The sequence below is a fragment of the Nylanderia fulva genome, unplaced genomic scaffold (genome assembly GCF_048542155.1).
Source record: "Nylanderia fulva isolate GAGA-0341 unplaced genomic scaffold, ASM4854215v1 Scaffold310, whole genome shotgun sequence".
Lineage (NCBI taxonomy): Eukaryota > Metazoa > Arthropoda > Insecta > Hymenoptera > Formicidae > Nylanderia > Nylanderia fulva.
The window spans coordinates 19,437-91,525 of NW_028190380.1; the positions used below are offsets into that span (position 1 = coordinate 19,437).

Sequence of the window (72,089 nt, forward strand, 5' to 3'; positions counted from 1 at the left end):
TTTTTGTTATTGTTTTTTTAAAACGTTTTAAAAAAAGCAATATTAACATTGTATCATTAAAAATTTTTACTAAATATTATATTATGTTGTCACTTACTTATTGCAACTTTTTTTGATTGACTACTTTTGATCTATATTTTTACCTTTTTTTTCTCGTATTATCAATATAATTTTTGCGCATTTTTTGTTTTTCACTACTTTTTGACTAAAATTTTTAAATTTTTTTTTCTAGTATTAACAAAAAAATAAATAAAATTTATAAATTAATTTTTGAAAAAATATTTTTGATAATGATTAATTTTTGAAAAAATTTATTTTGGCTATAAACATAATTTTTGAGATTAAATTTTTATATTATAAAAACTATTTTGGGTGACGAAGATATAAATTAGATTATTCGGCATGTCGTCCAAAAAGTTAAAAGTACATTGTGAAGTGACCAGGGTCTTATCGATTGAATAACATATATACGATTAATTTACTATTGAAATCCAATTAAATGAGAAAAAATATAAAAACTTATGTAAATTACGTAGCCTAGACTTTAATAATTTTTGGCCTTGTATAATTATATTCAGAAAAGACTTATGCATAGAATGTTTTTCTGCATTATCCTTGTATTCAATATCAAAAAAAAAAAGAGCGATACTGCAATGATTTAACTTTAATCCAATATCTTCAGATTTTCTATGATCTCTTCACGAGGTTGGATGTGGTATAATGAAGTGACCCCACATACTTGCTTTGTCTCTATATAAAAATAATTGACAATATATACAGTTAAAAAAATTAAATGTGCCATATATATATTATATATTACATATAAATTTTGTGTATAACAAAAAAGTTTATCCAAAATTAATTCAGCAATCAAATTTAATTATCTTGACGTAATTTGAGATTAAAATGACAAATTTTGCTACCTAATATAAATGTCGAATAATCAAGTACACATAAAACAACATTGAATCTCATATCTTCTGTTAGCCAAATCTAATATAAGCATACCTGTCGGAGGATTTAAAAAAATTTCCACAGTTACCCAGAAATTATTCTACATATAATCTTAGATTATTTTCATTGGCAATACTATTCACACCATTACTAATTGCATATCGCTCATCTTGCGCCATAATTTCGAACTTCAAAAAACATGACGACTATATATATATCAGCATATTTTGTCAGGTCGAAGCATACAAACAATATTTTCACACGTCTGGCTTTGAATAACGACGATAAATGTAAGATTTGTACTGTTTTAAAAATATATAAATTATTAGAAAATTAATTTGTTTTCGAAACACATAATTATGCAAAAGTATATTTATAAAATCGTGTAGTACAAAAATTCTTTCTTACAAAATACTATTATAATTTAACTATTAATAAATGTTCCTTAACCGAATTCATGGCACCAATGCAAAGTGTGAAATGAGAATACCCTATGATCAAATTCGAATATATTTCTCCCGTCAAGTTTTTCGTTTGAATAACCAACCTTCGAATTTGAGTCGTTCCTTTTTCCACCGTACATTTTTATTTGCGTATTCTATCGTAGTACTTGCCATAATATCGTGCCTTTTATAATATACATATATATTTTTAACATTAAATGAATTTATTTGTCAATTGCATTATGTGGTTGTTTTTGTGACGCGCGTGAGCTGGGTCAACTTTTTTACGATTCATTGATTTTTTTTTTTCTTACCGATCATTGTGGCTTTTTGGGGATTAAGAGCCGTAAGAAGAATATCTTTTGTGTATTCCATGTCCACAACCAACATCCATCTACATTTTTCCAGTAAATATGTGTAGTTCCTCGGCAAACGCGTCGAGAACATAAGTGATATAATATGTGTTTGTTCTTCTTTAGTACATAAATCTTAACTGCGCTGCTTGCATCATGGATTTTTATGATAATGTTCAAGTATATAACTAAAATTTATAAACTTGAAGAAAATGACGTATAATTTAAGATTGGTGTGGCGAAATTTCAAGAAATGCAAATATCCTCTTGCGTGTTAATCTTCTTTAACTTAGTCAGAACGATTTTGGTTTTTTTTTTTTGACTTTTTTTTTTTTTAGCTTATCCATATAATAAAAATATAATTTAAAATTTCGGAATAATGGGCAAAACAACACTCATACAATAGCTGAGGTGGTTAAAGAAAGGCATAAACGTTTGAAATCAATACAAATGAGTCGAAGTAATTCACACCGTTTTAAAATACCAAATTCCCGGAAATATGTGAATTGTTAGATGTGGCTGTGAAAATTGTTGATGAAATGAGGAATTTATCGAGCTACTTTAAGTTTCCTGCAAAATACATAGAGAGCAATATATATTAAGTGTCAAATCATGTTTGAAGAAAGAGCATTTTTATTACGATTAGTGTACTGAGTGTGTGTGTGTGTGTGTGTATTGTATGTAAAATGTATGTATCAGAATAAATAATACAAGATATTAGCATTAAAAAATGTTGCGTTAGGTAGAACAGTGTCGCGACTTTTAAGAGCCATTTCTAAAAATAAAAATTGAAAGAAAAAATTATATTATAAAAAGATAGATAATGTCATTCGAGGTTTTGTGTGCCTCGGGGTCGCGCACAAGGGTTCGCTCCAAATTAAGGATCTGGATTCGGGCTTCGAAAGTCGGATCGGGTTTGTCGTAAGATGTCCGAATCTTATGCACCTGGTTTTTTTTTTACATTGACACTTTGGTTTGGCTATTTTAACAATATTACACCTATAGTGTAAGTTTTACTTAAACTAGTCTCGCGATAGCAACAAATATCTGTAATATATATATATTGATTTGCTGTGAATCTAGTTAGGTTACGGAGAAGCAACTGCCTCGAACGTGTTTTTTGCTCTGACTTATATAATGTCGATATTGAGAAGTTTTTTAATCGAAAGGTGACCTTTCACAGGTCTGTCCGATCAAGAGCCTAGTCAAGTTTGGAATTATGCAGTTAGTTGCTTTTTCAACTGCTTCAGTAGATAACTTAGTGAATAGTTATCAATGCTTCAATAATGCAGCGAGAATGATTGGTCGAATCGTTATCAATTTGACATGGATTCGCCTTTGACACTCGCTCGACAACGAATCGATGTCGAATAGACATCATTTCTCACTGGGAAGGTACTCATTTGTTACTATATAAATCGAAATATAATATAATAATATGGTACAAGTAACGTAAATGTATATTGTAATTTCCTTCCTACGCATAGATTTTTACAGTTTTATAATGTAATATAAGATCACTCTTAAATGTTATATAAAGCGATACCAGCAATATAACTTGTTGCTTTGTAATATAACTATAGTGGTGGACTGTTATCGTACATGTTATTGTATCTTTAACCGAGGGGGGTACCCACTAGCTAAAATGTTTTGTCCCACAGATTACATAAATTTCATTTGATTCATGATTTCATCTAATTACAAACGATTTCATCTGATATAAATGTTTCATCTGATTACAATGATTTCATATCTGATTGCAAATGGATTTTTTTTTTTAATCCGGAAAGGGTTGCCTGGTAACAGCCTCCCGTTTTTTTTTCGATCAAGAACCTAGGTACAAACGAAAGCAATTCAAATTCTGCTTCGCTTGCCGTGGGCAATTTCGCGTATAGTGTAGTCAAATTAAGTTTTTAAATATCTCGGAACTGATTCAATCAACTCGGATCTCTTAATATTTGTGCTTAAAATTTCACAAATTAAATATACTAAAACCTTTATAGGTTAAACATTGCCGCTTTTTACCGAGAATAGTGAAAAATCGAAAAATTGAAATGAACGTATAATGCTTTTTTGAATCCCGTGCTTCCTCGTATTCTATTGTTTGTAAACTTAAATAGTTATTTACCAGAAAGTTTATCTGTAACGAAATATAATTTTAAATTCATAATATACAAAGATTTTCAAAACCTCTACTCTCCAAATTATCTCTTCAAAAGTAGTCAGAAGTTTTTTTTTTATCACAATCAAATATATAATTATAATAGAAAGATTTTAACATTTACTTGTAGCTTATTCTTATCCTCAAATTATATTAGAAAAGATTTATCTTTATGAAATATTAAGATATATTTATATATCTAAAATTTTTAATTTGACATAATAATTATCCCAACTTTTCGACTCACTTGCTCCTCTCAGTTCCAAAAATAGTGAAAAAATACCCTAAAAAATAAATACATAATTCTAATAAAAATCCCAATCATAGTCAATATAAGTTATAAAATTTAGTCATAGTTAAAACGCAAAATATATTTACTTATTGGACCATTAAATAGTTCACAAAGGGAAGAACCCTTTAGAACCAAAAATGAATTCGTCCGGTTATTCATAAAAATATTAGAATTATTAATAAAAACTTGAGTGACACTTATAATACCAATGAACCACTATCGGTATTTGCGAAATCCCGATCTGGCATGATTAGGTTCATCTCTCCTCTCCAATATTTGATAACGTACCTATTTAAAGAATTTTTTTAAATTTAATGTAAAATAGGATTCCAAGGATTTGAAAAAAGATTAAAATTATAAATTAACTAACTACTAAAATATTGAACCTTTATGCTACAATTGTTCCGAATAACTGGGGATGACAATGCTTCATATGTTGTGGCCTTATTGTTAGTACTTGACTTTGTCTTCTTTTTTTAAAAAAAAAGTCAATAAATAGGTGTCGATCTCCACAAAATAAACTTACATAAGTCTAAAAATTCATATTTCTTTTAGAATGTCGAAATACGGCGTTGTTAAGCAATACTTAGCGCTGTTTTTGTATTATAGCCCTTTGACTACGAAACGTCCTTAAAAATGATGATTAGTAACGAAATGTGTATATACAGAATATATCACACACAGAAGTCGCATCCTATCTTTGGAGAGTGAAATGATGAAGTCAAAATAAGTCGAAATTAAAGAATCATGAAATTATATTTGAATCTTTTTTATAAAAAAATTCATAATGAAAATAATGCGCTTTAAACATCTATCTCGAAACTTTGATTGCGATCAGGAAAACATTGCAAATGCTTTAAAACATGTATCAGAATAAAGAAATTTTTATTCATTTATATTTTGATTGATCAATTAAACACTTTGAAATGCTCCATATACATTAATTAATATATGTATACATCAGGGTTGGGAAAGTTACTTTGTAAAAGTAACTAGTTACAGTTACAGTTATTTCATTGAAAAAATAACTAGTTACAGTTACAAGTTACCGATTTTAAAAAATAACTCGTTACAGTTACAGTTACTCTAAAAGTAACGAGTCGTTACTTTTCAGTTACTTTTTAAAAATAATTATACATTGTTTTAAATATAAGGAGCTTACATTTTATGCACAATTACAGTCAAGTATTTAAAAAAATTCTTGAATGTAATATTGATCGATTTGCTTGCGACTTTGCAATTAACATCAATGTATGAATGATCTTTATATACAACAGTAAAAATAGTTATAGTAAGTTACTAAATGGTAATCGCAAAGTCGCAAGCAAATCGATCAATTATTACCTTTAAGAATTTTTTTAAATATTTGACTGTGATTGGTCGATCTTAATTATGTGTTATATTATTTTATGTACACAAAATGAAAATTTTAGGTAAAAGATTAAATCATATGAAGATCCATATGCTACTGTTATCAAAATTTAATTTAATAATATAACGGCTACCATACTTAAACAATACTTTTAGCGCATGTTTCCAAAAAAAGTAACTAATAAAGTAACTATTAAAATAGTTACTAGTTACTAAAAAAATGTAACTAAGTTACAGTTACAGTTACAGATGGAAAAAAGTAACGAAGTTAAGTTATAGTTACCGAAAAAAAGTAACTGTAACTGTAACTTCGTTACAAGTAACTCGTTACTTCCCAACCCTGGTATACATATATTAATAACATATATATGTATATGTATACGTCTTTAGCATATATTAATGTATAGTAAATTCATTTTTATAATTTTCACTTAGCCCATTCACATTGCCCAATCGTTGAATCTGTTTAATATGACAATTATTGCATGTTACATTATATACATATATTTCATACATGTATATCGATATGTTCAGCTAGCCACATGTCATTCGAATATCGAGCCACGTAATATGTTTATAGATTTCTATTGAAGCGTATTGCAGTAAAAAAATTAGTCTATACTTTGATTTATATTTTATTTTATTTACTAATGTGTTAAAATAACAATACAAAAACAGCGCTAAGTATTTTTTGTACATTACATTTTTTTTACTTTTATTTTTACTTTTATTTTTTAATTTAAATTAAAAATTTTTATTTAACTTTAAATTTTTTTAATTTCCTAAATTTAATTCTTTGTGCCTTATATTACCTTTTTTGAATATACGTTTAAATATATTTGAATTAAATAATTATTTAGAGATAAATAATTTATTTTTTATATATATCTATTTATCTAAATATTTTATAAAAATATATAATAACTTTACAATGTATATACATTCCAGTTTAAATTAATTACATAATTATTCATGTTATTTAAATATAAAGATGAATAAATATATATATATATATATTTTACTGAATTTATTTTGTTATTGTATATATTATAAACGTTTTAAAATAAAGCAATAATTATACATTTGTATCATTATAAGAAATTTATCTAAATATTATATATTATGTTGTCACTTACTTAGTGCAACTTTTCGATTTGACTACTTTATGATGCTAATATTTTAACCTTTTTTCTCGTATTATCAATATAATTATTTAGCGCAATTTTTTGATTTCACTACATTTTGATGCTAATATTTTAATTTTTTTCTAGTATTATTAACAAAAATAAAATATAATTTATAAATATAATTTTTGAGAAAATATTTTTGATAATGATTAATTTTTGCAAAGAATTATTTTGGCTATAAACATAATTTTTGAGAAGATTATATTTTTTATTATTATAAAGAACTATTTTTGCTGACGAAAGATATAACTTAGCGCTTTTTTTTTACATCTGTGATGTCTTTTTTTGTGGGATATATTGTACAAATTGTACAGATCGAAATAATATCAGTTAATCTAATTAAAAAATTTTTATTTTATTTTATTGTTAAGTCAATGCATAATTATTAACGCCAATATTGTAATAATCAATATAAATATTGTAATGTATGTCGTGTCATGTTGCAAAAAAAAATATAAGTTTTTTTTGTGTTATAACATCGATAAATATGTATTATTATGATAATATGGACAAATCGATCGATTGCTTCGATCTATATTTCATCATTTGATTTGAATGCATTATGCACAAATTCCTATTCTCTGCATCTTCTACGTTATACCTATGTATAATGAATAAATTATGCAAAATATCACGCAAGTTCAATAAGCAATATTTATGATAATCCTCGACATACTACCTTAGATACAACATATATTACAGTACAATGCATTGACATAAAAATAAAATCATAATAACAAGAAAAAGCACATAACAATAATAGACAACGAAACATTAGTTTTTTTAGTGTGTGCAATATAAAAATATTTATCGCCTTAACATTCATCGACCAAATTTCTGAATGTCAAAAGATTACTAAAAGAAATATTCTATAGAATGATATACAAAATATGAACATATAGCCTTTCATTTTTATGTATATATACTCAGAAAAAAAGGAATCCTTGATTCAAGTATATTTTTATTCTTGAACGCTATTTGGTTGATTTAAGCATGCTCTTTACGTAATTTTTTATGTAATCACAAATTTTCATTTGCCTTAATAATAAATAAGTTTGTGTTAAGTATATTTTATCCTTAAGATATATTCTTATTTTAAAAATCGCATATCGTGCTTACTTGTCCTTGCAATACTTATAAGTAAATTTCAGCTTCAACCAAGAATATTTTGCACTTTGTTTTAAGAATAAATTATTCTTTATTGAAGATTATTTCTATTTAGCGCCATTATAAAGATAAGATATACTTTGAATCAAGGCATATTTGCACTCTTTCAAGGATACTGTTTTTTTCTGTGTATGTATGGCATTGTTTATACATAATGATTTATATATCAATTATTCAGTCATCATAATGATTTATAAGTTTATTTTTACCATATAACAATTTTTATAACAAGAATATATCTTAAGGATAAATTATACTTTACACAAATTTATTTATTATTAATACAAATGAAGATTTGTGATTACAAAAAGCATTCTATGCTTAAATGAATCAAATAGAGTTCAAGAATAAAAATATACTTGAATCAAGGACTCCTTTTTTTTGTGTAATTGTATAAAATTAAACGTATCTATAAAATTATCTATACATATGTTTTTTTCTCTTATATAATTTTTGTGGAAAAATAATAAAAGAAAACAAGAAAATTAATAAGTAAAAAAAATTTTTTAATAAATCGATTGCATTTTTTGTATTTTATTTTAAGTGAGATTTGTGATATTATAGAACGATGTTAAATCGCATTTTTCTTAAATAAAATTTAAAAAGAAATTATGTTCAAAATACGAGAAGATCTATAAATTTCAATAATATATCCTAGATATATTTTCAAGAAAAGTCATATTCTATATATTATATATTTATATATATATGTACTTGTATACAGATGCCCAACTAGTTCCTTCGAGGGGCCAGATTTCAAATTGTGATTATTGCCAGCGAGCCAGATTAATACAAGTTAAGGACGTACACCAGTTAATCGATTCTCTATGTATTTGCTTAAAATTTGGATATATGTATATGCTGCTAATAATGTTATATATACACCTCCTCGATTATAAGAACCGAGCCGGTATCAAAGTCGAGATATTCCATGTGAAAGTTACACGTACGGTGATTTTAATTTATTGCGGCAGAAATTGTTTATGTATTTTGCTAAAAAACTAAAACATGATGCATGATAATGTTAGGAATGACATATTACAAAATGGGGATAGCGGTACTTTTTATGAGTAATTGTAATTTAAAGTCCTTCATTGACGGTATTTCGCAAACCGTCTTGCCGCGTGAAAAAAAAAAAGCCTCCATGGAGAGAAAGAGCGAAAGAGGGAGGGGAACAGAACTTTATTTGTCAGTGTGTGCCTATACATACTGATAGTGTGTGTGTGTGTGTGTGTGTGTGTGTGCGCGCGCACAGTCTACGCTATCTCTGTCTCACTTTGAGGTGATAGAGAAATCGCAGAATTTTAACTTGCAAGACGGGTTTTGGACAAACCTATTTAATACTTATACAAAATATTTTATGCACTACCACGAGGTACTGTATACAATTAATATTTTTTTAATTTTATATATATATAATTGTGGTAGTAATTTAATCAACCACAACTCTGGCTATTTAATAATCTTTATTTAATATTCACGACGTTTGGGCCATGGGTTTCGGCCCTTATCAAGTGCTACAAATTATAATAATGACAATTATTAGAAAATTAAAAAATTAATTAAAAAGTAATTGAGTAACAATAAATATTTCCACACATTAATATGTATCCTACCTAAAACACAACTTTCTATATAAAAACTTAATTTCTGATCTTAAAATGTGACATGATATAATGTGAAACAATTAACTATATTATTGTGTTGGTTTCAAGCTCTTTATATACTCATTACTTCAATCAAACTAAACGACCTTTATTAGTTTATCGTAAACAATATTTAGATTATCCGTGTCCTTTTGTAAATTGATTGTGTTGTCAAATTTTTTGATAAAAAACATCTCCGCGATTTCTCTTATTCGTACATATTTCTCATGATGTAAAATTTGAAGAGCGGACCAATCAAAATCATGGCCATTATCGAATTTATGATTACTAATGACTGAATAATTACTATTGTGTACCTTAATGTTATTAAAATGTTCTTTTAGGCACACGCATCAATCAATTTACAGGACAACACAATCAATTTACAAAAGGACACGGATAATCTAAATATTGTTTACGATAAACTAATAAAGGTCGTTTAGTTTGATTGAAGTAATGAGTATATAAAGAGCTTGAAACCAACACAATAATATAGTTAATTGTTTCACATTATATCATGTCACATTTTAAGATCAGAAATTAAGTTTCTATATAAAAAGTTGTGTTTTAGGTAGGATACATATTAATGTGTGGAAATATTTATTGTTACTCAGTTACTTTTTGATTAATTTTTTAATTTTCTAATAATTGTCATTATTATAATTTGTAGCACTTGATAAGAGCCGAAACCCATGGCCGAAACGTCGTGAATTTTAAATAAAGATTATTAAATAGACAGAGTTGGTTGATTAAATTACTACCACAATTATAAAATTAAAAAATATTAATTGAATACAATATCTGGTGACTTCAGAGATTTTTACATCTTTTAATTTTAATATTTTAGAATATGCTCGTAGGGCGGATCGATGGGCTGTGCGGATCGGATGCGGCCCGTAGACCGGACGTTGGGCATCCGCACAGAAAAAACAGTATTCTTGAAAGAATGCAAATATTCTTTAATTCAAGTATATTTTATCTTTATAATAGCGCCAAATATAATTAATTTTAGGATAATTTATTCTTAAAACAAAGTGCAAAATATTCTTGGTTGAAGCTGAAATTTACTTGTAAGTATTGCAAGGACAAGTGAGCATCGAATATAAGCGGTACTTTCAAATATATATAATATGAAGAATATAATAAGACTTATTATTCTTAGTTCAAATGTGACTAAGTTTGTTTTTACAATATGCGATTTTTAAAATAAGAATATATCTTAAGGATAAAATATACTAAACACAAACTTATTTATTATTAAGGCAAATGAAAATTTGTGATTACAAAGAGCATCCTATGCTTAAATCAATCAAATAGCGTTTAAGAATAAAAATATACTTGAATCAATGATTCCTTTTTTCTGTGCGTGTATATTGTATACTATATATATTTTCATTATCAAGTTAAAAGTATATTATTGTGCAAAATAAAGTTATTTATATGTAAATGTATGTTATTTTAATTTGTTTCTATTTTTTTCTCGACTGTATGTAGGTATACATATATTGCTAAAATAACATATTACATTTAAAAATACTATTCCAAGAGACATTCTTCGAGATAAATGCAAGCACACTTAACCATTTATAGTAAGGTCTGAACAGATGGAGCAACGGGCAATACACACAGAGTGGACACTTATTTACATTTATCAGAGAGAGAGATCATAATTTAATTTAAAATAAAATTATTATATATATATATATATATATATATATTTATATATATTTATATTTAAGGAAAACGACTAATCTTTTGCACCAATTCAATTTTATGTGTAAGAGTTTTACACATTTGTATTTTATATAAAATACTTAAATGCAGAAAAGCATAAGCAACGAAACTTGTTTCGTATTTAGTAAAAATATTCTGCAAATTAACATTTCTCTAAATAATGCAACACTATTTTGTAGACAAATATTTATTTTATACATATAATAATTAAATTAAAATTACTTTGTCTTGTAAAATTATCAAAAATCACGTTTCTTAATGTCAATTCATGTCGCGTGAATGCTTTCTTTTTCAGTTTCAAAAAATAAAGAAGATGATCTCTTGTATTAGGACACCCGGTACATACATATATCCAACATATATAAATGGTGCATGTCTTTTACAGTTCTCACAGTTGCATCAACTTTTGTCGAAGAAGCTGAAAGATTTAAAAGTGTCATTTAACTGTTAATTTTTTAAAAAAGTCATGGATTACGATCAAAATAATAAAATTGAAATACATAATAAAACGCCAATACAGAAATTTTACGCCGGACAGACAATCCTCATTACAGGTATTTATTGTGCAAATATAATTGAATAAAAGATTAGTTTTCTAATATAATTTAAGTTATTAAAAATGTAGTAAAAAGAAAGATGATCACACAGTGATCAATATACGGTTTATTTTATATATATGAAATATATATAAAAAGCGTGATAAACATGAATTATTAATAGAAAATCAAATGCATACATCATGGATGCCCAACGTTCGGTCTACGAGCATATTCTAAAATATTAAAATTTAAAAATATTAATTAAATAAAATACCTTGTGGTAGTACATAAAATATTTTTTATAATTACTGCTAAATCAAGCCCGTCTAAAACCCGTCTCGCAATAAGCTAAAATTCTATGATTTTTCTATGGCCTTAAAATTTAATCGATTTTCTCCTTTTTTTTACCGTTAGGTTTAACTTATTAATCTGATTCGCTGGCAATAATCAAAATTTGTAATCAGGCACCTTGAAGAAACCAGTTGGGCATCCGTGACATACATGCATATGTTTATGTGTATATAATTTAAGTAATAAATGTATTAATTAAGCAACGTTATTTCTTTAGAATGTCTTTAATTAAGCTGTACAAAATCTTTCTGTTCAAAATCGATGACAAGAATTAGGTTTTCTAAATATTATTCTCAACATATTGATCGACATGTCTCGTAATTAGTCATGCAATACCCTTCAAATTTTTCCCTATATTCAAAACAGCGTTCTGTTTATCTAGAATATAAATCGACTAGAAATATTGCGCGCAGTTTACTAACCGCACACTAAAATTGAGAATGACAATCGTAAAACAATGACGCACATGAGTTTTATGCATTGTGCGAATTCTAACGCTAAAAATCTGCTTTGTTTTTTTATGTACACGTGTATACATATATACATTAAACTTCCTTGTACTATACATTTTTCAATAATCTCAACTAATTTGTTATCTCTTATATTAGTTCTAATTTTAAATTTTCAGTACAAGCGATAATAATCTTTGTTAGAGCACTAATTTTAATTCAGATAAAAAACTTTTACTTCTTAAATATTACTACATATATATATATATATATATATATATATATATATATATATGTAGTAATATTTAAGAAGGAAAAGTTTTTTATCTGAATTAAAATTAGTGCTATTATATAGCAATTTAAATATATACAATTTAAATACCTTAAATTATTACAATCTAAATACTTATGGAAATTCATTTAATTTATTTCTTTATAATTAAAACTTAATTTTACTTTTACTTTATTTTCTATCTCACTATATCTACTAAATTATTACTAATTAATTCTAAATTATATATATATATATATATATATATATATATGTAGTAATATTTAAGAAGTAAAAGTTTTTTATCTAAATTAAAATTAGTGCTATTATATAGCAATTTAAATAATGTAGTAATATTTAAGAAGTAAAAGTTTTTTATCTAAATTAAAATTAGTGCTATTATATAGCAATTTAAATATATACAATTTAAATACCTTAAATTATTACAATCTAAATACTTATGGAAATTCATTTAATTTATTTCTTTATAATTAAAACTTAATTTTACTTTTACTTTATTTTCTATCTCACTATATCTACTAAATTATTACTAATTAATTCTAAATTATTTACTTATTTACTTATTGTTCTTTTTTTGTAGTTATCTGTTTTATTTTGCTTTAAAAAATCTATTATATTTCATTAAAAGAATCACGCATCTATCTTTATTGTTGAATTTTTTATTCTTTGCTACATATATGTGTATATATATAATATTTGCATCTCTTCTATAAAAATTAGAACGCATTGCCTATAATCAGATAATAGATTATCTTAATAACATAAATCTATTCTGCGAATGTAGACTTGATTTTGCAACGAAACACGACAAGGCGTAAATGTCATTGATAATTTACATGTTATTGATCTAAATACTTTTCTATTTTTTATTCGATATTTTTCTATTCGAATTCATGAAAATATATTAAAACACTTCATTAAAACATTCATTTATAAATTAAGAGTTTAACAATCATTTATATTTAAATGCCATAATATATAATTATTACTTAATATCAAAATGTTTTTGCTCTGTTTATATTTGATTTTCCTCTCACCTACATGAAGTGTGTGTAGGCAGCTTACAATCCTAATCACGCTCACAATAATTAACGTCTTGACGACCAGCTTTAACAAATTTTTTTTAAATAGCATCCTTGAACTCTTTTCTTTTAAATATATGTTTAAATAATTCAATTATTAAGCATTGCAAATTTATTTTATACATATAATGATAATTTGTAACAATTCATCTATCTGCATTACAAATTTACAACTATAAAATTGATTAACCTTTAGAGGATCGTGATTTTTCGATTGAAATTTAAAAATTTTTAACGTATAATTTTTGTATATATTTTGTAAAATCAATCTGTATGCTTTGTAAAATTTCCAAGTTTCTTCCTGGCCACTATAGTGGCCACTCCGGCTCTTTAAAAGTTAATAAAAACAACTGTTGTTAACGCGATTGGGTTTCTAACTATTTTTTAATTAGAGCTAATGAAATAAAAACAATGTTAATCAGCTCAGATTTATTTTATAGTTAATGCAAATATAGGTTGCCTAGGTTCATTTTGAAAGAAATCAGTTTTCTTCATTTTAGAAGCAAAAATTCTAGGCGCAATCACTATTTCTTACTTATAATCAAAAATTATATCTTTAATATTAAATTAATAAATACAACTCATTACTCTATGAAATCATTGAATTATATCGCATTAATCCAAAGACTTTATAATATATTTCCTAAATGTTGAACGATAAAAGTTGGCAGCTTATACGCTTCCATCGACTGCTTCGTTGCTTTTAGCTCAACCTTATCTCATTATCATTCTAATATGTTCAATATGTTCATTTTCATACATATTACAGTTCAGATTTATTTTTCTATTTTCTTCTATAGGTGGTACCGGATTTCTCGGGAAAATGTTAGTTGAAAAATTGTTGCGAAGTTGTCCCGATATTTCTACAATGTATTTATTGATACGTTCGAAGAAAGACAAATGTCCTGAAAACCGATTGGACGATATATTTGAAAACCCAGTAAGTATCTTAACATCACTAACATGGGCGTCCGCAGAGGGGAGCAAGAAGAATCATTTGCCTTCTCTTAAAATCAGTAAAAAAATTAATTGCTCCTTTTGAATGAACAATAGAATTTATTTGTATATGGAAGAAATAAAAAAAATAAAAATAAAAAAATTAAGAAGGAACAAAGAATAAGAAAAAAATTTAATTATGTTCTCTCTAAATTAATTATATTCCCCTCCTAAAAAAACCCTTCGGATGTCTATGATCTCTGACATAATTCGTAAAACGTTATTATGAATGTATAATTTACAGTTATATGATCGACTAAAAAAGGAAGTGCCCAATTTTCGTAAAAAAGTCGTACCGATTATAGGCAATTTTAATGCTAAAGATTTAGAACTATCAGAAAATGATAAAAATATACTGATACGTGAGGTAAGCAATTCAGATTTCTCTTATTTTCTTACACTAATATAATTATATATATAATATCATATTCTGCATAATAAAATTATTGTGTGTTTAAAAAATTTATATTCTATATAATTTTTAGATTTTAATTATTAAGACAATTAAAAGTAATTTATTTTTCTTTCTTTGAAATATTTTAACAATAATATATTAAAACTATATTACTCTTGTTATATTTTCTTTATATTGCAGGTGTCCATAGTTTTCCACGTCGCAGCGACTGTACGTTTTGATGAAGAAATAAAAATTGCTACGGCAGTTAATGTTTTTGCTACTCATGTCATTTTAGATATTGCTCAACATATGCCAAATCTAAAGGTATTTCTTTTTTGTAACAAAATGTAAATGTTATTTTAGATATTGCTAAACATATGCCAAAACTAAAGGTATTCCTTTTTTGTAACCAAATGTAAATGTTACAAACGAATGTTTTATGAGTTTTGAAAAAAATAATTAAATCATTGACATTTATTTTACAGTCATTTATTCATGTGTCAACCATATATGCAAATTGTCACGTGAAACATATTGAGGAACGCTTTTACACGTATCCTATTGATCACAAAGAACTTATCACATTCACGTGTACTCACGCTTTACCTGAAAGCGTAATGGATAAAAAATTAGCTGACAAGTGCGTATTCCTTTTCGGTATACAATAAATGAATTAATAATTTTTGTATGTAAGATATAATTATTTGTAATTAAATTGAAGTTATTAATATAATAAACTATTGTTCTAATAGAATCACTTCATTATGGCCGAATACATATACATTTACGAAAGCCATTGCCGAAACACTTATTAGAGACGAAGGGAGAGATTTACCGATCGGAATATTTCGACCTGCGATAGGTGAAGAATTTAATTATTATACAGAATTAATCCATTATGCTAATTTTTTTACTTAATATTTTATAAAAATTATACATACTTATTAGTTTCCTATCTTCTTCGCATTATGTATATAACAAATATATGCAAAATAGATATTATGCAAATTAAGAAATGCTATCATAGATTTATCATAATCTTGAGATTACCTTAACATATAAAATACACATTACACATGTCCAAAAGAAATACTTTTTATGGATAATACAATAGTATGATTAATGCAATTTATAATAAATAAATTATTATTATAGTACTGTTGCAAGAAAATAATATTCTAAAATAATAACATAAAGCCACAAAAATATTGCAAATTACTATTAAGCTTAAGTTTTTTTGTAAAAAAAGTAATCAATATTTTTTTCAGTTATGCCCAGTGCTAGCGAACCGATTGTCGGATGGGGTGAAAATTTGTATGGACCAGTCGGAAGTACACTATCTGTCTTACTCGGTTTCACAAGATTTCAATTATGCGATCCCGATACTCCGGCAAACTTGGTCCCTGTTGATCTTACTGTAAATGCTTTAATTGCTAGTGCATGGGATGTCTCTAATCAATACAGGTATGATCAAGTATCATCAAAGAACAGACATACACTAAAAAAAAATCCATGTACTTTTACATGGAAATTACTAGTTCAGAACTGGAAAAGTTACTTGCTTATCACTGTAATTTTTTTTCCATATGTTTTAAAGTGAAAATACATATTAATGTAAAAATACATGTAAAATATAGGTAAAATTACTATTTTTATGCAAAAATCATATGTAATTTTAAATTTACTATTTTTACTTTATTAAAATTTTATTTTATAAGTATTTATCTATTTTATTTATAACATTATTTTATAGCATTTATACATTCCTAACATTTTCTATATGTAATTACATGTTCAGTGAAATATTTTTAATCTTGAAAATATTTAAGAATATAAATTGATACAAAGTTTCGCTCGTATATTGAAAAACAAAAAGTGCTAAATGTAAGGCCAACTTATCGAGCTGAATATTCGAGTTGTTCAATCAAATGACATTTATTTCATATATAAATTATAAAGTTACAATCATTGAATATTAAAACTAACGCAAAAATACAGTCATTTTAAAATAAACGTTTCAACCGCACGCGGTCTTCTTTAGTACATTGTTAAAATATAAAATCATAAAAAAATTCATATAATGTTAAAAATTAATTCTAGTTCTTCAGAGTCGAGAGTTTATGAGCAGTTAACGCGTGTTTTACTCCATCGTGTGTAGAAAAACACGCGTTAACTGCTCATAAACTCTCGACTATGAAGAACTAGAATTAATTTTTGACATTATATGAATTCTTTTATGATTTTATATTTTAACAATGTACTGAAGAAAACCGCGTGCGGTTGAAACGTTTATTTTAAAATGACTGTATTTTTGCGTTAGTTTTAATATTCAATGATTGTAACTTTATAATTTATATATGAAATAAATGTCATTTGATTGAACAACTCGAATATTCAGCTCGATAAGTTGACCTTACATTTAGCACTTTTTGATTTAAGAATATATTTCATATAAAATTATATATAATCTGTAATCTTCTATGTAATTATCAATATTGCATGATTATGCTGGGTCGGAAAAAAACCTAGCTTAATCATGTAATTTATGAACATGATAAATTCACACTGCTTGCGTTAAGTATGATTTTTTAATCATTTTTTCTATATACAAATGTTTAATAGATTAGTTAAACTTGTTTTTTTTTCGAAGCAGAATGTATATGTCTGTAAGAAAAATCTACATCTATCATTAAAAATGCAATTAAATTAAGAATTAAAATGTCTAATAAATAGCAACATAGAAATTTGCGTGGCTTCTGATTGGTGGTGACGGTTTTTAAGAAACATGTTTTAATTTTTATAGGAAAGGCAATGATACGTTGATTTACAATTATGTGTCGGTTAATGCACCGACTTGGAAAGAATACATCACTCAGATGCTTTACAGAAATCAAATATATCCTTTAAAAGATTCCATATGGTTACCATTTATTTTTTTAATACCACAAAAGATACCATATAAAATTTGCATTTGGCTGTGTCATTTGCTTCCGGCCTTTCTTGTGGATGGCATGAGGATATGTGTGGGCCGCCGTCCGAGGTATTGTAGAAACATGAAATCGAATATCGATTATTTGATTACACATATCTAATAGTTTATCTCAAAACTGAATGAAATGACTTTTATATAAAACGCAAGGAGAGAGTCATAATAACTTTATATATATATTTCAGGATGTGGAAATTGTATAGCAAAATTCACAAAATTTCTAAAGCAATAGCACATTTTTGCACAAATAAATGGAATTTCAGCGATAATAACGTTCAAATGTTGTGGAGCAACTTAAATAAAGAGGATCAGCAAATATATCCATTCAACATAAGGGAACTTGACTGGGCAAAATATCTCATTGATTATCATAAAGGCATACGTCTTTATCTATTAAAAGAAGATGACAGTACTTTGGAAATCAGTCGTATCAATTATAACAGGTAAATTTTTTTAATCATCTAATTTTAAATATAAAGATTAAATTTCTCTTAAAAATAAAATTATGAATTTCAGGCTTTACTGGACACACCAAATATTTAAAACTGTGCTTATTTTTGCCATTCTTTGGCTTATCTGGAACATATTCATCAAAATATTTGCATAGTTGTTAGATGTTACACTCTGCATACATGTATGTATATGCTTTAATTTATTAATGTTTACAACATTAGTAGGTATACTTTTGTTTTACACGGCAAAAATTAAATTTTTATTAATAACAACTTATTTTCTTGAAATTCTTATTTTAGACAAAAATCGTTAAACGTAGAGTTATCTTTTCAAATAAAGATATTAAGCGATAAAACTCTTTTCCGCATTAAACATATTTTTCATCGAATACTGAACTATTTTTTGTAGAAATTACAGAAAAAAACGAGATTATTACAACAATGTATATCTTATTTTACATTCATTTCATTGTTGTATTGTTATTTTATTACTAATAAATATTTAAAACATTGCAATTATCTTTTGTATAACATTTTTAAAATTGTTCTCAAATTTTTCTTAGGAAACATTCACAAAAAGGCTTGCATCTAATATAAGGAATGTCATATAAATGTAAGTAATAAACATTTGATAAATTAATGCGATTATTAAAAGCGATAATACAACGCAAGAGATATCAATTAGATAATGTTAGAAATAAATTTAAAAAAGTGCAAAAAATATTTTGAATATAGTGACGTCAGAATTTATATATACATATGTTACATATAGACTACAACTCTCGCTATAGTACACAAAAACTCATTAAGCGTTAAATACGCTTGCTCCCTTTCGGCACAAATGTAAAAAAATAAATTCGTAAATTGTATTAAAAAAAATTTTAAATATAACTTTTTTAAAAGAATAATATAAAAGTAAATTTAGGCAGAATGTTATCAATGTTCACTGTTATACTTATTTTTCTGTCTGTTAAATGATTAAAATATATTACGCGGTTCCAGATGCGGAAGGTCATCACAGTGGTCATCAAGATCTCGCGCTGTCGTTGGTTTTAAGTTGACTTGGATGCCACGTGAAACCTTGTCGGGATTTGGAAACATTCGTGACCTATCCCGAGAACGGGGATTACACTGTTTGCGATGTCAAAGAGTCAGCAGCCACTCGCCAGGAATTCTGGCGCCACGCCAATCGTGGAAAAATAGGTTATCGATCAACCCCCCTCAAGTCTTGGTAATAACTACAGGATCCCTCCCTCCCAAATCCAAAAAGAGAGACAGGGAGAGAAGGGGTTAAAGATCCGCGTCTAAGAAGTGGAAATCTCGTGCACGGGCCCGGCGGGATAAGCGTTATTAAGTATATATGTATACAGTCGTGTACGAAGAAGAGCCAAAACCGTGTCAAGTTTTATTAACTCCTTCAATTTTAGGAGACAATTCAAATATATTTATTATCATTTTTAACAATAGTGGCGATTAATGTATAACAGCAAGTAAGTTTGATCACGCAAAATTAATAAAGGGACAAACAAAGGACCGAAGGAAATGAAAAAATAAGATGTGGTACATTTTTTTAAATTGGGAAAATTTTCTTAATTATCATTTGGCATCAAATGTTATTTTAATTATATTTATCTTTACGCGACGCAAAAGTTTAGTTTTATCTTTAGAATATTTTACGTAAAGTTAGAATTACAAAAAGGCAAACGCGAGCAAAAATATGTAAAATTTATAATTCAATATGCAAGTACAGAGTTATATATTTAAACAATGTACAATTATTAAAATACGGAAATATGTATGTTGCAAGAGATGTTATATTAAAAATGTATTTTTTTTATTACATTTTTAATGTCTGGAGATTGCAATAAGTCATTAAAATTTAAACGAAAACTTTAAATTAGAGAGAATCCTTATTACTTTTGGGGGATAATTAAACAAGTTTAGCTGTTTTGCATGTAACAGAGATACGCGTTACTCGAGATAATTTACGCCACGATTAAAGTAAACGGAGTGTCTGCACGTCAGTTACTGTGTATACCTTTATATAATCTGTGTACTAGCGTTTATATTAATAATTCAGGGTCGTAGGGAAAACGTATCGCCTAGGAAAGTCACTGCTTCGTCTTATAGGAGTAAGTGAAGGGCATGTTTACTCTTACATTATCGCACAGCGAGTTTCTAAAAGGTCTATCGCAATTTTCCACCGATGATGTTCGCCTTCGTGATACGATTCGTTAACTTTTCAATTTATTTCCTGATAAAATGCATTCTAATTATGGTTGAGAGGGGCAAGGCTCGTTCAACTCGTGGTTTAACAAAAAAAAAATATCCAATTGACAATAGATATTTTGCCAGGTAAACTATGTAGAACTCGATATATGCCCGAAATATGCCCGGCATTTCGTGATATCGAGCGACTAGCTCGAACAGAAAATAATTTTGTAATAATATAACTCGACGAATAGTTTTAACTATAATATAAATTATGTAATAATTTGTATTGTGCTTGATAAATTTTTATCCTATACATCGAACTATTTCTCTCTCAAACTTGTCCTGTGATTTCACGATTGTTAAATCTTTAATTTTCATTGATTTATCAACTTAGCGTAATTTTTAAACAAAATATGATAACGTTATCTCTTCAGAAATATTCTTCGTCCTTCTTTTATTTTCATCTCCTTTAATATAATATATGAGATATTGTTAAATTATCGATCAGCCTTTCTTTATATAGATTTCCTTACCTCTCACATTAATCAACTTAATATAATATATAAATATACAGGAATTACTAATGCATCGATCATTGTTGTTGTTAAATAATCTTGTTATTTTGCGTTACATAAGAATCGATATGAATGTTTTCGCAGACAATCCCGTTATCGACAGTTTACTCATATTTTCTAATTTTAAAACCGTCAAGCATCAACGTTATTGGTATACGATACGAACACGCTTTTAAAACCGACGATAAGCGGAAATATGTTTGAAGCACGTAACGGCGATACATCTATTATGTGGTCTGATGCTGTTAAACATTCACGGCATTTTGCAAGGCTTCCACCGCGCATCTACCGGATATAACGTTGATAAACGACAGTCGCTGAAAGAAGATACGCATACAAAGTGACTCGATACTGTCGTCGGACAATGTAATGCCAAATTTTTCGACAAATTTTCGAAGCCAAATCTTCAAAAGAAATCTCTGACAAAAATTTTTGAAAAAAATGTTCCCTCTTTCAGCGTTTACATTTTTAATATTAATTATATTTTGTAAAATCAAAACATATTAAATCAAACCTCTCCGCAGTGCTTAGATTTTAGATTATACGAGAAATTAGCCGAGAAATTTGATTTCGAATCAATCTGCGTTTAATTAACCACACACTCACTCACACTCGCTCGTACACGTGCTTCGGTTCGGATCAGCTGACGAACTGTCAAATTGGATTTGCGCGTCGCCGTATTTTGTAGCATTCATCATCCACACCTTTCATTTACACTCTACACTTTTATTACACCTTACACTTTTCACTGCACTTTTACACTTTTTACATCTTTATACATTTGTAATAACTTCAATTCATTAATATACAAATGTTTTTAAGAAAAATCAATATTTCCATAACAACACATTCATTCATTTATTTGTTACATATTAATTCTTTTTGTTCTTTCGCTTTATACTTTCAATGAATAAACATTACTTTTTCAAAGATCTGGTGAATTTATTTATAAGTCGCTACATTTTTGGTGGCCCCGACGTGATATTAAAGCCGACGTGATATTAAAGCCGACGTGATATTAAAGCCGACGCATTTTAAAGGCTGATGCAGAATAAGTGCCAAGTGATCGTCGTATTTGAAGTCTGCGAAATATTATCATCGCTTGGAAGAATTGCTGGATATTCTGATTTTAAGAGATTCATTCTCCGGATCTTTGAAACATCAGAGGCGGATTAGTCCTTCACGGAAATTCTCAAATCATTTTATCGGATTCCTGGAACAAGAGGAAAATGCCAATCGATAGATCACCAGTTAGACCCTGCTCGGATACACAGATTGATATGGATTTGGCGAGCGGATCAAATCAGGTTGGATCAGAAAATATTAATATTTTACCTTCTCAAACTGGACATCAGGTGAGTGATCCTATGTTACAAATTCACTCAAATGAGTTTCGTTTATTAAAACTACCGACTTTCTGGCATAAACAACCTAAACTCTGGTTTGCTTCTATTGAAAGTGAGTTTACGGTTTATCGAATTCGATCAGATGATATTAAATATAGTTCTGTCATTCGTCATCTTGATGAACAAGCCTTAGTAAACATATCTGAAGTCATTGAAAATCCACCTAAAACAGATAAATATAATTATTTAAAGAAAATATTAATAAATCGCTTTACGGATTCAGAAGAAAAACGTTTGAGACAAATATTAGCTGGAATTGAACTTAATGATAAAAAGCCTTCGGAATTACTTCGAGAAATTCGTCATTTATCTGGAGGATCTTTAGCAGATAGTGTTTTGCAAATGATTTGGCTTCAACGCTTACCACATAGAATTCAAACGACTTTAGCCGTAGTAGAGGATGTTCCTTTTATTAAACTTGCGGAATTAGCCGATAAAATTGCTGATCGGGACGGCGGTTTGCAAGTTGCGGAAGTTTCCAATAATACAAGTAATAAATCTTCGGATTTCGCGGATTTGCTACGAAGAATCGAAGCTCTTGAAGTTTCTCGTCGTCGAGATCGATAGCTATTTCACGAAGGTGGAGAAATGAATCGTGGTCACTACACGTGTATGTTGAGAGCTGACACAAAATCGGAATGGTATTACTCTAATGATATAGAAGTGTTCAAGAAAAAATGGCCCAAAGGAGCACAAGGGGCATACATATTGTTCTTAGAACAGATTAAATAATGGCGCTGTATAAAGGCTGCCGTAAGCGCCGAAATGAAACATCGACTGCTCTGGCGCTGTATAAAGACTGTTGTAAACGCTACATTAAAACATCAACTGTTCTAGCGCTGTATAAAAGTTGCCGTAAGCGCCAAAATAAAATATCGGCTGCTCTGGCGCTTTATAAAAGCTGCTGTAAGCGCTGCGTTAAAACGAGTGCAATAAGTTTCTAATTTGACCTAGGCTTCATGACATTTCAAAAAGTATCATCCAGAAAAAAAATTATCAGACAGAAATATGTATGTCGTGTTAAAATCGGAGAGACGAAGAAAAATATATGGTTGCGTTCTCACGAGAATGGGCGATGGAGAAGCTCATTCTTTATTTTCAATATTCATACAAGAATATAAATTCATTCTGTTGCAATTGAAATAAATGTGCAATGTATCGTTAAAAGTTATTACAATTATACAAACATTTACATATATGATTAAATAAAATATATATGTATACTATAATATAATTATATATTTTATATATGTACATATATACCATATATTTCAATTATTTTGAACTGTATTGCATAAATTGTTACTTATACAAAGTTATGTGATAAGAATCAAAAATACATATATTTGTGATACTTGAATTACTAGAAAGCTGCTCTATATATCTGTACTTTAAAAAGTAAGTGATATCCTAAAAAAATCATAAAAATGAAAAGGTCAGGCCATGTTCAAAAGAAGGTACTCAAAAATTTAAACGATCTAATAATAAATTATCACGAAAAGTAACTGATATGTTATTCAAGGTGCCAGTTCAAAGTGAACATACGTAAAGTGTATAGTATCTAAATTTAGTAATAATATATTACCATGAAAAGTAACTGTGATATTTATAGAAAATCAAAAGATAGAAAGGTTAACAGAGAGGGTAAAGTGCTGATAAATTATCTGGGAAAAAAAGGATGGAGCATCTTAAACGGAAAGATGAAGGGGGATGAGCAGGGGGAGTTTACTTTTACAGAAGCCAGAGGAAACACAGTGATAGATTACATAATAACGTCGGAGGAGACAAGGGAAAAAATAGAAAAAATAACAGTAGAAGATCAGGTAGATTCAGATCATCATCCGGTGGTAGCGTGGATAAAAGGGAAGGAAGAGAGAGGGATAAGGGAAAGAGAAAAAAGAGAGTGGAGGGGAATATGGGATGAGATAGGCAGGAAGAGATTTAAAGAAATAATGAGAGAAGAAAGTCCATTTCGCAACGAATATCGTCACTTGGGGGGGAGTACTGTAGCATTCATCATCCACACCTTTCATTTACACTCTACATTTTTATTACACCTTACACTTTTCACTGCACTTTTACACTTTTTACATCTTTATACATTTGTAATAACTTCAATTCATTAATATACATAATGTTTTTAAGAAAAATCAATATTTCCATAACAACACATTCATTCATTTATTTGTTACATATTAATTCTTTTTGTTCTTTCGCTTTATACTTTCAATGAATAAACATTACTTTTTCAAAGATCTGGTGAATTTATTTATAAGTCGCTACAATTTTGTAGTAATATTTGTCCACAAACGATAACTTTTTTAAGAGCTTTTATTAATACGTGTTATCAATGAAAAATTACAATAAAAAGTGAAGGCAATAAAAGATGTATTTGTTTAATAAACAAATGGTCTGTAACATAGTAACGAAGGTGTAAAAACGTATAAGGTGTAAGTGTATATGTGGTGTAAGTGTAGATGTAAAAATGCTATAGTTAATGCTACAGTAACGCCACAGTACTCCCCCCCCCCAAGCGACGACTACGTTGCGAAATGGACTTTCTTCTTAGCTGGGTAAGTTCGTAGTGGTTTTCCGAAAGAAGCAGTAGAAGAAGTACTATGATCATCCATGACTGATGTGGTTGTAGGAACTGCAGGTACAACTGATGGTACAACAGATGTGGTTGTAGATGTAGATGTAGACGAAGTGCTCGAAGAGGATGAATGAAGAACAGAAGAATCTTCCTTGGGAAAAAAGGCTGGTTTCAGACGTTCCGTTGAGACGTTGACCAATTTTCCTGAAATGTCAATAGTAAACAAAAAATCAGAAATTCGTTTGTTAACAAGAAAAGGACCAGAATAAGGTGCTTGAAGAGATTTCTTAACAGCATCTTCACGAAGCCAAACATGAGTACAATCGTAAAGATTTTTGTGTACAAAAGGTGATTTTTTGGAGTGATGATGGGTAGGAGAAGATCTAATATTCCTCATATGTATTCTATGTTTCTCTAAAAATATTTCAGGATCTGCTGGAAAATCTTCCTCAATAAAGAATTCACCAGGAATCCGAAGAGTAGTTCCATAGAGTAATTCAGCAGGTGAAGTTTTCAAATCTTCTTTGAAACACGAACGAAGACCAAGAAGAACAGTAGGTAAAGATTCCAACCAATTCTTCGTCTGATGACACATAATTGCAGTCTTAACAGTCCTATGCCATCTCTCCAGAATTCCGTTTGAAGCTGGATGATAAGCAGAAGTTCTCTTGCGATCACATCCAATCAAATTAGTTAATGCTTTAAAAAGAGATGCTTCAAATTGTGGGCCTTGATCTGTAGTAATAGTTATAGGAGATCCATATCTAGCCACCCAATGAGAATAGAAAGCTGTCGAAACTGTTTCAGCAGTTATTTCTTTAAGTGGAATAGCTTCAGGCCACCTCGAGAATCGATCTATTATTGTTAAGCAATAACGGAAATCTTGACAAGAAGGAAGAGGGCCTATTAAATCCAAATGAACATGTTGAAAACGCTGATCAGGAACCGCAATTTTAACAGGGACATTTTTTGTATGTCTTGAAATTTTGGAACGTTGACAAGGTAGGCAAGAGCGAGACCACTCTTTAACGTCTTTATTCAATGACGGCCAAATAAATTTCTGTAGAAGTTGTTTAGCTGTAGTTCTACCGCTGGGATGTGCGAGGCCATGAACTACATCAAAAATTCTCTTACGAAGAGGTTTAGGAACGTATGGACGAATTAACTCAGAGGAACAGTCACAATATATAGGTACAGATGAACCAGTAAGCATAAGTTTCCTTAATTGAAGTGAAGAGTTCAAAGAAAGGAGATCTTGAAGTTCTTCATCATCCTTTTGAAATTCTGCTAATTCTTCCAGAGAGACAATGATTGGCATTGAAACTGATTCAATTCTTGATAAAGCATCAGCTACAGAATTTAACTTGCCTGAAATGTGGACAATATTAGTAGAGAATTGAGCAATAAGATCCAGTTGCCTAATTTGTCTAGGTGAAGCTTTGTCAGGTTTCTGAAGAAAAGCATAAATTAAAGGTTTGTGATCTGTCCTAATAATGAGTTGTCGTCCCTCAAGCAAATATCTGAAATATTTAATTGCTAAATAAATGCTTAAAAGTTCTCTATCGTAAGTACTGTAGTTCTTTTGAGTTTTATCAAGTTTTTTAGAAAAGAATGCAATTGGTTTATTGACATTTTCAATTGATTGTTCAAGTGATGCTCCTACAGCGAAATCAGAAGCATCACAAGTAAGAATCAAAGGAACTTGAGGAGCAGGATGAGAGAGAGTAGTCACACGGAGAAGTTCTTCTTTGCAATTCTGAAAAGCTGCTTCTGTCTCCATAGACCAAGGAATAGTTCTCCTATCTCTCTTGTGACTGTCCTTCAAAAAGTTTGTAAGTAATGTTTGATGTTCAGCTGCGTTTTTAAGGCAACGACGATAATAATTAATAATACCAATAAATCTTCTTAAATCATGTATTGTCTTAGGTTTGGGATAGTCGATAATTGATTTGACTTTTTGTTCTGTAGGTTTGATTCCTTGATTAGAGACAAGATATCTGAGAAAAGTAATTTCTTTTTGACCAAAAAGACATTTGGAAACATTAAGTGACAATCCAGCTTTCTGTAGACGATCAAAAACGATCCGCAAATGAGCTATGTGTTCTGACTCATTTCTAGAAGCTATGAGAATATCATCAAGATAGCAAAATGCAAAATCTAATCATTTAACAATATATTCATAAACCTCTGAAAAGTTTGAGCTGCGTTACGAAGACCAAAAGGCATAACCAAAAATTCGAAAAGTCCAAAAGGTGTAGTTACAGCGGGTCTTAGGAATATCTTCCTTTGCAACGGGTACTTGATAGTACGCTTTAACCATATCAATCTTAGAAAAGATATTCTTACCGTAGAGCTCCGCAGTGAAATCCTGTATGTGAGGCAATGGATATCGATCAGGGACAGTGACCGAATTTAACGCACGATAATCTCCACAAAGTCTCCATACATTTTCCTTTTTTGGAACCATATGTAAAGGTGCTGCCCACGTACTGCATGATGGTCTACAAATACCTTGGTCCATCATGAATTTAAATTCTTCTTTAGCATACTTCAGTTTCTCCGGAGAAAGTCTTCTGGGAATTGCAAATTTCGGAGGACCTTCCGTAACAATCCGATGTTCAATTCCATGTGAGTTTACCGATGAAAGAGGGGCAAAATGAGTAAGTCCTTGAAATTCTGCTAAAATCTTGTGAAAAGAAGAATCTGGAGATGTGGTACAAATTGATAATTGCAAAACTTCTTGTATCTTTCCACAGTTTTTAAGACCTGTTAAGGAATCAATTAGACGTTTGTTTTTAACATCTACAAGGAGATTAAAATGTCCGAGGAAATCTGCGCCTAAAATGGGACGTTGTATGTCCGCCACGCAAAATTTCCAACGGAAAATTCTCCTGAGACCAAGATCCACGAAAAGAGTTTTAGATCCATAAGTATCAATGTGTGTTCCGTTAGCAGCAAAAAGTTTTTAAATTGGTTGATAACGGTTTGTATAATATTTTCTTGGGAAGCAAAGAAATGTCAGCACCAGTGTCAACAAGAAATTGTAAATTAGACGACTTGTCAAAAATAACGAGGCGATGACAAGGTAAACCGTTGCGAGTTGCCTCTATCTTCAACGGTATCTCTAGTTTTCCGTTGAATCAGTGAGACAAAGAGTTTTTGACTTAGTACAAGGAATTGTACATTTCTTTGCTTTATCTCCAAATTTCTTGTGATAAAAACAAATTTGTTCCTTAGAATCCGACTTTTTATCTTTTGAATTAGATCTTAATCTTGTTTTACTTCGAGATCGACTAAAAGATCTACCGCGACGACGAAAAACTTCCAGCGCAGCAATTCTTTTTTCTAAATCGGCAAGATCCGATTGCTTTGATTTTAAAGAAGTATTTACTTCGGTTATTTGATACCCGGTATCACGTTCGACTATTTTATCAGCGAGTTCAGCTAGCTTGATTAAGGGTACGTCCTCAACAACAGCTAAAGTCGCTTGAACTTTGTATGGCAAACGTTGAAGCCAAAGTGAATGTAAAATATTATCCGCTAAAGATCCACCGGATAATTGGCGTATCTCTCGTAAAAGCTCCGTTGGTTTTTTATCATTCAATTCAATTCCGGCTAATAATTGACGTAAGCGTTTTTCTTCTGAATCCGTGAAGCGATAATGAGCGCCGATTTTAAAGCGTTATATTTATCATTTTCGGGTGGATTTTCAACAATTTCCGAAACGACAATTAATGCCTTTTCATCGAGATGACGGATAACGTACTATATTTATTTCTTCGGCACGTATACGAAATACCAAAAATTCGCTTTCGACTTGAGCAAACCACAATTTAGGTTGCTTGTGCCAGAATGTGGGAAGTTTTACCAGACGAAATTCATTAGAATGGATCTGAATGGACTCACCAGATTGCTGTTTGCATATTTCCAGAGGGTGAATTAAAAATTTCCGATCCCACCTGATTTAAAATGTTCTCTTTCGAAGATGTCAAAGCAGTTGAAGTAGACGGAACAGTAGAGTTAGTTGTCTCAGTTCTAGGAGGAGATCTATCCAAAGGCATCTCGATTGATATTCCGATGACGAAAAGAAACGATCCGGAAATCCAAGTCCGAAGATTCTTGACCACGTATAGAAATTTTTCAAAAATTCAGAAATTGAATTTCCCGCTCAAGAGAATATTCCTGTGTTGATCACTGATCACGTCGGGGTCACCAAAATGTAGTAATATTTGTCCACAAACGATAACTTTTTTTTAGAGCTTTTTATTAATACGTGTTATCAATGAGAAATTACAATAAAAAGTGAAGGCAATAAAAGATGTATTTGTTTAATAAACCAATGGTCTGTAACATAGTAACGAAGGTGTAAAAACGTATAAGGTGTAAGTGTATATGTGTGTGTAAGTGTAGATGTAAAAATGCTATAGTTAATGCCACAGATTACTAGACAGATCGCCAAAGGCCTGCCTAAAGAAGAGACCGCCATCTTCGTGCGATAGACTTTGCCCCCTTACCGACACACTTGCCCCTGGTTCGAGTCCGTGCTAAATTTCGTAGACTTGAACCAAAAGACTTTGCCCCTGGTTCGAGTCCGTGCTAAATTTCGTAGACTCGACCAAAAGACTTTGCCCCTGGTGCAAGTCCAGGCTAAATTCGTTTGACATACCAACAGACTTTGCCCCTGGTGCGAATCCAGGCTAATTGATCATGAGACCAATTTGAGAGATTTGGCCCCCGTTGTGTGTGTGTGTGTGTGTGTGTGTGAGAGGAGAGAGAGAGAGAGAGAGAGAGAGAGAATATTTTACAAATATGCATATATATATATAAAATTTATTAAATATAAAAATATATTTTTTACACATAAAATGTTTTTTTATTGAAATAACACATTTTAAAAATATTAACACGTGTTAAAAATTTTTATTAAATTTTTTAAATTTAATTGTCTTTATTGTCACTATTATATTTTAGCATATTACAATATAAGCGCGGTTCTTATTTTGCAATTCCCTTCAGTGACCTAATAGAAATTATAATGAATATATTTAAAAACTTGAAAAAATTATTCTAATTTAATTTTCTTATTTGTCGTCTTGTATTAGGTATACGCAACGTAATAAATAAGAGATCGATGACTTAATTTCTAAAAAATATTTATTTATATGTAAAAATTGAATTGATACAAAAATATAAAACACTTATAATATATTAAATATATTAATTACATATAATAGTATTATTAATTCTTAATTGTATTAACCCTTAGACTGCTGGGAAAGTCACTTTTGTAACTCGATGCAAATCTTCGAAATTGTGTACAATGTGTATGTTACTTATATAGATAAATTTTGAGGAAAAAAACCTCAATTTTAATGAAAAAATGCTGACAGTCTAAAAGGGTTAAGAATAATATATAATTTTATTGTTTATATATTTCAAAAGCAATTTTTTTTTAATTTTTTAACTTGCAAAAATAACATTTTTAGTATGATTATATATGTTTGTGGAATCATTAGCAATGAGTTAAATGCCGCGATCATTAGATAGACCCAAAATGCCCCCCTCTAGTTAAATGGATGAATCTGGTTCGTCAAAATTCTCTGTAAATCAAAAAAAGTGTGGCTATTGTTAAAAACAAATCATACACTTATGGATGCAACGCAACTTTCACATCTTTCATGCTGCTGACAAAGTTTACTCTTTGTGTCAGGATCACTTTTGCAGAATTGCCTTTGTCACGGATAAATATAGAAATTATTTTCTTATCTGAGAATTCGATACAAGTTATATCGCAATCGAAAATACCAACAATATTATTTTTTATACCACAAAAATATTTTTTGTATCACAATTGATGAGACTTCATAGAAAATATAATTAAATTCATATAAAAAACGTGAAAAAATTGTTTGAATTTAATTGTCTTTATTGTCACACTATATCTTAGCATATTACAATATAAGCGTGTTCTTATTTTGCAATTCCCCTCATTGACCTAATAGAAATTATAATGAATATATTTAAAAACTTGAAAAAATTAATCTAATTTAATTATCTTATTTGTCGTCTTGTATTAAATATATGCAACGTAATAAATAAGAGATCGATGACTTAATTTCTAAAAAAATATTTATTTATATGTAAAACTTGATACAAAACAAAAATATAAAACATTTATAATATATTAAATATATATTAAATAAATAAATTATATTATAATATAAAAATGTATTATGCAAGAATATATTAATTATATTATAATATATTATAAATATATTAAATATATTATTTACATATAGTTCAGGTTTATTCCGGACTCCCCTTAATTAAGGCTTGCCGGGGCGTTTTTAGAGGACCGCCAAACCCCTTACAACCTCCTTCTCTCTTTTCCTATTTACATTATCACATATCATTGATATCAAACATTATCATACATATTGTTACATTGTAATGTACAATATATACAATATGATACAATAACAGAAAATCTTAACTCCTCTCCTCCCTTCTCCCCTTCCCCTCTCACCTTTCCCTTAAATACAATTCTGCTCCTCTTCTTCCTCACCTGGCCATTTTGCGACCTTACAATATAACTGGGTCCCTTCCCCCCTGTCCCTCTGCCCCTATCATCCTATCCTTTCCTACTGAATCCTTTTCTCCTCGACCCCCTTTGCCTCTACAATATAAAATATTTTTTGTATCACAATTGATGGGACTTCATAAAAAATATAATTAAATTTATATAATAAACGTGAAAAAATTGTTTGAATTTAATTGTCCCGATTCAGCCGACTTTCGGACCAATATTTTTCTCGCCTATTTCTTTACAGGGGATGTTAAGAGAAGGAACAGGGGGAATTTTTGAGATCCCAACCATAGGATTCAAATTCCTTTCCAAAATGTTTTTTCCTTCATAATTGTCGCAATAACATCGCGTTTGGCTCTATTGGTCGAGAGGAATCAAGTGGAGATTGTGGCTTTAATTGTCTTTATTGTCACTATTATATTTTAGCATATTACAATATAAGCGCGTTCTTATTTTGCAATTCCCTTCAGTGACCTAATAGAAATTATAATGAATATATTTAAAAACTTGAAAAAATTATTTTAATTTAATTTTCTTTCTTATTTGTCGTCTTGTATTGTATATATATACCTATTGTATATATATATGGATTTTTTACTTTTTACTATATGAATAATATGTAAAATATTACCAATATGTTATATATGAACTAAAAAATCAGCAATGATACAGAAAGATTATTCTTACTTACTTTGCATCTGGCATAATATTATTTCTATAAATAATTAAATATAAATTTTCAATTTAAAAAAATTTATTGTGAATATATATAATGAATAGAAAAACTTGCTAATAGTTTGTACTTATTAGATCAAGATACAGAAAATCGCGTATTGTTATTGCAAAGGTATTTTTTGCTACAGAAATATTTTGCAGCATAGCAAACTAGATTATTTAACATTGAAGCCAACAATCTAAATTATTTATTATTGATATATAAGTAGTGATATATTATTATTTAATTTCTTACCTTATTATAATACACTCCTGAGATAATTAACAAAATAAATATATTTAGACTAAGACTAAAAATGAAAAATTCGACATTGTAATGGCTTATGTAAGTTAATATACGTGTCAATAGAAAGAAATAAATCGACCAAATTAACAATATGTACAGTAAAGAAAATCCTGCTTTCCGGCGACTTGTCGGAAATTCGACCACTTTTATTTAGGACACATAAGTATTGTAATTATCAAAAGTGGTTTTAAAATTGTTTGAATATTATTGCTCATTACATGTCCTATTTCGTTTCCGGACTGAACAGTCGTGTCACACTAAATGATAGCACATATTTATAATGTCAGAATACATAAAATAATCGATCGATTGACGTTTACATACCGTAAAACATTTATATAATTCAGAATATAGATTTGATGTTTCTTTTATAATGAAAGTAGAAATGTTTTTTTTAAATATTCTTTATTATTTTTCCCCAAAGGTTTTGTAATACAATAACATATATTTAGTGATTTTATCAATTAATGAATATTAATATTAAATATTATAATATAATATTTTCTGAAGAATATAAAATAAATAAAAATTTCGTACAAATAAAAATTATATCGAGTCAAACGCATAAAACTAAACTATTGAAAAAATAATTTATAATGAATACATAGTGAGAAAATAATTAATTATGTATAATAAAATCATAATACAGATTCAGAATTTAAAAAATTATTGTCGCCAAAAAGTTCAAGAGAGTGATTTATATATTCTAAAAACGCCCCGGCGGTGGATACACCGGTGCCAGTGCCGCGTACGCTGCTGGTGCCGGGTATGTGGTTGCTGCCGGATATGTTGTTGGTGGCGCGTACCCTGGTGTAGCGTACCCTGGTGTAGCGTACGCTTGTGGCGTTACTGCAGCATTAACTATAGCATTTTTACATCTACACTTACACCACATATACACTTACACCTTATACGTTTTTACACCTTCGTTACTATGTTACAGACCATTTGTTTATTAAACAAATACATCTTTTATTGCCTTCACTTTTTATTGTAATTTCTCATTGATAACACGTATTAATAAAAGCTCTTAAAAAAAGTTATCGTTTGTGGACAAATATTACTACATTTTGGTGACCCCGACGTGATCAGTGATCAATCACAGGAATATTCTCTTGAGCGGGAAATTCAATTTCTGAATTTTTTGAAAAATTTCTATACGTGATCAAGAATCTTCGGACTTGGATTTCCGGATCGTTTCTTTTCGTCATCGTAATATCAATCGAGATGCCTTTGGATAGATCTCCTCCTAGAACTGAGACAACTAACTCTACTGTTCCGTCTACTTCAACTGCTTTGACATCTTCGAAAGAGAACATTTTAAATCAGGTGGGATCGGAAATTTTTAATTCACCCTCTGGAAATATGCAACAGCAATCTGGTGAGTCCATTCAGATCCATTCTAATGAATTTCGTCTGGTAAAACTTCCCACATTCTGGCACAAGCAACCTAAATTGTGGTTTGCTCAAGTCGAAAGCGAATTTTTGGTATTTCGTATACGTTCCGAAGAAATAAAATATAGTACTGTTATCCGTCATCTCGATGAAAAGGCATTAATTGTCGTTTCGGAAATTGTTGAAAATCCACCCGAAAATGATAAATATAACGCTTTAAAATCGGCGCTCATTAATCGCTTCACGGATTCAGAAGAAAAACGCTTACGTCAATTATTAGCCGGAATTGAATTGAATGATAAAAAACCAACGGAGCTTTTACGAGAGATACACCAATTATCCGGTGGATCTTTAGCGGATAATATTTTACATTCACTTTGGCTTCAACGTTTGCCATACAAAGTTCAAGCGACTTTAGCTGTTGTTGAGGACGTACCTTTAATCAAGCTAGCTGAACTCGCTGATAAAATAATCGAACGTGATACCGGGTATCAAATAACCGAAGTAAATACTTCTTTAAAATCAAAACAATCGGATCTTGCCGATTTAGAAAAAAGAATTGCTGCGCTGGAAGTTTTTCGTCGTCGCGGTAGATCTTTTAGTCGATCTCGAAGTAAAACAAGATTAAGATCTAATTCAAAAGATAAAAAGTCGGATTCTAAGGAACAAATTTGTTTTTATCACAAGAAATTTGGAGATAAAGCAAAGAAATGTACAATTCCTTGTACTAAGTCAAAAACTCTTTGTCTCACTGATTCAACGGAAAACTAGAGATACCGTTGAAGATAGAGGCAACTCGCAACGGTTTACCTTGTCATCGCCTCGTTATTTTTGACAAGTCGTCTAATTTACAATTTCTTGTTGACACTGGTGCTGACATTTCTTTGCTTCCCAAGAAAATATTATACAAACCGTTATCAACCAATTTAAAACTTTTTGCTGCTAACGGAACACACATTGATACTTATGGATCTAAAACTCTTTCCGTGGATCTTGGTCTCAGGAGAATTTTCCGTTGGAAATTTTGCGTGGCGGACATACAACGTCCCATTTTAGGCGCAGATTTCCTCGGACATTTTAATCTCCTTGTAGATGTTAAAAACAAACGTCTAATTGATTCCTTAACAGGTCTTAAAAACTGTGGAAAGATACAAGAAGTTTTGCAATTATCAATTTGTACCACATCTCCAGATTCTTCTTTTCACAAGATTTTAGCAGAATTTCAAGGACTTACTCATTTTGCCCCTCTTTCATCGGTAAACTCACATGGAATTGAACATCGGATTGTTACGGAAGGTCCTCCGAAATTTGCAATTCCCAGAAGACTTTCTCCGGAGAAACTAAAGTATGCTAAAGAAGAATTTAAATTCATGATGGACCAAGGTATTTGTAGACCATCATGCAGTACGTGGGCAGCACCTTTACATATGGTTCCAAAAAAGGAAAATGTATGGAGACTTTGTGGAGATTATCGTGCGTTAAATTCGGTCACTGTCCCTGATCGATATCCATTGCCTCACATACAGGATTTCACTGCGGAGCTCTACGGTAAGAATATCTTTTCTAAGATTGATATGGTTAAAGCGTACTATCAAGTACCCGTTGCAAAGGAAGATATTCCTAAGACCGCTGTAACTACACCTTTTGGACTTTTCGAATTTTTGGTTATGCCTTTTGGTCTTCGTAACGCAGCTCAAACTTTTCAGAGGTTTATGAATATATTGTTAAATGATTTAGATTTTGCATTTTGCTATCTTGATGATATTCTCATAGCTTCTAGAGATGAGTCAGAACACATAGCTCATTTGCGGATTGTTTTTGATCGTCTACAGAAAGCTGGATTGTCACTTAATGTTTCCAAATGTCTTTTTGGTCAAAAAGAAATTACTTTTCTCGGATATCTTGTCTCTAATCAAGGAATCAAACCTACAGAACAAAAAGTCAAATCAATTATCGACTATCCCAAACCTAAGACAATACATGATTTAAGAAGATTTATTGGTATTATTAATTATTATCGTCGTTGCCTTAAAAACGCAGCTGAACATCAAGCATTACTTACAAACTTTTTGAAGGACAGTCGCAAGAGAGATAGGAGAACTATTCCTTGGTCTATGGAGACAGAAGCAGCTTTTCAGAATTGCAAAGAAGAACTTCTCCGTGTGACTACTCTCTCTCATCCTGCTCCTCAAGTTCCTTTGATTCTTACTTGTGATGCTTCTGATTTCGCTGTAGGAGCATCACTTGAACAATCAATTGAAAATGTCAATAAACCAATTGCATTCTTTTCTAAAAAACTTGATAAAACTCAAAAGAACTACAGTACTTACGATAGAGAACTTTTAAGCATTTATTTAGCAATTAAATATTTCAGATATTTGCTTGAGGGACGACAACTCATTATTAGGACAGATCACAAACCTTTAATTTATGCTTTTCTTCAGAAACCTGACAAAGCTTCACCTAGACAAATTAGGCAACTGGATCTTATTGCTCAATTCTCTACTAATATTGTCCACATTTCAGGCAAGTTAAATTCTGTAGCTGATGCTTTATCAAGAATTGAATCAGTTTCAATGCCAATCATTGTCTCTCTGGAAGAATTAGCAGAATTTCAAAAGGATGATGAAGAACTTCAAGATCTCCTTTCTTTGAACTCTTCACTTCAATTAAGGAAACTTATGCTTACTGGTTCATCTGTACCTATATATTGTGACTGTTCCTCTGAGTTAATTCGTCCATACGTTCCTAAACCTCTTCGTAAGAGAATTTTTGATGTAGTTCATGGCCTCGCACATCCCAGCGGTAGAACTACAGCTAAACAACTTCTACAGAAATTTATTTGGCCGTCATTGAATAAAGACGTTAAAGAGTGGTCTCGCTCTTGCCTACCTTGTCAACGTTCCAAAATTTCAAGACATACAAAAAATGTCCCTGTTAAAATTGCGGTTCCTGATCAGCGTTTTCAACATGTTCATTTGGATTTAATAGGCCCTCTTCCTTCTTGTCAAGATTTCCGTTATTGCTTAACAATAATAGATCGATTCTCGAGGTGGCCTGAAGCTATTCCACTTAAAGAAATAACTGCTGAAACAGTTTCGACAGCTTTCTATTCTCATTGGGTGGCTAGATATGGATCTCCTATAACTATTACTACAGATCAAGGCCCACAATTTGAAGCATCTCTCTTTAAAGCATTAACTAATTTGATTGGATGTGATCGCAAGAGAACTTCTGCTTATCATCCAGCTTCAAACGGAATTCTGGAGAGATGGCATAGGACTGTTAAGACTGCAATTATGTGTCATCAGACGAAGAATTGGTTGGAATCTTTACCTACTGTTCTTCTTGGTCTTCGTTCGTGTTTCAAAGAAGATTTGAAAACTTCACCTGCTGAATTACTCTATGGAACTACTCTTCGGATTCCTGGTGAATTCTTTATTGAGGAAGATTTTCCAGCAGATCCTGAAATATTTTTAGAGAAACATAGAATACATATGAGGAATATTAGATCTTCTCCTACCCATCATCACTCCAAAAAATCACCTTTTGTACACAAAAATCTTTACGATTGTACTCATGTTTGGCTTCGTGAAGATGCTGTTAAGAAATCTCTTCAAGCACCTTATTCTGGTCCTTTTCTTGTTAACAAACGAATTTCTGATTTTTTGTTTACTATTGACATTTCAGGAAAATTGGTCAACGTCTCAACGGAACGTCTGAAACCAGCCTTTTTTCCCAAGGAAGATTCTTCTGTTCTTCATTCATCCTCTTCGAGTACTTCGTCTACATCTACATCTACAACCACATCTGTTGTACCATCAGTTGTACCTGCAGTTCCTACAACCACATCAGTCATGGATGATCATAGTACTTCTTCTACTGCTTCTTTCGGAAAACCACTACGAACTTACCCAGCTAAGAAGAAAGTCCATTTCGCAACGTAGTCGTCGCTTGGGGGGGAGTACTGTGGCGTTACTGCAGCATTAACTATAGCATTTTTACATCTACACTTACACCACATATACACTTACACCTTATACGTTTTTACACCTTCGTTACTATGTTACAGACCATTTGTTTATTAAACAAATACATCTTTTATTGCCTTCACTTTTTATTGTAATTTCTCATTGATAACACGTATTAATAAAAGCTCTTAAAAAAAGTTATCGTTTGTGGACAAATATTACTACACGCTGGTGGAGCGTACCCTGGTGTAGCGTACGCTGGTGGAGCGTACGTTGGTGGGGCGTACGCTGGTGGAGCGTATACTGGTGGAGCGTGTGCTGGTGGAGCATACACCGCGTACGTCGGTGTAGGTAATGCTGTCGGAGGATATGGTGGAGCCATTGCATACATGTATGCTGGTCGCGCGCGCGTGTTACGTTTTCTTCTTTCTCTATTTACTGCCCGCCGAACCGCTTCGTTTACTTTCTGTAAAAATAAAGATTATAAGCATACTGTGTGTGTGTGTGTGTGTGTGTGTGTACATACACGCACACAAATCAAATTTATTTATGTATGAGTGTGTACATATATGTACATACATATATACAGGTTATTGTAATTGTAACAGAGCAAATTAAAAAATGTGATAAGAAAAAAAAAGATGTGGACAAAAATCAGTAAATTACAATGCAAATTCTACAGATCAAATAAAAACTGTATATGTGCATGTATATATATAAACACACTGAAATGATTTTATTACAGATGTTTTACTTATTATAAATAAAAAAATATCATTTGTAAAAAACATAAAAAAAGTTAAAAAAATTTTAATATTTGCAAAATCATTATTTCTCCAAAAATTGTAGTACACACCATTTTTCTAAAGAACAATGCAATGAATAAAAGAAAATGCAAATGTTTCAGTTTTATATGAAACAATATTTGTTTCATAAAAGCTGAAACATTTGCATTTTCAATTTTTGTTTCATAAAAAACGGAAACATTTGCATTTTTTTTATTCATTGCATTATTCTTTCAAAAAATGTGTACATTTTTTGGAGAAATAATGATTTTGCAAATATAAAATTCTTTTTCAATTTTATTTATGTTTTTTACAAATAATATTTTTTAATTTATAATATTTTTAAAAACTCTGAAATAAAAATTATTTCAGTGTGTTTATATATACATGCACGTATACAGTATTTATTCGATTTGTACAATTTGCATTGTAATTACAATTTACTGATTTTTGTCCATATTTATTTCTTTGCTTATCACATATTTTTTATTGTGCACTGTTACAATAACAATAGCCTGTATATATGTATGTATATATGTGTACACACACATACATAAATAAATTTTATTGTAGACTTGTTATAAAATTAGCCCTTTATACAAAGCGTATATATTCATATATTTATCAACAAAAAATTTAATTTAAAATATATATTTTTTAAAAAGAATTAGAAAAAATTATTTCAATAATTTAGTGCAATAAAAATAACTGCGCGGTCAATTTTACTACAAAAATTAATTACCAACCTTTTGCATTAGTCTATTCACCGCGTCGTTCCTCGGTGGGGCTGCGTCAATCCTCGGCGGGGCTGCGTTGTTCCTCGGCGGGGCTGGGCTGCGTCAATCCTCGGCGGGGCTGCGTTGTTCCTCGGCGGGGCCGCGTCTATTCTTGGCGGGGCCGTGTCTATTCTTGGCGGGGTCGCGTCTATTCTTGGCGGGGCCGCGTCTATTCTTGGCAGGGCCGCGTCGTTTCTCGGCGATGCATTATTAGTCGATCCTCCTGAAAATTTAAAATTATTTTGGTCTAATTTGTTTTCGACAAAATAAATACTAAGACTGCGATCGGGACGAACGATCGGAATATCGTTGTTCTATATTTCACAAGAATAAACATTGAATATTTCGAAGCATTCATAGCGTTTTTTTCCGATCATAGCCTAATATATATGTATATATGTATATATGTACATATGTGTGTCTGTGTATGTATTTATATATTTTGTAATATTGTCATGAAAGAGGAATAATGTGTGTGAGAGAAAAAGAGAAAGAAAAAAAATAGAGAGAAAGAGAGAGAAAAAGAAAGGAATAGAGAGGAGAGAAAGAGGGAGAGAGAGAGAGAAAGAGAGAGTATATGTGTTACAAAACATGGACACATTCTTTACCCGCGCAAAAAGAAGTCCTTATTTTTCTCTCCTTGTCCTTCTATGCTGTTTGAGACATGTATGCTAATTTAAACTATATAGTTCCATGAGTCTAGTTATGTATATATATCTATGATAATACACTTATACATGTCTATATATCGCATACAATTTGTATAAAATATTGCCGTACACACACGCACTCTCTCTCTCTCTCTCTCTCTCTCTCTCTCTCTCTCTCTCTCTCTCTCTCTCTTTCCTTCTTCCTTTCTCTTTCTCTCTCACACACATTGCTATTTCGTGACAATATTACAAAATACATAAATATATACAGACACATACAGGCATACATATATACATATACATATATTAGGCTATGGTCGGACAAGACGCAATGCAATAAATGCTTCGAAATATTATGTTTATTCTTGTGAAATAAAGGACAAAGATAAAATAATCCTAAAAAAATCATAAAAATGAAAAAGTCAGGCCATGTTCAAAAGAAGGTACTCAAAACTTTAAACGATCTAATAATAAATTATCACGAAAAGTAACTGATATGTTATTCAAGGTGCCAGTTCAAAGTGAACATACGTAAAGTGTATATTATCTAAATTTAGTAATAATATATTACCATGAAAAGTAACTGTGATATTTTATTCAAGGTGCAAGTTCACATTGAATATACATACATATAAGTAAAACTGATTACAATTTGATTCTAGAAAATAAGTGCGATATGTTATTTTTAGTGCACAAAATATAATAGTCGTTTATAGAGATTTGATTTAAAATTCATACTAGCCCGTACAATGAAAAATAATTGCTCGTAATTCCAGAGTACCAATTTGTTAATGACTCAGAAAAATAACATGGCGGCCTGCTCTGCTCTCAAAAAACTATGATGTTTCTCGATGTCCATTTAGAAATAATGTCGAAGCTCTTACAGAATAATTACTACAACATTTGAAATACGAAAAGTATTACATTAGAAGAAGATTAGATTAAAATAAGGATTCAACGTATTTTTAAAAGCTCTACACACACAACGAAGTGAATATACAAAACTATATACAAATACCTTTTTCTTCTGTGTTTCTGAAGAAAATTGTAAGTCAAATGAAACCTTGCACTTTGAGAACCATGTCACTTACTTTTCAGAGTCAAATTGATAAATTTTTTTTGAATATTTTAATGATATTTATTTCTCACTTGTATCTTGAATAATTAATATGTAATTTTTTATTGTATATTACGACAAATAATCAGTAAACTTTTTAAGCGTATAGCTTTATTGTAGTTGACCTGAGAACTGTACATTTATAAATTTTACTTAATATACACCCGTTTCGAGCAACAAGGCAAAGTTTTCTGATCAATAACTTACTCCCTGAAAATACGGTATAACACAAATCGGAAGTTAATACGAAAATTCGAAATTTTACTAAAGAAAGATTGAAGGTTTTTAATTTATACAATTTTCACAACTCTTATTTCAATTATTTATTCTACCCATCGAAAGTTTTTTGAGAGCAGGCCGCCATGTTATTTTTCTGAGTCATTAACAAATTGGTACTCTGGAATTACGAGCAATTATTTTTCATTGTACGGGCTAGTATGAATTTCAAATCGAATCTCTATAAACGACTATTATATTTTGTGCACTAAGAATAACATATCGCGCTTATTTTCTGGAATCAAATTGTAATCAGTTTTACTTATATGTATGTATATTCAATGTGAACTTGCACCTTGAATAAAATATCACAGTTACTTTTCATGGTAATATATTATTACTAAATTTAGATAATATACACTTTACGTATGTTCACTTTGAACTGGCACCTTGAATAACATATCAGTTACTTTTCGTGATAATTTATTATTAGATCGTTTAATTTTTTGAGTACCTTCTTTTGAACATGGCCTGACTTTTTCATTTTTATGATTTTTTTAGGATATCACTTACTTTTTAAAGTACAGATATATAGAGCAGCTTTCTAGTAATTCAAGTATCACAAATATATGTATTTTCGATTCTTATCACATAACTTTGTATAAGTAACAATTTATGCAATACAGTCCAAAATAATTGAAATATATGGTATATATGTACATATATAAAATATATAATTATATTATAGTATACATATATATTTTATTTAATCATATATGTAAATGTTTGTATAATTGTAATAACTTTTAACGATACATTGCACATTTATTTCAATTGCAACAGAAAATGAATTTATATTCTTGTATGAATATTGAAAATAAAGAATGGGCCCCTCCATCGCCCAGTCTCGTGAGAACGCAACCATATATTTTTCTTTGTCTCTCCGAATTTAACACGACATACATACTTCTGTCTGATAATTTTTTTGTTGATGATACTTTTTGAAATGTCATGAAGCCTAGGTCAAATTAGAAACTTATTGCACTCGTTTTAATGCAGCGCTTACAGCAGCTTTTATAAAGCGCCAGAGCAGCCGATATTTTATTTTGGCGCTTACGGCAACTTTTATACAGCGCTAGAACAGTTGATGTTTTAATGTAGCGTTTACGGCAGCCTTTATACAGCGCCATTATTTAATCTGTTCTAAGAACAATATGTATGCCCCTTGTGCTCCTTTGGGCCATTTTTTCTTGAACACTTCCATATCATTAGAATAATACCATTCCGATTTTGTGTCAGCTCTCAACATACACGTGTAGTGACCACGATTCATTTCTTCACCTTCGTGAAATATAGCGCTTATTAGCTTGTACTTTTTTTTATTAATCGTGATATTACTCGTCGGCACGGCGGTCATTCGATTGTTGATAATTTTTTTAGAAGCACCGTTTATAAAAGTATATAAATTGAGCTGTATTACTACGACGGATAAAGTTGATTCGATTACGGTTTTCTTTTTCAACACGGTGCCCTTACATTCGTTACAATTGCCGTTTATCGTTTCCCATTTAAAAAATTCTACATTAATCAAACTTTGTAGAGTGACACCTTTTTTCCTTTTTAATGTCGAATGTATAGGTAATATTAACAAACTACTGCTTTCCAGCTTAGTTACATTGTAATTACATTTGACATTCGAGCAACATGTTACGTGCTTTAATTCGAGTTTTAATACATCATTGATGTCGGAATACGTCGACATTAGAGCCGTAAAAAATTCCGAAACATCTTGTTGTGTTCGTTCTTCGAAGCGTTTTCCGACAGATCTTCTAACCGCTTGAATGTTGCAATATTTACGTTCACCATACGCGCAGATAGCATCAATCAATGCATTCGATGCTTTATTTTTCAGTATTTGTTGCCTAATACGTACGCAATGAAACGCACATTGTAATATTACATTAGCGTAACACGAAACAGCATCGTTATTGCAAAGGCCATATATTTTCCACGTAACTATACTTTCTGGTTCCTCACAATCATAATTCTGCATATCATTAATGATATTAGGGATATCCCATCGACGATCGTACATTTTCACAACCTTTTTCTCGGACGGATTGATATGTGGCAGTTCAGATTTGAATATAGATCTCAGTCGATTCTACAATGGCTCTCGAGTTTGCTTTAACTGATGCTGGATTGAAATTTATCAAATGTAGGCCTTCCAATTTACTTACTCGTGACAAACCTACATAGGCTTGACCATCACTGAATACAGTCGTTCCTAAATCCATCATTGCATTGTTACATGTAATTCCTTCGATTATAAATAATTCGACATTCTTTAATTTGTCTCTCAAAATTTTCAAGACCATGTCTGACAATTGCGTATATTTTGGTGTAGATTCATGACTAACCGGTAGTTGAAACATTCTATGGATTGTCAAGCCATCGATATTGAATGCTGCGATACCCGTGGGAGCAGATATGGCAGTCGTTTTTTCCAAATTTATTCTGATCCAATGTTTAATCGTTTCAATTAGAAAACTTTTCCCTGTACCACCCTCGCCACTTACGTACAGTCGCAGAATCTGATTCTTATCTTGTAAAACTTGGCATACTCCATCAAAGACTCTTTTCTGGTCTTTGTTCAATTGCGACATCATTTGCGATAAATCAATCGGGTCGTCAATCTTACCAAAATCTTCCAGATCTTTCATCGCGTCGTCAGCTTCTATCGGATTACAATCCAGTTCATCGTCATCGGATTTGTCTCTGTCTGCTGTTTTCAGATCATTTTCGCGCTTCTCGATTAATTCAGCAACGTTCTCAAAAGCTTTCTGTATTTCTTCGAGCCTTTCGTGATATTTCATTGCCTTCGTTAAAACAGACTCTGAATTCTTAAAGGCATCCGTGTAAGTCTCGAATGTACCTTTGAGTTCACTCAAATCTCTCCATGGTTTGAACAGAAGCAGCGAGTAAAAGTATTTTTCGGGCTCAGTTTTTATATTAAATCGATAATGGTTAATTAAATAACCCTTTTTTCGTTTTTTTAAAAATAAACCCGATGCCAGTTTGTAACACTTGACTTCGTCATTATTTGACATCTGTTTCGTAATTTCCCAGAATCTGGCAAAATCGTACAAATTCAATGATTCTAATTCCTGAGGTCTATTTGGATAGTAATCATTGATGAGTGACGAACAGTAAATATTCGTAGAATTTTCATCGAGAGCTTAAATTTCATTAAATGTTTTAACTTTTCTATTTCTCACCTCATTAACATCGATCCATTTGACCATGGTATCATTATCCGTACCGTACAAGGGATTCCCTAATAGTGTATCCGCAGCTTCTAAAGCACCGCATTCTCTGTTATTTAATGAACGCATTGCAAAATTCCACAGTTTCGATGCCAAGGACTTATTCGAATCTATCACTTCAAAGTCTGTATTGCATTTTTCCGACTTTGTCGTGTATTTTGTTAAATATGAGTTTAAAAACTCTGATTTTTCTCTAATAAATTGTATGTCCATATTTCCCTCCCAGGCTAATTTGATAGACGGATTATAATCATTTATAAACCTTTCCGACTCCTTGCGAGGAAGATCGTACAATCTGCTCTTACTGCGTAAATTTTTTCTACCGACTATCGAAGTGATAACGTCTCTTAAAACGAAATTCTCAGTAACTGGCCGAGGAAAATCGAACCGACACTTTCTGTATATATTAGTTTCCGTTTTTTTCGTACGCATGCAATACGAGTTATGTTTATGATTCTGATCACTTATTACCATATCGTACAACGTTGGCGAAACATTTTCATCTGGAATTTCACACGTTACGTATTTTTGAATAAACGTAGCAACTTTTTCATCCGGCGATTTTCCTAATACTGGAGCATCTTTTATCCAAATCATACAATGCATGTGCTGGATACTTCTACGTTGATATTCCAGTCGCCAGAAGTAATGAATAACCTTTCCTATTGGATTATCGGACGAACAAATAAAATCAATCATGGCTTTGAATTTTATGCACATAAATCTAGAAGTACTTACAGGATCGTATGCGATTAGTTCGCTGATGCCTAACTTCTCTTTATCGGGATTCATATCTCGTAAATATTTACCCAAATCGGACCATTTCCATTCACTAGGACTCAAAGTCAAAAACCACGTCGCTGGACCGTAATGCAAAGTCATGCATTTTACATTATTGGACGGTTGTCGCCAAAATTGATCCGTATTTCTCAATTTTGCGAAAATACTCATTAAATTCGATTCTAATTGGTAACCTTTGAATTCGTTCAAGTATCTACCAGCAGTGTATCTCTCTCGTGGGTTAGTAACCATCATCGTATAATAAATACCACTTTTCAACTGTCGGTAGTTAGCATCATTGAGAAGGAAGAACAGATACTGCAGATTCAACCTGAATCTACTATGTTTCGACATCAATCGTGTTCTAATAAATAAATATTCCGGCAATGCAAAGTTTCTATCTTCTCGTTGTCCATTGACACCATCAGGATATAAATCAGGGAAACACATGACATCCAGATATTTATAACGATTATCCATTGGAAAATCTTCAATTTTCACCATTTGATAAAGCTTCAATGCAGATTCGTTATCGATTCTTTTCGCGTGTATTGGGTATATTGTATACTGATCGTTAATATCCGAATGTTCAGTGATTTGTGTGAGGAAAGCCGTACGTTTTAAAACGGTTTGATTATTATTGTTTTTGTTTTGCTGTACATTGTACAAATTCAATGCTGGTAATTCCTCAACCACCTCATTTATTTCGTCATTGTCGCTTTCCTCATCGACAATCCTATATTCTGTTTCCTGCAACTTATCCTTTAATAGATCATCAGATGACGCTGGAAGACGAATTTTTGAGTAATGAGGATTATTTTCTTTCAACCATTGTAAAGCCTTATACATTTTATTAATATCTACCAAATTTTCCCAAACCACTTTAGATTTCTTGGGTATACCTCGAACGAGAATGTGCAACTCGTGATTCAAATTTATAGGATCTTCCGGAGGACATACCTTATCCAATGTTTCTTGTAAAGGCAGAAGCAAATGAAATGTTCTACGTTTCCTAAACAGAGTTCGATTATATAAGTTTCTTGATTTAAAATGTGCTATATTTAAATCATTTAATTATTTTTTTCGTTCAAGTACAATTAACAGCAAAAACTGCATATACGTAGGTATGTATTTGACTCTACTGCCATTACTTGAAACAAATACATTATTCGATATTAACAAATTGGAACTCTGGAATTACTAGTAATTATTTTTCATTGTACAGACTAGGTTTAAATTTTTGAGGACCTTCTTTTGAACATGGCTTGACCTTTTCATTCTTATAATTTTTTGGAGATAGGGTGAGAGAGGACGAATGAGGGTAAGAGAAGACGAGATAGGCGAAAGAGGGTGAAAGAGAACGAAAAAGGGTGAGAAAGGACGTACGAGGGTGAAAGAGGTGAGAGAGGGTGAAAGAGGACGAAAGAGGGTGAAAAAGGACGAAAGAGGGTGAGAGAGAACGAAAGAGGGTGAAAGAGGACGAAAGAGGGTGAGAGAGGACGAAAGAGTGTGAAAGAGGTCGAAAGAGGATGAGAGAGGGCGAAAGAGAGTGAGAAAGAATGAAAGAGGGTGAAAGAGGACGAAAGAGGGTAAAAGAGGACGAAAGAGAGTGAAAGAGGATAAAAGAGGGTGAGAGGGAATGAAAGAGGGTGAAAGAGGACGAAAGAGGGTGAAAGAGGACGAAAGAGGGTGAAAGAGGGTGAAAGAGGACGAAAGAGGGTGAAAGAGGACGAAAGAGGGTGAAAGAGGCGAAAGAGGGGTGGGAGTGGGGGTGGGGGTGGGGCGGGAGGCGGGATGTGGGAGGGAAAGGGGTGGGTGGAAGTTGAGGGAGGTGTGAGTGAAAGGTGAGAAGAGATTTATATATATATATAATCCTGATGACGTCAGCGGACAGAGAAGAAGACGACGTTACTTCATTTTTCATGAAAAACGTCACTTTTTGACCACTTGTATCTCCAGAACGGCTTGACCGATTTTATTTTTTCTTGGCTCAAATTACTCGTGGCGATGCCGCCTTTCAGGTTATATTACGTGCAATTCAAAATTTTTTATATTTTAGTAGTTCTACACCCCCAAAAAATGGACTTTGATGGTGCAGGATAAGGAGACTTGTAGTGTCTTTTAAGGTCTTTTAGGGTTTGAACATGGCCGGAGACACTACCGCGTCTCCTAATATTCCGATCGTTCGAAAATTCGAAACATTATTCTATATGCCTGATACGTAATAAAAAAATATATTTCTACTTACTACTTCTTCTTGTAGCGTGCGATGATCTCTGCATCTTTGCTGCACATCTGATCCGACTGATCAACACGAGACACGAGCACGACTCAACACGATTCGCACAAGACAACGACGCGACGCAACTGGACGACCAGGACGACTGCTACGAAAACGAAACTGGACGAAACGACGAAACAAATGAGCGGCGTAAACAGCACACAAGTGCGACTATGTATGTGTACATACGTATATACGTGTGTAGGTTTGCAAGCAGCGACACGAAAACAACAGCGTGCGCGCACGTGCTTCTGGCGTTCGACTTCGAGTAGTAGAAGAGGACAGATATCATCTACTGTCTCTTTCTTTCTCGAGTCATGTTAGCGCTGGCGCCTGTTTTATCTCTCACGTAAAAATGAAATTATAAGTAGAGTACATCTTGTTATTATACAGGGTGTCCGGTAACTAACGGACCAATGATTAAGGGCGGATTCTCTGGCCAATTTGAAGACGATTTTTCCTTAGCAAAAATGTTGAGAAGTCAATAATTTTAGAGTTATAAGCGATTGAAAAAAATGGGTTTTTTGAAAACTAAACGTTTTGGAGTTAAAAGTCTAACATAATTACATTCTTCAGTTAATTTTAGATAGAATTTACTATAATAAAATTTTAATTTGAGGCTTAGTTATAAAGATACATAATGACAAATATTGGAAAGTTGTAAAAAATGATGACCTTTTTCGACATTTTCGCTGAGGAAAAATCGTTCCCAAATTGACCAAAGAATCCATTTGTAATCGTTGGTCCGTTAGTTACCGGACATCCTGTATATATGTATAATGTTATAACAATTTATCCATTTATTTATCCTATATATACGTACATTGCACCAAACATTTTTATGAATATATATATATATATATTTTTTTACGAATGATTTTCAAGAATATTTTGTTTTGGGGATATATATATATATATATATATATATATATCCCCAAAACAAAATATTCTTGAAAATCATTCGTAAAAATATATATATATATATATATATATATTCATAAAAATGTTTGGTACAATGTACGTATATATAGGACAAATAATGTAAAAATTATAAGTAGATATCAATGTAATTACATATGTCTAATGTTATATCATGAATATGATAATTTTATCCTTTATATTGAAAGTTCTTATTTCTCCTGTATTTCATCGGTTGCATAAAACATTTTCTTCAAGATCATTTTGCTTCAAAAATATTTTTTAAAAATAGAAGATACTTAAAAAATTATATGTATAATATTATACACACACACACATACATATATATATATATATATATGTGTGTGTGTGTGTGTGTGTGTGTGTGTGTATAATATTATACATATGATTTTTAAGTATGTTCTATTTTTAAAAAATATTTTCGAAGCAAAATGATCTTGAAGAAAATGTTTCATGCAACCGATGAAATACAGGAGAAATAAGAACTTTCAATATAAAGGATAAAATTATCATATTCATGATATAACATTAGACATATGTAATTACATTGATATCTACTTATAATTTTTACATTGTTACGTGAGAGCTAAAAGACAGGTGCCGGCGCTTACATGATTCTTGAGACGTTAGGTATATGTCTCGAGAAAGAAAGAGATAGCAGATTCTTGTCTGCGCTCTTCTACCTGAACGTCGAGCCGCCGAGCAGTATATGTATGTACACATGGTTTCTTCGTCATGTGGGCAGCGGACGAATGTGACATTTCTTCGACGAGCGTAGTTGGCTTTTCCCTAATCAAGATTTTTATGTTGCTACGCTCTCTTTCTTTCTTTCTCTCTCTGTCTCTCTCTCAAATTTCTCGAGCTACTGTACACACATATACATGTGTAAAGTATATAAATATATGTATGAAAGTTTGCTTTGATTTTATTTTTATACAAATATGTGTAAACGTGAAACAATAATCTGACTTAAAAAAAATTCGATTTATAAAGTTCCTAAAAATAATTTTACTCCATTATTGTTATAAACAAATTATGTCGAGACAATAATAATTTGGTTTATTATATATCGAGGCATAATAATAATTCCAAATTTTTTAGTGTGACGACATAGTTTTAATTCACTAATTTCAACAAATTAGTAATATTCCTGAAAAGAATTCATCAAACTTTTCATTATGTCCCGACGTGTAATTCAACAAATCATTATTATGCTACAACATAGTTACAATTGAGTGAAATTATATCCCAATAAAAATGTCGTAATAAAAATTCTCAATTATTCTTAAATAAATACCGCACTGTGTGTGTTATTATGTTCTGGCAATTTTAATTACTCAATAACAATTGAATACAATTATTCTTTAAAACTTAGCGACGTGCTACAGATTTGTTTCACGTTTACTCATATATTCGTATAAAAAAATTAAAATAAATTTTTTTTACATATATTTATATATTTTAAACGTGTATATGTGTGTATAATTGCTCGATAAATTAGGAGAGAGAAAGAGAGGGAGAGAGAGAGAGAGAGAAAGAGAGAAAGAGAGAGAGCGTAACCATTTTTTTCTATCTTCTTTCAATGGTTGGAAAACCCGATTTGATTGGCGAGATATCATATTCGCCCCTCTCACACGTATATTTTTTTTAAATGATAAAAATAAATAAATCCATCAATATTTATGAAAAATAGGTTTTCTTTTAAATAATGTATACACGTAAACTTGATATGATACACAACGATTAATAGAAATAATTACTGTATATATTTTAATTTGAAACATCTTTATTGAAAGATTTTAATTTTTTTTAAACGTTTATATCTCTATTATAAAATAATATTTGTGTGTACTTTATTACATAAATATTTATCATATATATATATATATATATGTATATCAGTGCTCGGAATTATCTCAGCATTTCAGCCGATTTTCGTATGTCGACGCCTCCTTTTCTCCCTTTGCCGCGCGCGCTGCAGCCGCTAGGACGAGCGCGGCCGAGCCTCAGGAACGGTACTATCCAATTATGATACGATCTTTCTCCCTTGATTTTTAAAATTTCAAAAAATGTATTAAACATAATTTTTTTTATATAATATTATTATTATGATTATATACCGTTTGATGAAGCATGGCAAAAGTATTTTTTAATCATAAATTTATGTTTATATTTTTATATTTTTATTGTTTTATCATAAATTCTCCTCTCTATTTTTTTCTCTACAGTGGAATAGGCCTACTAGGGGATACCACTCTAAAAAAACACGTCAGCAATAATACCTCACATGAAAATATATTGAAATATTTCTACGTATAATGTAAAAATAAAAAAAATTATGTAATACATTTTTTGAAATTTTAAAAATCAAGGGAGAAAGATCGTATCATAATTGGATAGTACCGCTCCTGAGGCTCGGCCGCGCTCGTCCTAGCGGCTGCAGCGCGCGCGGCAAAGGGAGAAAAGGAAGCGTTGACATACGAGAATCGGCTGAAATGCTGAGATAATTCTGAGCACTGATGTATATATATAAATATGTTCTTGTCGAAGATGTGAACTATATTTTAGAAAACGTTTATAAAATAAATAAACGTCTTTTTAATAATATAAAGAAATAAAAATAGTAGGCAGAGTAAAAAATCATTCAATATAAAAGTTTCTGATTGATTCTGTAGAAATTATAATTATGTCAAACATAATAATAATTTGATGAATAATGTTGGGACAAAAATTTTTATTATGTCACGATATAATTTGCATCAATTTTGTTTTATGTCTCGAAGTCATTTTTCAAATGTTTTAGAAAATTATTTTTTCATATTTTTTTATATTGCATGAAATTTTTTTACTCGGCATGCAATTTTTATTCCTTTATATTCATCATAAAAAAGATGTTTACTTATAGACAAATATACATGTACATACAGTTTGCAGTTTTTTAGGTATAAATGTGTTGTAATTCAAAACGTTCTTCTAAATATTTAGTTCACCTTTGACAATATTATTATATCTATGTGATAAGTATTTAGCTAAAATTAAATACCACTAATCACTTTATGTATATACAAACGGTTTAAAAAAAACGTGAATCAAATAAAAATACATATGATAATTATATGTATAAATAATTATGTCTAATAGCGAGTTTACGTATAAACATTTCTTACAAATCAATGTCTTTTTCGTCGTGAATATATAAACAGATCTACATATATACGAAAAATAAAATAAGTTATTTTGCTTACGCGCCAAAAACGTCTATTGCGCGTATGACCGGGCTGGTACATACCTACACTTGCGCGCATTGTGTACTGCTATCTGTACGCGGCTTGCAGTAATAGCGCGAGATAACAGCTGACTTACACACGTTGAGTCTAGACAGACTGTGTATATACGTGTAGTGAAAGCTGTATAGTGTTTATAGTAGTAAGTGTATAGAAGTGTTTAGAAGAGTGTATACAAGTAAAAGAAGAATATATTATAAAAGTGATGGGAAGAAAATACGACAAAACACATTTGCCTCTCACTCGCCGCAGGATGTCGCGAAAGAAAGGATGGATGAAAAGGTTAGTAACACCATTTTAAATTTAGGTGTCCGAAAATTCGCAGAACACCCTGGGAAGGTAGAGAGTGTTATCTGAACAGAAAAGTTCTGTATCATTCTCTACCTTCTCGAGTGTTCCGCGAATTTTCAGACATCCTGTATAGAACTTGGGTTCGGCGAAGCAATCTGAAACGTCTGGATGCTCTTTTGACTCATTCTGTTATTTATTATATATAAATTTATTAGTGATGTAAAAAATACTTTGAAAAAAAAAAATATTTTTAATAATTTTTTTCTTACATTAGATTTATACAGAGTGACCAGAAGTCCAAAAAAGGTGGAATATTTCATGAATAATGCGATTTTGAAAAAAATATTTTAAACTAAATTCGTAAAACAAGGCGTATCATAATTTTATAACCCAATTATATTGTACCTTACAGTTTTTTAAATTTTAATGAAAATAAATTAAACTTACAATATAATTATATATAATTATAGATAAATAGACTAAAAGTAGAATTACACTTAAAAATACTGTGGCCTGAAATTTTCCAATCAGTGTATTGTAATAGAACAAAAATAGAGTAAAGAAAGAGACGTCTGCAACGTCTTAGATTTACTTTGCCGAACCCAAACAGAGTATCCCAACGTATTCCAAGCTTTGAGTGCATAAAGAATAAAAAAAAATTTTATAATTGTTGCAAAAGATATAGCCGGGCAAGCATAGTGCCCCCAACTAGTTTATAAATGACATTTGGCCTGTCATTTTCTAACTATAAAAAACAATTTTTCCTAGTTTTGCTCCCTAACTCTATAATGTCCAGAGAAAAGGTTATTTTTATTTCTTTTCTCTATCGCAAATATTTTACATTATCACACATCAATTTTTTGCTAAATTCTAATAAACCAAAGACACCAAAAAAATTTTTTTTATTCTCGAATAAGAACTCAATTAAAAATTTTAAATAAAATAAAGAAATGGCCTTTTCAGTACGTTCCTTTCGAGGTTCAATCACAAAACTTTTACAGAATATTTTGTCTTTGTCTCAATACTCTCAAATTGTTTCAAATTTTTCGAGTTGGTGCATCATTTAAAAAAAAATAAAAATTACTTTTTTTGCATTATTTCCAAACATTATTTATTTTTCTTATAACAATTATAGTTTTGATCATACATAAAAAATATAAAATTATGTTTATACAAAAATTACAGCAACTTTTACAAAGATGTAATCGAAAAGTAAATTTCTATATGAGAAGAAATTAGCTCTTTTAAATTTTTGAATATAATGCTAAAAAATAGTTTTTATTTTTTTTAAGATATTCCAACAACTTGAAAAAAATTGAAAACTTTGAAAGTATTCAGACATAAAAAAAAGAATATTCTGTAAAAGTTTGGTTATTGAACCTCGAAAGAAACATTCTGAAAAGGCCATTTCTTTATTTTATTTAAATTTATCGAGTTTTTATTCGAGAAACCAAAAAAAATTTTTTTTAGTGTCTTTGGTTGATTCTGCAAAAAATTTATGTGATGATGTAAAATATTTGCGATAGAAAAAAGAATTAAAATAAAAATAACCTTCTCTCAGGAAATTATAGAGTTAGGGAGCAAAACTTTTGGAAAAATTGTGTTTTTTACAGTTAGAAAAAGACAGGCCAAATGTCATTACGAAACTCGTTGGGGACACTTTTATAATAGCATGCTTACCCAGCTATGAACTTTGCTCATTTTTGCTTTATTTTAAAGAAAATAAAGCCATGTTGGTAAATTCATTCAAATATGTACATATTGTTACATGTATTATTAATTTACTTGTACACTTCTAATGAGTAACAGACTAATTTTAAATAAAAAGAGAATAAAATAAACGCAAACAAAAAAAACCATACAATAATTTTGTTATCACGGCTCTATCTTATTTTACTTCAAAGATTTTTAATTTGCTCTAATTTTATATTTTGCAATGTTTATTTTATGATATTTTTTGATATATTTTATTACTGCTTTAAATTTCTGTACCATATTTTTTGTTTGCATTATTATTAAATAAAATACGTTATAGAAAAAAAGAAAGTTTCCTAAAATAAAATTATAAAATTATAAATAAATGCAAGATAGTAACCTGCTTACTTTTATTTGTTTATATTTACATCTCTGTTGTTTTCTTACAAATTATATTACAGTTATTACTCTTCAAAAATGTACATGTGAATTCATTAGACTGGTGACAATATATCGCGTACATTCAAATGTTGAATAAACTAATATTTTTTTGGTGATTTTCTACAACACAGCATAAATGAGTAAATCTGAAATATAATATTTTCTCCATTTTCTTTACACACCCAAAGTTTTGATATTTTGAGATACGCTGTATAAAAATTGTGGAAATTTTTTTGTTCTGTTTTACAATAATTTTATATATAATAACAATTAAATAATATTTTATATATTATTTGTTAACATTTTTTAATTACAAATTTGTTAAATTAATTTTAAAAATTATTATAAATTATTATTAGAAATTATATTTAAATTGTTTTTTACTTACATTTTTTAAACATTTTTATTTCAAATAAAAATAAATAAAAAATAATAAAATAATAAATTTTATTTAAAAAAATTTTTTCATATTTTTAATTTTTATATACTTTACTAGTACGAACTGTACTAATTTTTTTACCAAAGTATAAAAAATACTTTTTGTATAATTTTTAGATACAGAGTAATTGACAACTTGTTCTTGAAATGTTATATCCATGAGTGAATTCTGAGACAATTTAAAATGTTGCTAAAAGCCTATTTTTAATATTGTAAATATTGCTATTTTGTTATATTGAGAAGGATATACTACAAAATATTTTTATTTTAATACTTGTAAAGAAATTAGTTATTACCAAGAAAAATATAATATAATAATACCGTAAAAGTATAAATAAAAAATATTTTGTTATCTATCTTGAAAACAAAATCTTTGAAAATAAATTACTTTATACAATATATATACTAAATTTACAGAGTAGTGGTGGTAGTGGTGGTAGTGGTGGTAGTGGTGGTAGTGGTGGTAGTGGTGGTAGTGGTGGTAGTGGTGGTAGTGGTGGTAGTGGTGGTAGTGGTGGTAGTAGTAGTAGTAGTAGTAGTAGTAGTAGTAGTAGTAGTAGTAGTAATATAAAGAGTATTATACTTTTATTATTACAGTTGTTAGCACCAGAGGCGATCTTTTCGTGGGCTGGTTATATAAAATCCAGAGGCGGTCTATTCGTGTGCTGGTTATATTAAATCCAGAGGCGATCAATTCGTGTGCTGGTTATATTAAATCCAGAGGCGATCAATTCGTGTGCTGGTTATATTAAATCCAGAGGCGATCAATTCGTGTGCTGGTTATATTAAATCCAGAGGCGATCTATTCGTGTGCTGGTAACTTTCTAGATTAGAAACGATTTGCATGTGTGTTCTGGTTATACCAAATTTGATCCAGAGGCGATCTTTTCGTGGGCTGGATTATATAAAATCCAGAGGCGGTCTATTCGTGTGCTGGTTATATTAAATCCAGAGGCGATCTATTCGTGTGCTGATAATTAAAAAAAATATTACACAATTACAATTACAATTTTACATTAGATGTGGTTTGCATGTGCGCTACAGTAGTAGTATTTATATTGTTAGCTATCTATTTTTTCAGTAATACATAATTTTATAATTAATAATTTATTTTTAATTGTACATTAAAATAAAGTTAATAGTAGATATCTTGTATCGCCAGTGATGAATAAAATTAAAAATAAATGTGAGACGACCCAACTGGCTTAAATTAATTCTTATTATTATTAATTTGATGCCATGTACAAGAAAAGACAACGTTTCGACCTTAGGTTTAGGTCCTTATCAAGTCTAAAATTAACATTAAAAAATACAATAGATGTACATACAAGAATTTTGATTTTTAAGAAAGTAAAGCGCAAACCAAGATTATAATAACAATTTAAACGTACCTTACAAATTCTTTAGTGCAATATATAATTAATTTTTTTCATTTTACATATTTCAATATAAATACTGTGTCACGTAAACGTTCAGTATGGATGGTAAAGACGAACTAAATTAAACAGCTTTGATTATTCTATCATAGATCGGATTCAAATTCTCTGTGTCTTTCTGTAGGTTGATCGTGTTATTAAATTTTTTTATAAAAAACATTTCAGCAATCTCTCTTTTCCTAGTGTTTGTTTCTCGATGTAAAATATTTAAGTTTGTCCATTTAAAGTCATGCGAAAAATCATTTCTATGTTTGCTTATAACATTTTGATTGCTGACATGCATTTTTATATTAAACTCCGAAAAGACAAATTACCTAAAGCCGATATGACCGAGATAGTTTATAAAGTTGACTGCAATGACTGTGACGCCACATACATCGGACAAACTAAAAGACACCTTAATACTCGGATTAAAGAACATATGAATAATATAAAAATGCATGTCAGCAATCAAAATGTTATAAGCAAACATAGAAATGATTTTTCGCATGACTTTAAATGGACAAACTTAAATATTTTACATCGAGAAACAAACACTAGGAAAAGAGAGATTGCTGAAATGTTTTTTATAAAAAAATTTAATAACACGATCAACCTACAGAAAGACACAGAGAATTTGAATCCGATCTATGATAGAATAATCAAAGCTGTTTAATTTAGTTCGTCTTTACCATCCATACTGAACGTTTACGTGACACAGTATTTATATTGAAATATGTAAAATGAAAAAAATTAATTATATATTGCACTAAAGAATTTGTAAGGTACGTTTAAATTGTTATTATAATCTTGGTTTGCGCTTTACTTTCTTAAAAATCAAAATTCTTGTATGTACATCTATTGTATTTTTTAATATTAATTTTAGACTTGATAAGGACCTAAACCTAAGGTCGAAACGTTGTCTTTTCTTGTACATGGCATCAAACTAATAATAATAAGAATTAATTTAAGCCAGTTGGGTCGTCTCACATTTATTTTTAATTAAAATAAAGATTTATTTTTAAAAGATTTTGTTTTCAAAAATATTTATAAATATTTTTTATAATTTTTATAATAATATTTAACAAAATACTTATCAATAAATGTTTTCTTGCAGGCGACAGTTACTTATCAGTGAGAAGACAAAGCAAGACGTAAAAAACTTGTCGGAGATGTGTCAAATTGTAAGTGATACAGGTATGTATAATGTCGAACAAGATGTTCGATTAGCTAATAAATTAGACTCGAGAAGCATTGAAGATGTTAGTATGGAATCCGTCGACTTTAAAACATCGGATGAATTATTTCCCGATATGACGTATTCAAATATCAAAACAATGCAGTGTCTTGAGTCAAATACATGCATGTATGTCGAACAAGATATTCGTCTTTTCGACAATAACGAAAAGTTAATCGACTCGAGAAGCGTTGAGGATACTAGCAAATCCGTCGATTTAAACAAATCGGAAGAATTATTTCCCGATACGACGGATTCAAATATCAAAACAATGCAGTGTCTCGAGTCAAATACATGCATGTATGTCGAACAAGATATTCGTCTTTTCGACGATAACGAAAAGTTAATTGACTCGAGAAGCGTTGAGGATACTAGCGAATCCGTCGAATCGGAAGAATTATTTCCCGATACGACGGATTCGAAAATCCAATCAATGCTGTATCAGAAGTCAAATACAGCTATGTATTCTGTAAAGCAAAATGTTAAACTTGGCATAGATAAATGTTTCGAAAGCATGTATATTGATGATTCCAATGACTCCAAAAGCATGCATTATGATAAATCCATTGATTTTGAAAAATCGGTAGAATCATTTACCGATACAATGGATTCTAATATTCAAGTAATGCGATGTCTAGAGTCAAATACAGATATATGCAATGTAGAAAATGGTGTCGAACATGACAAATATTATGTTATAGAAAAAATTAAAAAGAGCTCTATTGATAAAGATGATATCAAAGAAAATTTGCCTGCAGGCCGTCGCATTATGGACTTCTCTTTTATATGGACTGAGCTGCACAGAATCTTTGACAGACATAATAAAGCACTGGACTGCTCGTCAATTGAAAATTTGTTACTTATAAAGTCTGAAAAATGTGGGTTGAAAACCCAGCTGTTCTTCCAATGTAAAATGTGCAAAACAAAAGCCAGCATTTGGTCAGAACCCACAAAACCGGAAATAATGGACATTAATACGGCTGCTGTAGCAGGAACACTTACTGTGGGAACTGGTTATGCCCAGCTGGAAAAGCAGCTTGCAGTCATGAATGTTCCTAGCATGTCCGAGCCAATGTACATCAAGAGTAGAGACAAATTAGTCGACGAGTTTGTAAACACATCTATAGAAAATATGAAAACGGCTGGTGAAATTGAAAAAAAAAATCGCTCTTGATAACAACGAAGTTATAAACGGTATTCCGTATATAACAGTTGTAGCGGATGGTAGTTGGATGAAAAGATCGTATGGTACCACGTACGACTCTCCTGCCGGTATTGGAGCCATAATTGGTTACCGCACGAGAAAGGTTCTCTACGTCGGTGTTAAAAATAAATATTGCATAATATGCGATATGGCAGAGCGAAGAGGTATCGAGCCGAAAACTCACAATTGCTATAAAAATTTTGATCGCAACGTAAGCTCCACAAAAATGGAGAGCGATGCCATTGCAGAAGGTTTTAATTGTAGCCTCGAAATGCATGGTCTAATTTTTAAAACGCTTGTTGCTGACGGTGACAGTAGCGTATACCAAAGTATTAAAAATAATAATCCATACGGAGAACATATGATAACAGTTACCAAAATAGAATGCACGAATCATCTGCTACGTAATTTATGTAAAAAAATTAAAACTGTAGCAGAGAAAACTCGGCCAAAAACATCCAGACGGCCTGGCTTAATACAAGTGCGAAATGTAATAAAAAACAAAATTTTAGAAATACGAAAGGAAATAACTGAGGCAGCCGCTCTACGAAGACAAGAACGGCAACCTCAACATCGTCAGGCTATGGAATTACAAACAGATATTTTAAACATTTCTAGGCATGTTTTTGGCGATCACAAGCAATGCAAAGAACGTGGCAAAGAGTCTTGCGATGGAGAAGAAAATTATATAGATTCTTTAAAATCACATGGTCTCTATTTAGAAATAGAAGAAGCTGTCGAGTATATAAGTGGTTACTCTGACAGCTTATTGTTAAATTATACGAATAACATTACAGAGTCATTTAATTCGTCGATCTGCGCACAAATTGGCGGCAAACGTATTCTTGTTAATAAAAAAGGTGGTTACAATGCTAGAGTTGCGGGGGCAGTTTTGCAATTTAATACGCAACAAGTAATTACAGAAGTACATAAAAGCATGAATAAGACTGTTCCGCCTATTGTCGAAAAGTTGGAGAAGCGCCGAAGAGAAAAATTAGAAAAAAATAAAGAGTATCGACAAATAGAAGGAAGATCAAAAAAATTCAAACAAAAATCGGGAACAGACTCTTATTATGGTCCACACTCGCAAAAACCGGATCTACCGTCCGATGTAATCGAGCAATTTCGACAAAATCATTTTAAAAAATTGTCCGAAAATGCAAAAAATTGGCAAAAAATTGAACGCGACACTACAAAACAAAATGAATCACAACAATGGCTACAATTGAGACGTAAAATGTTAACGGCATCTAATTTTGGAACCGTATGTTGTAAAAGAATGAAAACGTCTTGCGCATTGCCTGTGAAAAATATTTTATATCCTTCTGCTATTGAAACCGAGGCAATAAAATATGGTCGCGAAAAAGAACCAATTGCGAGAAAAGAATTAGTCGAAATACTAAAAAAAAGAGATTAAACCTTGTGGATTATTCATTGATATTGAACATCCATACTTGGGTGCTTCTCCAGATGGACTTATAGATGAAGACGGTCTGGTAGAAATAAAATGTTCGCACTCAGCTAAGAACTTAACAGCTGAAGAAGCTATAAAGATGACTCCACTAAAGAACATCTTTGATAAAAAAAATTCAGAACAAATGAATAAAAATCATAAATATTTCTATCAAATTCAAGGCCAGTTAAATATAACGCGGCGAGAATATTGTGTTTTTACTATGTGGACGCCAAAAAGCTTAAAAATAATACGTGTTATAAAGGATAATGATTTTTGGAGTAATAAAATGCTACCCTTTTTAACAAATTTCTATTATAATTGCATGCTGCCAGAAATCTTGGATAGTCGGCATAATAGACATATGCCTATTAGAAATCCAGATTATATAATAGAAGCTCAAAAAGGGGTAAAAAAATTAAATAGTTGTCGACAATGTAATACAGAAAACAAAAATATTATCAAAGAAAGTCAATGTTGCGAATATAATAGTTTATCTATGAAAGCAACTGTCACTCCTGTTACTGTTATAAGTGCGGAACAAGATGACGATTGCGCTATTGTAAATAGTTACTCACAAAATAAAAAAGAACTAACTGAAAACGATATGGCACGACAAAAAAATTTTCTCGATAATCGTCCTATATCTGATAGTGAAATAGAGAAAAATGTATTACCTGTGGATAGTCTAATAAACGACGATTCATTGGACAAATTCTTGCGCGTCGTAAAAAATACATGTCCTTTTGAAACACAAAGTGTGTTATATTTAGAATATTCTCATTTAATTGAAGCAAGTCGTAGCGACAAAAGCTTACAAATTATTGGAGGAAATTGCAGTAATCATTGGCGATGTATATTTTTTGACGGCACCAAGCTTCGAGTGTATGACAGTCTACCCGATTGTACATACAATAAATTGGTGCCTAAAGAAAAAAATTACATTCATCGTCGTTATCCACAAATAAGTGCAAATGATATTATATTTGAAAAGGTTCAAAAACAACCTGATGGCACATGTTGTGGAATTTATGCTGCAGCTTTCGCTACAACTATAGCTTTAGGAGAAAATCCTTGTAATATGACATATTCGAATCGTATTGATAATATGAGGCAACATTTTCTTTACATTATCGAAGAAAATAAACTGTCGCCTTTTCCAAAATTCTAAAAAAAGAATCTTTAGGAAAAGATGCCTCAAATAAATATAACACAAATTTTATGTATTTATATCTAACGATATATACATAAAGGGGTGCATGTTTTTGTATATATCGAAATTATATATATATCGATTTTGCAAATAATACATAAATGTCAATATTGCTATAAATATCAGCACTTGTCTCTTCTCCCTGTAAAATGAAACAAAAATTCTTTCTCGATTTACACCTACCTTGTCGTGGTGAAAAAGCTTTATACTAAAAGGTGTAAATAAGAGAGCAACAAAAAATTAAATTAGAAGTACATTTTATATCATGTTTTTTAGTGTCTAAAAGAAATTGTACAGACACTTGTACCTTTTCATCATATAAATATAAATATAGAAACACATATACATATTATGTATGTCAAAGTGAACAATAAATTGTGTTCAAATAAAGTAAAAAAAAACACATTTATATTTATATTCTTATCATCGACATTATACGCAAATATATGCGTATAAGATGATGTGTAACAATGTGTATATATAATTATTTTTTATAAAATTACAAGTTATATAAAATGGGACATTCTATTTAAATATATATCCTATATATACATACATATATATATATATATATATATATATATAGGATATATATATATATATATAGGATATTTAAATAGGATGTCCCATTTTATATAACTTGTAATTTTATAAAAAATAATTATATATACACATTGTTATATATATACACATATATATACACATTGTTATATATATATATATATATATATATATATATATGTATATATATATATATATAGGGGCAAATGGGGGAATTGCAGTCAGTATAAATTATTTTTTATTTTCAGAAAAAAATATATCTTTAGAACCAAAATGAAATAGTTGACGGATACTTCATCAATCATTCTTCGAAAGTGGAAGCATAAAAGTTAAGAAAGGTAATATATAATATATATATATATATATAAGAGAGAATGGGGGAATTGCAGTCAATAAGAATTATTTATTTTCAGAAAAAAAATGTCTTTAGAACCAAAATGAAATAGTTGACGGATACTTCATCAATCATTCTTTAAAGATGGAAGCATAAAAGTTAAGAAAGCTAATATATAATTGAGCCTGCATTGATTAAAAAAATCTCTGAATTGGCCGCAATTGACCGACGTGTTGGGTAATTACGGTCGCCTCTTGGGGTAATGCCAGCTGGTCGCTAGCAGGCAGAATTCGGTGGTATATTTTGATTACGAGATTGAAATCCATAGAACCAATCTACGCCAGCACACTTTTTTTTTATTAAAATTATTGGGGATGTTGTGACGTTCAGCAAACTCAAATGCTGCACAGCGCACTTGAAGAGGTGTCTGTCTGTCTCTCTCTCTCTCTCTATATATATATATATATATATATATATACATATATATATATATATATATAGTTAAAAATTAAGATAAGTGAGCTTAAATAAGATTATGTTTTTATTAATTTACATGGTTTATATATACAAGTAAAAATGTTTGCACATATAACGTTTAAATATATAATATTGTATAAAACACACGTGTATATATATATATATATATATATATATATATATATATACGTGTGTTTTATATTTATAATAATTGAATAAAGACATTTTAGGCTCACTCACCTCAAATTAGATGTAAGACAGAAGTTGCATTTTTTTAAATTAAAGGCTGTGTAATAAAATAGATAAATACTACAAATACGAATTTATTTTATTGTTGCCGTTTAGAGGTAGTATCAGTACTAGATGCTCAACCATTTTATTGTTATCATTTGAAAGTTTAATTGTTAGCACATAAGTCTAAATGATGTAAAACGTACATATAATGAATAAATAAATATATTATGTTATTATAATATATTTTGTTATATATTTTTTTTTCTTTTTAAAATTTAATTTAAACGTTATTTTTAAGCAATTATTTTAAGACAATTCTAAAATCATTATAACGTCATACTATTGTCATCTAATGACGCAATTTTATTGTCATCTGATGACATCATACTGTTGTCATCTGATGACGTCATTTATGCTGTGACAAATGGCCGTCAGTATAGGGTTATTTGTACGTCATACTGACCGTCAGTTTGACGTAAGTTCTGACAAAAACGTACGTAAAAAAGACGTCTCATTGACGACGTTGTGCTACCTGGGATATATTATATCTATCTTCACAAAAATTCTATCAATAAACGTAAATTAACTTGATACTTTTAACAAATGTAATATATCGAGTACAGTATACCTAAAAGTTACCACAATCAAATAAATCAGTATAATTTTCTTATACGATACACATTTTAAAATAATCAAAGGAATAAAAAAAATATCCAAAAAATAGACAAATTTTAGAGAGTTGACTTTGGACGGTATTTATAGTCCAAGCTTAAACATCGTCTTAAGATTTTCTTGATTAAGATAGTCTTGTTTGTAAGTATGACTTGAGACTTCATGTATTCATAGTTTTAATTAAAATGAGACGATCTTCATAAAAAAATAAACACTTCTTGTTATTTAAGATTTTTTTACTGAATTTAGTGCTTAAGATGATCTGATTTACTTTCAGTAATCTTTGGGATTTTTCTGATGTATCAGCGAATGAAATATGTTTAAATATAGAAAAATTTAACAAGATGTATGTCTATACCATTTATTTATGTTATCAAATTATTACAGACTCTAAAGTATTGTTAGAAAGTAATTTTACTGTAAAAAAAAATATCAAGCAAAAAAAAAACATTATATAGATCCCGAAAAGAATTCTTTCTTAAAATTTTAACAAAATATTCTCCTTGAAAAAAAGTGATGCTACAACTTTGAAACAAGAAGCATGGAATCAAACTTCCGATTCATATATCTATTGTAATAAAGTAAAAAATCTATATATTTTTTCTAATTAGGTATGTTAAATGCTTGAAATAAAAATGTTAATTATATCTGAAGAAAATCTAATATATTCGCGGTAGATAGTTTCATTTTTAAGCTAGATTTTAAATATTTTTTATATTCAAAGTAATTTAATTTTTAACATTTTAATGTGTAATAAATTATTACAGAGAAGCGTTCAATTTAGAAAATTATGGAGTAATTTAAAATCAGTACAGAGAGATATCCTTACGCAGGAAAAACATGCACGTTTATCAACAGGTGGTGGACCTGAACCTAAATCTGCAAAGATTGACCCGGACATTGCCGCAATAGCACCCAATTTAATGACAATTGCACCAACATTATTTTCATCAAATTTATCAGATAAAATACTAAAAGGTACTTTCATCTTTATTTTATTTATTTATATTATAATAAAAATTGAAAAAATAGTAACAATGAATATTTTTCAGAACGGCAACAAAGAATATTAATGATTTGTATTCCTGAGGAATTAATTGAAAATGTGGAGAGCATAGACTTTATTGATGATGATTTCCAGGAAGTTAATAATGATTCTATTATCACACTTCCTACAAATGATAAAATAATTAATTTTATTGATATTTTCTATTAACATATTTGTTTATGAATAAGAATTTAGAATTTTTGAATGTTACAGACTCAAGCAGTAATGAGACTGATGATGCTGAAAAAGAAAATAATCCAGTAAATGAAATAATTAAAAATAATAATAAAGATAAATTTTATTAATATATTTATTTTTAGACACACCCCTCTCTCTCTCTCTCTCTCTCTGTGTGTGTGTGTGTTGCGTAGTGTCTTAAGCATATTTAACAATTTGTTTTGTACTGGTGGAATCGGCAGACCACGATTGTTAATTTTTGCTAAAATCTTTCTTCAATTTTTCGTAATATTCCATATAGGAGGAATCCTTATTAATCTATAGCGTCTTTTAAATTGTAAATTATTATAAAAGGGTTTTAAAAAGTCCATCACGAATGTATCATTTTCGTACACGATCTCTCTACTTGAAAATCACGATCAATTAATATTTTTTCAATATCATCAATTTCTTTTCCATTATATATAATTCCATAATATTTAATAATAAAGGCGGGAGCACAGACTTTTGCATAACGCATAAGGCATAAAGCATAAAGAAATAAACCAATGAGAGTCCTTCATTTCTATCCCCACTTCTCATTCTGCGGATCTTGCATAGTGCACAAAACATGATGCATAAAGAGTCGAAAAATCCGTAAGGACGAACTTTTATGCGTTATGCAAACAGATACGCGTCTAGATTGTATATTATCATCTCCATCATATTGTGTTCCAGTTTCTAACCTATTCTTTTTTTTACAATACATGTTGTAAGTACTGCATTATTAATAATTATATATATAATTGGATATTTATATTTTATTACATTACAATCAATATTTTATATCGATAGGAAAATGGATCATAAGACATACTGTTTTGATTCTCAATATCAAACTGAATCTTACTACGGACAGATGCAATGTGATTCTGAAAATGAACATAAAAATGAAAATTTTTGTGAAATAGAGAACGAAATAAATGAAAACGAAATAGATGGAGATGCTTTACTTATAGCTTTAGTACATGACCATCCCTATTTATATAATAAAGAATTAACTGACTTTAAAGATCAGTTGAAAAAGCTGAATGCCTGGAGTGAAATTGCAATCGTTTTGAACATGACAGGTATTTATGTAGTATTTTTCTAAATTTCAACTTATTCTTTATTTTAACAAATTTTTTGTAAGAAATTAATTTTTCATTAGTTACTTTGTGTGAATAACTTAAACTTATAAAGTAATTGAAATAAATTGTAATGTTAATTTAAACTAATGACAGACAGTATAATTTTTCATGTTAGATTGCAAACTAGTAAACAATTTGCTAGAAATGTAGCATGCAGCATTTTTAACAAGCTAGATTGCATGCGATCTAGCATGAAAAATTGTACCGCATGCTGCTAAATTTAATGTAATTTTTGTTGCTAGCGGATGAGTGCCAATCTAGATGGACACGCTTACGTGAAAGATATACAAGAGAGAAAAAGCAAAGACAAGAAGAGACAACCACTGGAAGTGGAGCCTCAAAAAGGAAAACTTTCGAATTTTTCAATAACATGCAATTTTTGGATCCATTCGTTAAGAAAAGAAGGTATAGTAAAAATTGTGAAGAAATTAGAATAATCAAGATTTCTTTTTTATATATTATCTTCTTAAAACTCTTTGTACTGCAAAAAAGCAATTTTTGATATTTTGTTTCAGAACAATGACCAACGTGCATGCAGTGACCAAAAACTCTCCATTGACTAAACGGTACATTTCTTTTCAAAAGTATGTAAAATATAAACATAATATTCATATAAATTATTCATATAATTAAAAGTGCTTCTACTTGCAAATTAGTAATGAAATCTCTATTTTCTATTTTTAGAAACTTTAGCTCCAATAACGAAAAAGAAAATCTCCCTTTGAATGCAAGTATCTTGATTGAGCAGAATTCTTCAAAAGTTAATATAGAATCATTAGAACAAAATCGATTTAATTCAAACTCAAGTGGCAGAAATGAAGTGAACATATCTTCTACAGCTACTTTAAGTAAACAGTCTTTTACAGATATAAATTCAGCACATCTAAGGTACATATTTTCACAAGCATTTTTATTTGTAGCATTTTTCATGTTGTAAAAATTTTGTTTTGTTTGAAAAAATTTATAATTTTTAGAGACTCAACTTCACTTTTATACAAATCAAGCGACGCGGTAGCCTCACCATACCAGTCTGATGCTTCTTCAGTCTCAGTATTAAGTGCCTGTGATTATGCGACAAAGAAAGGTTTAAATAGTAAAATTAAATCAAAAGGAAAATCGCAGCCGGATGTTGCAAATGCAATTTCCAAAGTCACATCTTTGCTAGAGAATAAATACTCTTCACCTGTTTCAACTGTTTCGTCATCTTTAAAACCGGAAGTAGAAGAAGATGTGGCTTTCTGTCAATTAATACTTTCTTCACTTACAAAGATGCAGGGGTGTAAAAAAGAAAAAAAGAAGGATATATTGCGCATTATATACGATATTTAAAATAATCGAAGTTCTTAAAAGACTGATACAATTCTGAGAACTGCCTTGTGAGAATTGTCTTGTCATATTTCTGTTTTTGATTTTAATTTTTTGTTTTGTTCAGAGTTTCAATAATATAAAATGTATTAACGTAAATCTATTTAAGTTAATTTATCAGTTTAATTTTTATCTTGTTTATTATTTAGAGTTCAGAGTTTAAATATAAATAACTTCGAAAATTATTTAAAAACTTAGAAAAATTCGAAAGTTAAAAAATATATTAAAATAATATAAAATATACATTAATAGAAATAATATCAATTAAGTTTTAATTTCTTTAGTAATATAAGAATAATATGAAATGTGTCGGAGCAGAAACATAAGCAACATAGATTATATTCTGGACGGGTTCGTACTCCGGCGTAATATTATTAATATGTCGAGACGCAAATGTCGATTGTGCAACGTCTTTTTTTTAATTATTCAAAACTAGTAAGTAAGTGTTTAAAACTTGAGAGATGTAGAAAGTGCACTTTAATGTTATAAGTTAAAAGTGAGGAGATATGCAATAATAGATAAATCATTTTATTACGTTGATTTTTTATTAAACAGTGAGTTTAAATATGTAACACTAATAATGAATACGCAAACAGCTAACCTGTAATTAAACATTTTTTTATTTTCTGGATGAAGGTGGACGCATAATATTATCAGGAGACGCGGTAGTGTCTCCGGCCATGTTCAAACCCTAAAAGACCTTAAAAGACACTACAAGTCTCCTTATCCTGCACCATCAAAGTCCATTTTTTGGGGGTGTAGAACTACTAAAATATAAAAAATTTTGAATTGCACGTAACATAACCTGAAAGGCGGCATCGCCACGAGTAATTTGAGCCAAGAAAAAATAAAATCGGTCAAGCCGTTCCGGAGATACAAGCGGTCAAAAAGTGACGTTTTTCATGAAAAATTAAGAAACGTCGTCTTCTTCTTCTTCTTCTTCTTCTCTGTCCGCGTCCGCTGACGTCATCAGGATTATATATATATATAAATCTCTTCTCACCTTTCACTCACACCTCCCTCAACTTCCACCCACCCCTTTCCCTCCCACATCCCGCTCCCACCCCCACCCCCACTCCCACCCCTCTTTCGCCCTAACTCACCCTCTTTCGTCCTATTTTTTCAGTCTTTTTGTTCTCTCTCGGCCTCTGTTGTCCTCTTTCACCCTCTTTCACCCTCTTTCGTCCTCTTTCACCATCTTTCGCCTCTTTCACCCTCTTTCGTCCTCTTTCGTCCTCTTTCGTCCTTTTTCACCATCTGTCGCCTCTTTCACCCTCTTTCGTCCTCTCTCACCCTCTTTCATTCTCTCTCACTCTTTCATCCTCTTTCACTCTCTTTCGTCCTCTTTCACCCTCTTTCGCCCTCTTTCACCCTCTTTCGTCCTCTTTCACCCTCTTTCGTCCTCTCTCACCCTCTTTCGTCCTCTTTCACCCTCTTTCGTCCTTTTTCACCATCTTTCGCCTCTTTCACCCTCTTTCGTCCTCTTTCACCCTCTTTCGTCCTCTTTCGTCCTCTCACCCTCTTTCACCCCCTTTCGTCCTCTTTCACCCTATTTCGCCCTCTTTCACCCTCTTTCGTCCTCTTTCGTCCTCTTTCACCCTCTTTCGTCCTCTCTCACCCTTTTTCGACCTCTTTCAACCTCTTTCGTCCTCTTTCACTCTCCTTTGTCTTCTCTCACTCTCTTTCATTTTTTTTCACCCTATTTCATTCTCTTTCACCCTCTTTCGTCCTCTTTCACTCTCCTTCGTCCTCTCTCACCCTCTTTCATTCTGTCTCACCCTCTTTCATTCTGTCTCACCCTCTTTCATTCTGTCTCACCCTCTTTCATTCCCTCTCACCCTCTTTCGCCCTCTTTCACCCTCTTTCGTCCTCTTTCACCCTCTTTCGTCCTCTCTCACCCTTTTTCGACCTCTTTCACCCTCTTTCGTCCTCTTTCACTCTCCTTTGTCTTCTCTCACTCTCTTTCATTTTTTTCACCCTATTTCATTCTCTTTCACCCTCTTTCGTCCTCTTTCACTCTCCTTCGTCCTCTCACCCTCTTTTATTCTCTTTCACCCCCTTTCGTCCTCTCTCACTCTCTCTCACCTCTTTCACCCTCGTACGTCCTTTCTCACCCTCTTTCGTCCTCTTTCACCCTTTTTCGTCCTCTTTCACCCTCTTTCGCCCTCTTTCGTCCTCTTTCACCCTCTTTCGTCCTCTCTCACCCTTTTTCATTCCCTCTCACCCTCTTTCACCCTGTTTCGTCGTCTTTCACTCTCTTTCATTCCCTCTCACTCTCTTTCGTCCTCTTTCACTTTCTTTCGTCCTCTCTAACCCTCTTTCATTCTTTCTCCCCCCTTTTAATTGCAATGAGTTTAAAAGTAACAATTTAATTTTAATATCATTAGAATATTATTTAGCAGCGCGCCCAGTTTTTTTAACTAAAATTTTATTCAGAAATAAATATTTTTATCGGCTCTCAATATAAATAATATAAGTATGCTGTCTTCTAAGCTGGGCAATAGAGCCAAGGAAACGAAACGAAAAATTAATTAAACGGAACTGTATCTCAATTTGAGATCCCAAAGTTCCACATATAAATATTTATTTCTGAGTTTATTTACGCCTTGGGCTAATCACGGCGGTATTTACTAACATCTACTAAAAAGGCAAATGAAAAATATAGGATCGAAAGGGTCTGAATAGCTTAGTTGGTAAGAGCAGTCGCCCGGAAAGTGAAAGACGCAGGTTCGATTCCCGCTTCAGCGACTTTTCGGACCTATATTTTTCTCGCTTATTTCTCCATATGTAAGTTTCGAAATTAATTTATATGTGGAACTTTGGGATCTCAAATTGAGATACAGTTCCGTTTAATTAATTTTTCGTTTCGTTTCCTTGGCTCTATTGCCCAGCTTAGAAGACAGCATACTTATATTAAAATTTTATTATTTCTTTTTATTTTATATTAATTTTAAATTTGCATAAGTTTTTAAATTTTAATTTTTGACTTGGCATCTTGCATTTTAGAGCAGATAAATTTTCCAATTTTTGCTGTATCAAATAATTTTACTTTTTTTTTTAACTTTATCGGTGTGTACACACAAAACATTTCTTTGAGTAACATAATTTTATATTATTTAATTTTCTTTCTAAAATATTTATAGCTGATTTCATAAAAATTTTAGATCAGCTTTGACATAGCTTATACATCTTTTTTCGGACAATGATTTATAAATCGCTTTTTTTATTTACTCTTATTAAAAGTACATTTATTTTAGTAGTAATAAGAAACTACAAATTAAGTAGAATATAAAAGTGGCCTCCTCTGATATTATTAATGAAGAATAATCATGTTTTTCTTGTTACATAACATGTCAAAATATCAAAATTGATAATTTATATATGCCTCCTTAAATGTGTAATAGAGCATATTATAACTTCTACATACATTTCTAAATATAAGAATTAATATTTCAATGAGAAAAACTGCTGGTCAAAAATAAACTCTTCAAGTTTTTTTGCTTTACTCTAAATATAAGAATTAATATTTCAATGAGAAAAACTGCTGGTCAAAAATAAACTCTTCAAGTTTTTTTGCATTACTTACAATAAATTGATATACATCTCGTTCAAAGTCAACATTTGGTAAATCTGACATCATGTGAACTATCATCACTTTGAAGACTTTAAATATTCTGATGTATTCGTATATTATGTGATATATTTTTTTATATTATATATAATTACATATATGCAGTATTGCATATCACATGTTTAGTATATCATAAACATATTCTTTTATAAATATATATTTATATAATGATATTTGCAACTTTTTGATATTTATTAAATACTTTTATTATGTTACGTTATCATTTTATTTATACTATTTTTTCATAATAATTTTCTGCAACGC

At 30.4% G+C, this 72,089-nt stretch overlaps 4 protein-coding genes and 2 long non-coding RNA genes across 7 annotated transcripts; 5 read left to right on the top strand and 1 right to left on the bottom strand.

Annotated features, from left to right (window-relative positions):
• Positions 1–11,686: 11,686 nt before the first annotated feature.
• Positions 11,687–21,382, top strand: LOC114930858 (fatty acyl-CoA reductase wat-like). Of its 2 annotated transcripts, XR_014925167.1 has the most exons (12): positions 11,687–11,862; positions 14,822–14,961; positions 15,262–15,384; positions 15,613–15,738; positions 15,900–16,054; positions 16,167–16,276; positions 16,683–16,878; positions 18,218–18,454; positions 18,589–18,846; positions 18,920–19,037; positions 19,419–19,468; positions 19,858–21,382. XR_014925167.1 is itself a non-coding variant. In XM_085484765.1 (10 exons), the coding sequence occupies exons 1-10, from the start codon at positions 11,775–11,777 to the stop codon at positions 19,008–19,010; spliced, it is 1,524 nt and encodes a 507-aa protein (XP_085340891.1). In that variant the 5' UTR covers positions 11,687–11,774; the 3' UTR covers positions 19,011–19,038. The 2 variants fall into 2 exon arrangements, 1 of the variants encoding a protein (XP_085340891.1); XM_085484765.1 differs by lacking the exons at positions 19,419–19,468; positions 19,858–21,382 and having other exon boundaries at positions 18,920–19,038.
• Positions 21,383–22,590: 1,208 nt separating this feature from the next.
• On the bottom strand, positions 22,591–23,791 carry LOC146722455 (uncharacterized). Its single transcript, XR_014925170.1, has 3 exons — positions 23,415–23,791; positions 22,980–23,213; positions 22,591–22,857 (listed from the first exon to the last, which is right to left on the bottom strand). It is a non-coding gene; the product is annotated as an uncharacterized LOC146722455 (long non-coding RNA).
• Positions 23,792–27,808: 4,017 nt separating this feature from the next.
• On the top strand, positions 27,809–28,615 carry LOC146722456 (uncharacterized). The gene is made up of 3 exons (XR_014925168.1): positions 27,809–27,895; positions 27,975–28,303; positions 28,400–28,615. It is a non-coding gene; the product is annotated as an uncharacterized LOC146722456 (long non-coding RNA).
• A 5,862-nt stretch (positions 28,616–34,477) lies between these two features.
• LOC114944322 (uncharacterized) lies at positions 34,478–35,416 on the top strand. The gene has a single exon (XM_029320214.2). The coding sequence runs from the start codon at positions 34,478–34,480 to the stop codon at positions 35,414–35,416; it is 939 nt and encodes a 312-aa protein (XP_029176047.2).
• A 17,293-nt stretch (positions 35,417–52,709) lies between these two features.
• Positions 52,710–62,575, top strand: LOC114942095 (uncharacterized). Its single transcript, XM_029317398.2, is given in 4 exon segments — positions 52,710–53,052; positions 58,168–59,443; positions 59,445–60,893; positions 60,895–62,575. Coding segments are annotated over 4 exon segments (4,023 nt in total). The 5' UTR covers positions 52,710–52,975; the 3' UTR covers positions 62,116–62,575.
• Positions 62,576–66,066: 3,491 nt separating this feature from the next.
• On the top strand, positions 66,067–68,444 carry LOC114940988 (uncharacterized). Its single transcript, XM_029315794.2, is given in 7 exon segments — positions 66,067–66,411; positions 66,495–66,769; positions 67,072–67,234; positions 67,345–67,413; positions 67,514–67,717; positions 67,804–68,114; positions 68,117–68,444. Coding segments are annotated over 7 exon segments (1,161 nt in total). The 5' UTR covers positions 66,067–66,319; the 3' UTR covers positions 68,164–68,444.
• The last annotated feature ends 3,645 nt before the right edge of the window (positions 68,445–72,089 follow it).

Bases quoted from the DNA above. Each gene is read 5' to 3' on its own strand.
- LOC114930858 (XM_085484765.1), top strand. From the start codon at position 11,775: ATGGATTACGATCAAAATAATAAAATTGAAATACATAATAAAACGCCA. The intron at 11,863-14,821 runs GTATTTATTGTG...TTTCTTCTATAG, and splicing joins ACAGACAATCCTCATTACAG to GTGGTACCGGATTTCTCGGG. The intron at 16,055-16,166 runs GTGCGTATTCCT...TTGTTCTAATAG, and splicing joins GATAAAAAATTAGCTGACAA to AATCACTTCATTATGGCCGA.
- LOC114944322 (XM_029320214.2), top strand. From the start codon at position 34,478: ATGCCTTTGGATAGATCTCCTCCTAGAACTGAGACAACTAACTCTACT.